Raw genomic sequence first — 72,089 nt, 5'->3', positions numbered from 1 at the left:
TAAATAATAAAATGCATACCAAAAAAAGGAAAGGCATTTAAGCATGGAGACTGGCAAGGAGGAGCCCTCAATAAATGTTTTTCTTAGTATATGTTTTTATATTTCAAATGAAGAGAAAATTTTCCATAAGTGTGGAAAGGAAAAGACTGGTTTTTGATTCAAAAGAGGGAAGTGGCCACCTGTCTTGAGACATGAATGTTTGTCTTTCTAAATACATTTCATTTCAGCAAACCTGTATTGAGAAACTACCATATGTAAGTTTGTATTTCTGACTCTTGGCTTTTTCAAGCCTCCTTCTACCTGTCCCCATGCCCACATTCCTGGTCTTTCTGGGCAAATCCCTCTGTTTCCCTATTCAATATTTTAACACAGCTGTATAAACTAATATAATATTTTTCCATAGAGACAGGTGTGTTTTATTTATAGAACCCTCTTTATTTCTAATTGGGATGCCCCAGAGAAGGAGAAATCCAGAGAAGGTAGCGCAAGGCAGAAAGAAAGAAAAAAAAAAAAAAAAAAAGGAAATAACTGGTGAGAAACAGATAAGCCCAGAGCCAGCATCCTCAGGAGTTCCCTGCAGTTGAGGGGGTCACATCTCTAACACCTGCCCATCCCCATCCCCTTTGATTCTAGAACCCCGGCTGACAGATGCCTCTGGTGTGAATGGATAAAGTTGAGAATAATACATTGTTGGAGACTGGATAAAGGAATTTCAGCAAACTTATTTTTTCAACAATTATAAATATTGTATCTGCAGGATTTCCTTTTTCTTAAAAAAGGAACTAAGAATTTTAAAGACAGAGAGAAGAGCACAGAGGCCTGGTTATAGGCAGCAGGCTCTGTGCACAGCAGGAGAGAAAGAACAGGAAGCCATAAACCTAGCCATAGTTTTTCCCACTGTGTCTGCACTTTTCAATAAATCCTCACTCCCAGGGACATGTCTCTCCCAGAGGCAAAAACCTGGATGAAATTTGCATTTCTCTGTGATTCTATTATAAAAAATAAACAATTTTTTCTTGCTTATATTTTACTTTTGTTTTTGTTTTTGTTTTTAAATTTTATTTTTATATTCCCCATAAAATTGCAACCCCCTTATTTTGTCCCCATGTTGTTGTTTTTTTTTTTTTTTTTTTTTTAAAGCACAGGCAGAGATTTTGAAAAGCACATACTATAGGAAACTGGTCACCAATGGAAGCAAAGAGAAGTCTTCTGAAGCTAACCTGCTCCAAAATGAACACATCATGAAACTCAGCTTACTGCATCAAATGGTATTCTCTAGACCTAAGAAGGTTTTTATTTTACTAAATATTTCATGCTTTTCTTTATACAGACATCTTTTGTGGGATCTCTCAGTATGAAAACAGGAGACAAAACACCATCCACAAAACAGAGAATCCCGAGTTTGCCATCACTCATGTCAACCAGCCAATTAGGCTCCAGGACAGAGCTCTGCACCATATGCCGTGGGAAGGAACAACGTAGTAGAAATTAGAGCATTCCAGTATCCCAAGCATTAACTGTAAGTTAACCCACATTAGACACTATGGCTTTTTCCAGGGTCAAAGGTGAGCTTACATCTTTTACCATAGTTGCCAAAGCTACTGTCCACATGATGCCCAGCACCCTTGTGGTGGGTGAGAGTTGTCTATCAGTGACTTGGTATCAGTTAGTTGAATTAATTTATATATATTCTTAAAATTTGCTTGGGTTTTACAACTCCCAAATCTGCAGTCCATCATGCTAAAGATTCTCAAGTGTTTAGACACTGGTTTGCTTGGCAAAACTCAAGATTCTGAACTTCCTGCTTAGACCCCCTTTGATGGATAAAGAAGATAAGAAGGTTATAAACTTTCAACAGTGTCCACAGAGTTATCAACAACCACATTGTTATCACTTGCTAGAAGGAAGTGAAGGAAGCGTTTTGTGTGTGTATATGTGTGAGTGGGAGGGAGGAGTATAAATATCCCAAGTTGAAGCCATATCATAACAGCAGTAAATTGGTTTGATTTATCTATATATCAGGAATTCTATAAGGGGTAAAGATGTTCTATTCCCTGCCTCATATTGCCTCTTTTCTTAGGTAGAAGACAGTTTCTTAGCAACTTAGGTAACTGCCCCTTCCTTCCCACATGCGTGGAACTAGTGACTCAAGAGTCTTTAGCTGAATACTTATAAATGTCTTACAAAGGCCTCTGTTTTTCATTATTGATTCGGGGCAACACTCAAACTCTGTGTACCAGCTACACACACAGCATGTAAGTATTGTAGCTGCCTGGACCAAGGGACCTGCAGAGGTTTAGGAGAACCTGCTCCAAGTGCAAGGCTGTGGAATGTTTCATGCCCAGACCTGAGTCAGCGTTAGCTTAGAAGAGAGAAAAGTTATGCATGACCCTGGGAGTAAATCTCATGGAAGAGACAAAGTATGAAATAAGTGAGGATGAGCTCACATGATTGGCTTTCTAGCTGCCCCCTTTAAAGTGTTCATGATAAAGTCCCATTTTGTATGACACTGAAAACAAAATACATATTTACTTTTTAGCCCTTTAAGGAAAAAATTTCCCACTCATGTTTTTGAACAACTTAGTCCTTTAAAAGATGAGGTTTTAATTTTTTGAGCATTTAAAAGTCATTTGTAGTCAATTTAGGCATTGCACTTGAAGATGCCGTTCTTCTACCAAATGAAACTATAATTGTGCAACAACCAAACCTCTATTATCCCATTCCCTGTAAACGTCCACTAAAAGAATCAATGTCCAGGACTAAACCCATTTTCCCTAATTCTGTTCAAAACATTGATACTTAGAATGAGCAAAATGTAAACTTTACTCTAAGGAGCTTGCTAACCCTGAAGGAACATGTAAAAATGCAAAACTTCAGAAGGTGCCTCTAATTGCAGTATTAAAATTCCTCTTTACTGACCCTGGATCATTTATGGGCTGCTAAATTATTCACTGACCTAGTTCTCTCCAGGGGCATCCAGAGGCATTTTTCATCTTATCAAACTGTATCTTATCCACAATTATTGCCCTTGTGACGTTTGGGGTAAACAGAAATGCCCTCTCAAGTAGCCCAGCCTGCCCTCCCCAAAATGTCAGGCCTGACATTCAGCAATGGATGCCTCGTTAACATGGAGTAAAGCCTCATGGAGAGACAAAGCATGAAGCAGTTGAGGGTGAGATTAAATTATATCATTTAATCCTAATGACAATCCTCGGAGGTAGGTACTATTCATTATACGGATGACAGAATTGAAGTTCAGAAGAGCTTAAACTAGTTGCTCAAATCAGCTGGTTACTGTTGGCAGTTCTGCACCTTTTACCCACTCTTCTATAAATATGCCATGATTATTATATGTCTTCAATATGTCAGACCCTCTGAATGGCTTGTCTTGATACTCAAGCAGCTATGACTGTCACTGGGGGACTTTGGAAATTTACAATAATGAAATGGTTGAGATTTAAAAGGAAAGTAAATACTTAGGAGATTTAGGAGAGGGAATCTCCACTGGAGCAATTAGGAAAGATTTAAAGACATGAGAGTTGGACTAGACTCAAGAAATATTTGGTAGATAAGAGTAGGCGGCCTTCCAGGAAGAGGTTTAAAAGCAGGGGAGGTACCTACTTGCAAGGAAGGCCTTGGGAATTTTAGAGCTGAATAAGCATCACCAACCTGTAAATGTCCTGTACTCAGAGCCAGCAGACAAGGGATCTACATGTCATTATTTAGAAACCAATGTTGCAGTCAGCACTGAACATTCTGACTTGAAAAGAATTACTCTGCTCTGAGATAAACTGTGTTATGGTAAGCATATCATTTTCAAATGCACTGTCATGGGGACAAGTCTTAGAAGTCACCATTGACCACTTATGCTATTACATGGCTGCTTCTTGATAATAATGCACTCTTTGGGAAGTATTCACTGGCCATCATGTGTAAAAAGCATTGTGGAATGAGAGAGAGTCACCTCCTCAAGGAGCTTGTGATTTAATAGGTCATAACCTGGAGCACAGGGTACAAATTCAGGTTGTGGATTCTACTATCAAACTATCCAGGTTTTTAAATGTTGATCAGTTACCAACATTGGAAAATTACTCATGAAATATCCTATTGCTTCAGTTGGAGAAGGGGCTGAGAAGACGGCCCTTTCCCTGGTACACATTTTATGGATGGCAAAGCTTACCAAAAGGGAATCAGTCCCTCAAAATGAGTATTTGGTGTGAGGAAATGCATCTTCATTTCTGAACCCCTTTGACAAGACACTTCAATGAATGTAAAACTTCATATGGACAAAGAAAGTAAATCAAATAAATAAGATCCACCCTGGTAGGGTTGCTCTCTAACTTTAGTCTAGTGTCTACTTTTCCCATCCAAAAATTTGAATCATTTATATAAAAATTTCATGAGCAAAATAATTTATCTTGACCCCATTTTTATTACCCAATCTTCCCTCTGTGCTCCCAGAAAATTACATTTTTATTCTGGTTCTCAATCTTACTAGGCCACGTTGCCTAGTTTATCTCCCTTTAACTTAAATTCCAAGCCAAGGCAAGTCCAAGCACGAAGCTTCAGGTGCAAGGCACCTGGAAATCTTTGTTTCTCGGACTGGGCCAATTAAATCAAACACTCTGAAGGGTGACTTGGGAACTGACAGGCTTAATGGCCTGGTGAACAAACATTGGAGTTGCCGTCACACTTGAATTATGGCCTATTTAAACTACAAATCGACTGCAATTCATAGCTTCCGTCGCCTAAGGAAGAGAAACCTTCTGGGGTATCATAGAGTAGGTAACAGCAAAGTTTCATAAAGAGAGACTCCTGTGCTGGCCAGGGAGGGGCGAGTTAAAGGCTGAATAGATATTGATATCTACCTAGCCATGCAAGGACCAACCTGTTCTTTAAACCCACTTTTATGGAACATATTAGAAATACAAGCAATTGTGAACTAAAGGAATCTAATAATTGATCTCCAGTGAATCAATTATATATTGCAAGTTTCAAGCATCATTTCCACTGCTCCCTGTCCAGGTTATAAATATAACTGAGAAATAGCTCTGAACCTTCCTTCAGCATACACAGCAAGTTGGAGTCAGGAATTCTTAGAGGAACAAAAAAAGAAAAAAAGAATTTTGGCAAAATTATTTTCAAGTTTTATATGAGATGAAGTTCACACTTTTAGGATATCAAAGTTGTTGCCAGCATATATCATATTCTAGATAATAAATACAACTAATATGCATTACATAAATATAGTATCTTTCTGTGTTCCCTGAATTTTTGGACATCTTTTAGAGTACTTGTAAAACTTTTTCAAATTCACAATCTTGCTTTAAAATGAGAACTACATAATCGACAGAGGTTGAAGTAGAATATATTAGGCATGTCATTTCAAAGTGCAACTAACATGCTGTTTAAAAACTAGTCTATGCCATGTTTCCTGATATGGGGCTTCCAATAGATTAGTTTATTTTACTTTCTGAAGCTCCAGTGAGACAACAAACATAGCCAACTTGCTTTGGTGAAGGACAAAAGATATGTTTTGGTTCACTCATGTTTTGAAGTAACTCAAATTAGAGTTTAAGGTTTAATGAAGACAGCTAATAAGTTTACACAATGGAATTGCATATAGTCGTTAAATAGACTGATATATAACTATACATATTGATATGGAAAGATGGCTAAGAAATATACCATGTGAAAACACAGCTCTGTGTGTGACTATATACATATATGCATATAAGTGATTTAATGTAATTACATATTTATGAAATGTTATATATTCATGAAGTTGAAGCACATTTATACACATGCAATATGTTTATCCACAAACAGAAAATAATCAGGAAGGATACAGAGTGTGTGTGTGTGTGTGTGTGTGTGTGTGTGTGTGTTTCTATATGACAATTTCAGGATTTCTCCTTCCAATGTGAATATCATTTATATCAGTTTTAAATTTATTTTTAAATTATGTGCTGAAATTATATTTGAGGTGATCTACAAATTTTAGCACATGAAGAAATTCATGTAACCATTGCCCTAAAATATACAATAAAGAAATCCAAATATTATATAATGTAAAGAAATAATGTATTTATTTTATCATGAATGTATCATATTTTATAATGTAAAGAAAAAATTACAATAAATCCAGGTTCAGGCACAGGGATTCCTGTGGCCTCTGTTCACCAGAGTCGGCCTCACAAAAGCCCCTCCTCAAGGTAGCCCCTCATCTCAGAGGCTTTTTCAGTAGCAGCTGTTCCAGCACATCCCACCCCCAGGACTGGACACAGCTCCCTGACACACCAAGAGGCAGCTTTGCGGGATAGGGGTGATGGGAAGATCACGCCGCTTTCACATTTTTATTCACTAAGCATAAATGAACTCTCCTGCCTCTAGTGGGCCTCGAATACTGTGCTCACAGCTGGGGTGTGATCATGGCAGTGCCTACTGCTTTGTCATCATCTGCCCAGAGTCACATCTTCCAGACAACTGTGGTCGTGGCGTCGTCAGCTTTGTGTGGCTCATACCGCTGGTGCAGCAACATTGTTTGCAGATTATACTTGCTCACAATTAAAACGAGATCAAAATGGTGCAAGCAAATTTTAAGGAGATTTGAAGTTTCTTCTTAGGGTCAGAAAACAACTGTAACTGTGCCTCTCTGGTGGTGCAAGAGGTTAATGACAGCACTATGAGGCAATCTACAGCATGAGTTCGATCCCCGGCCAGCCAGAGAGCAACCCACATGGCACAGCAGACCTCTCCTGACTCGCCCACTGCTCCCCTCAGCAGTGTACTTCAGCCAATCTGCCTGTTCTGCTCCCAATTCTGTCTCTTGTGGATCCTCTCACCCCCCACACCTTTGGCCTGTACCCCAGCTCTTGTATGCATAAATATATCTTAAACAAAAAAAAAAAAAAAAAGAAAACAATGGTAACAAAAAGGCAGGGTGGGAGGAGGAGGGGACGGTGGCAGGAAGCCAAGCCTCCCCAGAGCAAGAAGTGGGGAGGGGTCAGTGGTGTTTGGAGACAGACTTGATCTCGCTAATGAGATACCAGAAATCTGGAGGCCTTGTTTCTGCATCTCCTTCTTAAGGGCGTCTTCATAGGACAGACACTCATTGTTGGAACACAGACTGCAGGGCACCGAGTGTGGACCCAGAGCTCATTATCACACCTTTATTGAAAAGTCAAAAGGCGACACACAGAGAAGAGCATCCTGGCACCGAACTGACAAGCATCAAGGAAGCAGCGGATGACACTGGGAGACGCCTGACCTTGCTCTGCCCCCGTCGTCCATGAGAGACTCTAGACCAGTAGGTGTGTCCCCCTTGATCCCCTCACCTCAGAGGTATTTAATTACCACTCCAAAGGCCCACCCAAGCCCTCACCTCAGAGTACACACGTACTCCTGGGATGCTCAGATGAACAGATTTTGTTTTTATTTCATTTTTCTAGGAATATATATTAACTCTGGCTCTGCTCCTTTAGTCCCTGCCAGACAGGATTTCTGACAACCTGCCTGGTTTTCATTTGGAATGAGTGTCTGTATAACAACCCCCAAGCACCCCTCCCCCAACCCCTTGTCCAATCTGAGACTTATTGGCCTTGTCTGCCTCATGCTGTGTAGTTCTGCCCCTTGGCTGGGAACTGACCTGGAGCTAGCATCTTCACTTTCCTTCGTGGCCTGCTCCTGGACTCTGGATCCCCCTCACTGGTTCTGTGGAGTCTTACAAACATCCCAGCGATAAAGAGTAGGATTTGGGTTCTGGCCCCCAGGCTTTTGTTTTCAAGGTCTCGACTTCCCCATGTGACCACTGTTGTCATGCTCGAGTACCAGTACCACCTCTCTTCTTGACTAAAGGGGGAGTGGCGCACATGTGGAACTTTGCTTCTCAATTCCTAAAGGTATTGCAAGACACAGGAAGCTTGGGACATTCTCACATACAGTGTGCCATTTGACTTTTTGTACAAAGTCACATGTTACTACATTATGCCTCAGTGGAGCTGCCCACAGGCCCCTGCCTCTGATCACTTACTGTTCTCAGGTACACAATTTAAAAACAGAAGAATGGCAGGGGATGGGAGGGGTGGGTAAGAACCTCTCCTGATGATGACCCAACAGATTAAAGACACGTCTATCCTCAGGTGACTTTAGCTCCTTCCACTGCTTTACTTGCTCTCACATCTCAGGGCATCCTTGCAAGCACTTGTGTGGAGAGCCATGTGCTCATCTTTTACAGACAGGCAGTCACAGGAGGTCAGTGACAGATTGCAGGTCACAGAACTGGTCAGTAGCAGCAGACCTGGGATCAGCCCCCCTGACTTCTCATGTGGGACTGTAGAACAGAACACCAGAACCGAGCAGGATATGCCAGTGTAGAGGCTATGACTGAGACACATTAGAAAGTGGAGCCTGAAATTAGGAAACCACTGGAAACAGGGGTTTGAAAAATGAATAAAGGGGTTTTGCAATCTGGCCTAAATACTATACAGCAAACAATTCATCACCTCATTGTGGAATAGGGAGGTCTTGTATTAAGACAAAGGCTGGAGCTATTTAAACTTGAATCTTAGCCACCTTGACCTTAACCGAATGTTTTTACGATTTCTGTAAATGTCTTACCCTTTAATAATTAATTACATAGACCTCATAAACTGGATAAGCCTGACTCCACACTAATAAGTTGTTTTACTACCTTCATAGAATTTTACCGATTCCTACAAACTTGTTTTATAACAGTAATGCTCTGTTTAAGAAAGTGGAATGAGCTCTAAGATTTTGCCTCCACCTGACCTGCTGTAGGTTGGGGTGAGCAAAACTACAATCAGGTGATGTTAGATAAACTAATTTTCTCCCAACAAGGTTTTAAAAATTAAGTCAAAATAATTCTATGATGAGGAAGAAGAAAAGAAAATGACATGTCGACCCAGTATGGCTCAGCCAGCGGCAGACATACATTGTGGCTTCTGGGTAGGGTTTTCTTCTTGGAAGACGTTTTCCCTAAAACCACCTGATTGATGTGTGTAGCTTCAAGTTAAAGTCAACATGCTCTTTGAGCAAAGTGGACTAGAGCACCTCATTTTGTGCAGGGGAAGGATTTGTGAGACAGAGACCGTGAGTGCCTTTCATGCCATGCCATCATGTAGGGTAAGTGAAAATTATCAGGATTTTCTGCCCTTCCACCATTAGTATTAATGATAGATACCTGTGGGCTTGCACAAGTCCCTGATGGCACACAGTGGAGGAGGTTATGGGCGTGTGCACATGGGCACACCTGGGATGACAGACTGGGCTTATAAGGGAGGCATCGAGGCTCTGTGCCTTGCTGCCACTACACATCACTTATAGCATCTGCAACCACACCTGCAAGAGGAAGGTATTTTGGTATGTCGATAAATGTTCAAACACAAGTTCATAAAGTGGCCTAGATGGCCCTCTAATTATTCCTTGAAGTTGTTTCTATGAATAATATAAGTCCATCCATCCATCAAGATGAATTTGTAGTTTCCACATTATCAGTTAAACTCTGCTCTTAAGTAGGCTGTCCAGAAGAGACCCACGGTGCTAACTTATCATGACAAACCATGGCTGCAAGCCACCTGACAAAGCATGATCAGGCCCAAAGGCTGCTTCCTTCCTTAGTACACACCTGCTCCTGTTCTTTGTTCTCACTGCCTGGCTTTCTTATCAAGACCTATTTTCAACCTGTTTGCTTGCCATATTCTTGTCATAGAGAGGACAGTGAAAAAGCAAGATGTGAGGGGAAATTAAGCAATTAAAGAGCAATCATTCACTCTTGTTCCTTCATTTATATAATCAAGCTTTAACAAGTGAATCCCTCAATCCAAGAAGACACAGGACAATCACAGGAACAAGGATCAAATTAAAAATTGATAGACTGTAGAATAAAATTTTTAAATGGTTCCTATAAGTCTGATTTACTCAATATGAAACAACTGCTTGCTGGGAATAGTTATGTCAAAAAGTCATTTATGAAAACAGAAGCACATCTTTGGTATTTTCAACAAGGTGGTAGGGATTTACAGCCACTCTTTTACTTTCTTGTATTGAGGAACCAATGAAGTCCACTTCATCGAGGGACAGAACCTTAAAAACTGCCAAGAACTATAATTAAAATTAATTCATCTACCCTTTATTCTCCTATATTTGAAAGAATCAGCAAACTTATCTCTCCAACCAGATGGTGAGCTCAAAAGTAAGAGTAAAAACATTTCTTTAGATCACCATCAGCACATAACCAATTCAAATCAAAGACTCAAAAAATAATTGTAGGGCCTACTTGAAAAAAATATATAAAGAACTGAGCTATATTTTCATGGGAACTGGGAACAAAGAAGCCTGAACTGCAAATCAACATCAGTGTCCAAATATTCTAGCTGTTCCAGGCTCCAGCCAAAACCTACAACGCATGCCTTCACCCCAGACTCCCCCAGTCACATCCAATTTTGTTTTCCATGTCACTATATAGTATATTTTTATTCATACCCACTTTGATAGATCAATGGATATTTTTCACTTTGATAGATTGACAGCTCGATAGGCTGCAGACAGTGCTGGAGAGAGAGAATGATGTTAGTCTGCTGAAAAGTAAGTGAGACAGACCCTTTTATGATAGAATACATCACTCAAACTTTAAGAAGCACTTTTAAAAGTGATCCTCTTTTCCCAAGTCAATTTTGCTGACAATATCATGAGTGGGTACAGGTAGCATCATAAAAGACAAAAAGAGAACATGATACCATGCAAATATTAATTCGAGTATACATTAAATTAAGTTTAATAAGGGCCTCCCTAGTGGCCTATAGGATAAGTCTCACCACTATCACTGCTACAGCCTGAGTTTGATCCCTGGCCAGGGAGCTAACCAACATGGCACAGCAGACCTCTCCTGTCTCGCCTGCTGCTCCTGTCAGCAGTGTATTTCAGTAAATCTACCTGTTCTGCTCCCCACTCTCTCTCTATGGTGAATCCTCTCACCCCCTGCACCTCTGGCCTGCACCCCAGTCCTTTTATGTAAAAATAAATAAAATCTTTAAAAAGTAATAAAATAAAGTTCTTCAAAAATAAGTTTAATAAATAAAATTTATATGATTGCACCACCTAAAATAACCTATACACTATGGTGTTACATGCATCACATTTGCAAGACAGCAAGCGTCTTTATAATGACTTTTGACTCTAAACTCTCTTTTCTCTGATCTCAGTAGAATCCATGCCAAGAAGAACTATGTATTGTGAGAGACTACACTTAATGTGACTAGGTATATTCCGGTTTATTGCTCATGCACATATATACACACTTAGAAACACACGACCTCTGTAACACTAGATCTCTGTAACACTAGATCTCTGTCTTCATAACAATCAAAGTAGATCTGGAAGAAAAGTCAAGTATCATTTTCTTCCTCCCTCTCCCAACTTCTGCTCCCCTACTTCTGTTTTGCCAAAGCTTGTTGTGTTGATAGTGCCAGATAGGCTACAAGTTAGGCACGAAGCACAATCAACATATAGATTACTTAGAAAATGCTGATAAAAAATTATCCTTGCCTACAACTTATTCTTCCAACTCTGCCCAAAACTTACAACTGTGCTATTGATAATAAACCTGAGAGTAACACAAAAGGCCGATCCCATCTAAACGTGTGAAAGTGGAATTTACAATCAACCAAAATTAAACATAAAATAACCACTGAGGATTTGGATCATGGTAAAAGCATTTAGGTTCTTATCACCCACCTTTCTGGCCTCAGGACACCTGGGTCCCTGGTGTGGAATACCTGGGGCCAGATGAACAGCAAGTTTATTCCACTTTTCAGATGAGGAAACTCAGGTGAGCTTAGTTCTTCGTGTTATGCTAAGGATTCTTAAATGATTTAGCTAAATGGAGTCTGTCAGAAAAAATAATATGTTCTATGTACTTTGCTTAGGATGGCCACACAATGAGTTGGATCCTGTGCTTCCACCCCCTCTTAAGTTTTAACCAAAGACCAACAGAAATTGCCATCAACTGAACCCAGTCACTCAGACTTCCTGCCCAGCCAGGTAATATCAAAGCAGCAAGATGGGTGTCGACAGAAGGAAGGATACCACAAACAGCAACTCATGGAAAGCTTCCATCTGCTGTGCTCTACCAACAAGGAGGTACCTCACACCTGAGACAAAGGTAAGGTGTGTCTTAGTAGTCATTGAAGACCAATGTATCTATTACAGGCCAAGCCCCCCCCCCCAATTGTATACGTGCATGTGTGTCACTAAGGAGCTACTGCACACCTGAGAATCACTTACAGAATTTTAAAGTGGTTAATAAAAGAACTAACCTATATTGATTTATTTTATTTTTTAATTGTTTTTTAAGACTTATTTTATTTATTTACGCATACAAGAGCTGTGGTGGAGGCCACAGGTGTGGGGGGTGTGAGGGTTCACTAGAGACAGAGTGGGGAGCAGAAAAGGGGGATCCACTGAAATACACTGCTGATGGGGAGCAGAAGGTGAGACAGGAGAGGTCTGCTGCACCATGCCAGTTAGCTCCCTGGCCGGGATTGAACTCATGCTGCAGTGGCTGCAGATAACTTCACAGTGCTGAGACTTAACCCCTTCTGCCACCAGGGAGGCCCCTGATTTTTTTAAACAGTGAAAGGGCGATATGACAAACTAACTCTAGACAATATACCTCCACATTTATTTTATGTGAAAGACATATTTTTGTCTGGTTAAAGTCTTTCTTTCATGGGTTTTCTGTACCATGCAACTGAACCTAATCCTGAATGTTACAGCTAAGAAGCCCTATTAAAAGTTAGCTATTTTTAGCATGCTTACTATTATTCCACATTTAACCAAATTTCCCTTTTCTTAAACTTTGGTATTGTTTATTCTTTGCACTAAATAATTTAGCCCTGACTTACATGCATATTTATTACTTATAAATCCTAAGTGTATGATAGATGTTTTCTGTTCCACTGTAGGACTGTAAGCCCCATCCACAGAAATGAACACAATTTTCACAAAGTCTATGGGGTTCTATGTGCACCCCTGACCAGGCTGGACAGGGCAAAAGTGCCCTCTCTTCTCCGTCATCTTTTTAATAAAGAAAAAACAATTCACCATAACCACCCACTAGATCTTCCTGTAGCCTTGCTCCCACCCCCACACTCTGGTAACCTCATTTCTGTTGTTGTTAAGTGAGTTAATTTGATTTTATTTTTTCTGTTCATCAGTTTTCTTTGTGAATATTGCACATTTAAGTAAAATCTACCAATGATTGTTGTTCTCCTTCTGACTTATTTGTGTCTCACATAATCCCAATTCCTTTGAATTTTCTACAAATGGAAAAATTTCATCTTTTTAACTGCTGAAACAATATTTCATCTGTGTATATCAGCTCCATCTTCAACCAATCATCTATCAATGGGCACTTAGGTTGTTTTTATATCTTATTGTAAATAGCTGAAGCCATATATATTAGCATACAGTTTCCAACAAAATTAAAAACAGAGGAATATACAACAAATGATGAAACAAATGAAAATTCAGGGGGGGAATCTAAATGCAGCAGAACTAGGTAACTTACCCTAAGAAGAGTTTAAAGTAATAGTTCTAGTAATACTTTCGAAATAAATATAATAATTGATGAATGACACCCACAACAAGGAGAGAGATAATATGAGAGTTCCAAACAAATAATAAACCTACAGAACACAATAGTTGAATTGAGAATTCCAATAGAGGGGCCCAATGGTAGATAAGTAGCAGTTAATAAATTCAGTAAGCTGGGACACAGTGTAGTGGAAAACCAATGAGACGAGAAAAAAGAACTAAAAAGAGCAAAAAATAGAATGAGACTTAGGGGGCAATATCAAGAGTAGGGCCTCCCTGGTGTAGAAGGGGTTAAGTCTCAGCACTGTCATCCCTAAGGCCTGAGGTTTGATCCCCAGCCAGGGAGCTAACCCACATGGTGCAGCAGACCTCTCCTGTCTCTGCCCGCTGCTCCTCTTAGCAGTGTATTGCAGTAAATCCACCTGTTCTCTGCTTCCAACTCTGTCTCTGGTGAATTCTTTACCCCACCCTGGCCACACTTCTGGCCTATACCTCAGTTCTTCTTCGCAAAAATAAAAAAAAAAAAAATCAAGAATAGCAACGTCTGAATCATAGGGTCCCCAAAAGATAATTAAAGGAAGGGTATAGAAATCTTATTTCCCAAAATGATAGCTGAGAATTTCCCTAACTTGGAGATAGACAAGACATCTAGATCCGAGTCTCAAAGGATTCCAAACAAAATAAACCAGAACATATTATAAGTAGTTAAAAATGAACAATAAGTAGATAAAACTAAAAGCAAATCTAGAGAAAAATGAATCACATACACAGGAACCCCTACAAGATTATCTGCAGAATTCTCAGTGAGATCTTATAGGCTCATAAGGGAGTAGCATGATGTATTTATGTGATGAAAGGAAAGGATTTTAAATTGAAAATACTCTACCCTGCTAGACTACTCAGACTTGAAGGAAGGATAAAGAGCTTTACAGACAAACAAAAATTACAGGAATTTATCAGCAACAAGTCTGGCCTTGCAAGGAATATCAAAGGGACCCCTATAAAATGAAAAGAAATCCCACCTAAAAGCAAGACGATACCAAAAATATACAACATGGAAAGAGAGGAGAGAAAAGCTATAGACAAAGAGAATGACACTGAGATCCACATGCCCAGTAGTCTAAGTATGCAATCTTACATGAAAATCTCATAACCCCAAAAGAAAAATTCACAAAAGGAACATATTAAGAATTTGGAAAGGAAATATGATAATAAAGATGTCAGATTCCAGGAAAAGAGAATAAGAGAAAAACAAAAGTACAAAGTACAAAATACCCCAAAATAAAACACTAATCAATAACCATCCAGTGAATGATCTGAATACACGAATTACGAGATATAAAGCGGTTGAATGGATCAAGACAGAAAATGCAACTTTATATTCCCTACAGGAAACCCATCCTCATTCTAAAGACAAATCCAGGCTCAGAGTAAAAAGTTATTAATTTCTTACTACATCTTAGACATTGTGTTAAATTATTTATTTTGATGTCTCAGTTAATCTTCATAACCACCTCAGATGCGAACACTATTTTTACCTCATTTTATAATCCAGAGAACTGAAATTTAGAAATACTAAGGCATTTGTACAGAATCACATTGCTATTAAGAAGCAGAACTAAGACTGTGATTTCTGAGCTTTTGCTTTTATATAGACCCATAAATTGAAATTTGCTAATAATAGGCTGGCTTAGGTATTTTTCTCTAATCTCTCCAGTGTAGAGAGGAGTGAATTTATTGATTTGATCATATTTTATAGTTTAAACAATATAATTTCCAAGCACTTTGCTTCTTGGTCTGATAACTATATGTTTATTTTTATAACTTCTCTTTAAAGTCAGAAGCTTTCAATTATTTAAAATAGAAGGGGATTCAATTAGGTTAGTAAGACTCCAGCTCAAGTTGAAGGATTAATTAGAGTGGTCCCAACATGAAAACTCTAACAGGTAAGGTTGGAAGTGAGAGCAAAGTTTTCAGTACTTAAGGGAAAGAAGTTTGGCTTCATTTCCTTGACTCATCCAGAGTTAAGAGCTGCTGTAAAGTGACTGCCTATGTAATGAAGACTGAATGGTAAGGGAATCCTGAGGATGTACTCATGGCAAACATGAATCCAAATGGCCAATCACGACTTTCCATAAGGCAATCTATCTGTGCACAGAGAGAATCCATAATGCATTATGGATTTTTAAAATTTTCATGAGTTTTATTAAAAAATATAAAAAAAGCACAACCCGCTAATGTATACCTCTCTGGGAAAGTTTCTGAAAATTAAATTACATTTTCAAATATTATGAAGGCTACTAGGCTGGATAATCACTGTATATGACAAACAATAAAATTTTCAATTTCTTGACTGAGTTTCCAATTTTTATTTTATTTTCAGTCATTCTTAGTTCCCAAGGTCTCTTACCTACTTTATGACAGTCTGAAGATGATTTTACATGTCTTAAATTGTATTAAGCCTTTACCATTTCTTTACTTTGGGGGCAAGTTAATTTCCAAGTTTAGTTTAAACTTGAAGAGCTCACTTTGTCAAATTCCAGGCCCATAGAATTTCTTGAAAACTGGTGTAGCAAGAATTCTGTCCTCAAGAGTCAGTGAAGGAAGCCTCCTGGGGCTGGAGTCAACAGTGCCACATATATTTTATACACACACACAAACACACAGTGTATATATGGATCACATATATACATACATGATCTACACATGGTGCTATAACCACTTTATATACACACGTACATGTATGTATGTATATACATATGTGGTCATTTTCAACAATAAGTGAAATCTAGGTCCTTTATATTATGTTAGTTATATAAGAGAAGAAAACATCATTTACAACAAAAATGAAATGGCAAAACATACTGTAATTAAAATTGACCTATTTGGGATATTTAGCTATAGTTATCCATTTTGCAACTGCTGACTGAAATGTTCTGAAGTGTAAATCCTCTCTCAGTTGACAAGTTTGGATACATGTTTATTATTAATTTACCAACAGGAGCCCCAGACCAATTTATGAAAATAGCAATCACAGGAGTGTGTTTTCTCACGTTACCATGGTAAAGTAGGAGGACTTGGCTTCAACGCAAGGTTCTAGGGGACTTTTCTAAGCTCAGTTACAGTTAAACACAACAAATTGAGAGTTATAAACTGAGCCAAGGATTAGGATGTACACGAGTAAGAACAATTCCTGTCCATACGGTAATACAATCTAGTAGAATGGGAGGTTATCATAGAAATCAAAATATGAGAAGTTTTAAAAGAAATATGAAGGATTCATAAGAGGAAAAAAATAGTAATTCAAGATAGTAGTCAGGAAAAATCCAATGGAATAGATACATTAGAAAACTAATCAAAAATGATATTTCAATTCTAAGAGATGCTGACAAGATGCTAATGAACCATATCTGTATTCGATAGCTTGGTATAGGTGGCAAACAATTAGACTACTTCAGTTTGACTTGGTATATACATAATAAGAGAAATATGTTCAAAGATTTATTAGAATGCTTTGGGTATTCTGTGTCTAAATAATCAAAACACTAATAATAATCCAAGCAATCATAATATGAAGGCATTTAAGATTATATTTAAAGCTTCCTTATGTAATAATCCTACAATATAAACTAAGTTCACTGTTCTACTGATGTATCAGTGTCATTAAAATCTCTATAGATGAAGCAAAGAGACTTTACAAAAATACTGTGACCTGGAATCAGTAAGATGGTGTTTCAGAAATATGAAGGAGTGAGTCGCCATATTAGAAATTTTATTGTAACGGAGTCTTTGTTCCTTGATTCGGTTATCACTTATGGCTGCTTTCTTAACCATGCTGGCAGGTAGTTAGGAAGGATGGAAGTTAGGAAGACCACATGTCCTGCAAAGCCTAAAATATTAACTAGCATTTTACAGGAAAAAGTTTTACTGACTTCTACTTGATGTCACCAATGTTTCATCAATTTCCCATTTTGCTGGATAATATGACTAAGAGTTGTCACTTTCCTAAGTGACATTGGGAACTGCAGAGTGGCAGAAAATCTTTTTTCTTTTTAGCTCTCATTGCTTATCTCCTGTTCCCAACACAAGGCCTGAAATACAATTAAAAGGTCTCACACATCATTTTCAGTAAACAAGTATCCATTAAATACCTATAAACAATTGGCAACTATGGACAATGTGAAAAAGAAAAACAAAGAGGAGGAGGAGGAGGTTTTTAGAATAAAAAAAGGAGCTAATGCTGTCTGATTTAAAGAGAACATGAATAAAACATAAAAGTAAGTAAACAGACTTTCAGTAATCCACAGAAGACAGACTCCTGACATGGTCCAATTTAAGCAATGCCTGTGACTACATACTTGTTATTTCCCAGGAACTGAGAATTTATTCATGTAGTCAGCCCTTTCATTGAGACACCAAACAGTGGGGAAGCTGCTCAGAACTTTTTGAAATTCACCTGAAAAGTATTTTATTCATTTAGCAAATAGGTTCTCAGAAATATACTTTTATGAGGTAACCATATTCTATAGGAACAGCAGGAATCTAGAGAAATAATACAGCCAAAGACAGGATGTTCCAATGCTTGCCAAAAAGTGTCATAGCCGAGATTTATTTCTGTCTTCTAAAAGGCATATAGAAAACAACACCTTTCAGAACAAAAATAAAAAACCTGCAGATAAAGGCCTATTGTTAAGGAAAGGTTTATTTACAATGACATGAGCACTCGCAAGCATCAATTTGAACGTCTGTATCCATAATTCACTAAACTTTTGAGTAATATACTCTGCTATCTATCGTAGACGTGGCATTGTAAATATTTCATGACTTTAAACATTTGCTATGATTACAAGTGTGTGATAGTACACAGCGTAATAATGCTTCGATTGAAGCAGAAGTAAAAATGTTTGCTTCAGTCACTAGCTAAGCCTCTCATAAAATCGGACCGAGTCTAAGAGTGCACAAAGACGTAAAATGGCTTACGCCTTGATCCTCTCATCTCCCACAGCCATTAAAAAAAATGTCATGAAGTGATCAGCTCATGTGAGAAACTGGCTTTTGCATTAGGTAGTAACACACCCTACTCAGTGCTTTAAAAGTGTTAATTGTGAAAGAAAGCCTCATAGTTAACCAGGCTATCAATCATATTTAACGAACATGTTTGTCCTCGTCCTCTCTAATAGGCTCTTTAATTACCCATACCTAATTCTTTAGAGTGTCATTTGGAATCTCCTGGCATTATGGTCCAGATAAAATTGGAGTGTGTGATACATGAAGGGGAGTGTTGAGGATTAGCCTGGCAAGGTTAGAGAAGGCCAGATGATTGACGGTTCTGAGCCAAGATAAAGATCTACCTTTTATTCTGTGGTCCAAAGATAAATTACCCAGACACACAGCAGCAAAATCTTTTCCTTATCCCCTGACACCAAAGTTAAAGTGAGGACTTTATTCCAAGAGGAAGTGACAAGGAATCTAAAATCCAGGTGGTTAAGTCCCTTCAAAGTATCTCTTGACCTGTAAGAACCAGTTTAAGTGTGTTCCTTTAGGAGAGCAGAATCAATAACCAAGTAAAGTGAGGACTCACACACACATCTGTGTCTGGGCTGTGTGGTTAAGTCCATGTTCCTTGTAGAAGCAAAGATGAGTGAGATGGGCATATCTTCCCCAGAGAGTGGCAGTTCACACCATCCTTACAGGTGGCAGAAAAGCAGAGACTAATTGTCTTAATCTTAACTGGTTTACATCCCATACTGCCATATAGTATGTGTACTTAACTTGTCTGTGCCTCAGTGTCCTAGTCTTAAGAGGATTTCTCAAGTGGGTGTGATTCAAAGACATTGCAATTTGCACACTTACCCACAAAGTTCTCATGCAATAACCTCCTAACACTGCGAATGTACAACTGCCAGTATTAGTTTTCATTTCTCCTTTGGGAATGGCTATCTAAAGTGTCCTCAACATTGAGAGGCAGTGTGGCCATAGAGCAATATGTTCCTACAGGTCAGAAGCTCTTGTCATTCAAGGTTACCATGACTGCTGTGACCAGATAATGCTTCTTGACCTTCTGTCACACTAAGAGTATGCTCTGTCTTATGGGTGAGGGCAGGACCTCTTTAGAGCATGCACATTTGGGGTTTCTGGAGTGCCCAAACACCCCTAAGTTTAACAAACCTTAGTCTGCTTTCACAGCAATAAATAGGCCCAATGTTTATGATGTCAATGAGTTTTACAAGCTCCAAAAATTTCAGGGAGGAACATTTTCTTCATTTTTTCATTTTAACCCAAATGCTATATATACATAGTGGTTACTAAAAAAGGTGAAGTCATCATTATTGTATTGGTTCTTCAGAGAAAGAGAACCAACAGGAAACAGATATAGGACTCACATAAATTTGTCTATACATACGTATTGAACAAGTGGGTTCAAAAATCTCTCAGTAGGTTCATCTTTAAGTCATTAGAAATTCTATGTTGTCTCTTCAGAATCGTCAAAACTTCTATCAGGATGGGGAAAATATAAAGAATGCTAATGCCAAACCCATTAGTTTGTCATGATTTCTTCTTAGAGCATATTATTTTCATTGACTTTTAAGGAATCAAAAATATGTTAGTCTCTTTTTTACTTTTTTCTACTTAGTATCTGACATCAAAAATCTTAGACCTAAGTTAAATCTTAAAACCACCCTCCTGGGTAGTTCTGAAACCTGAGTATCTCTGGCCAGATAGGATTCACCAAATTCTGTGATTTGATTAGTTTGCTAACACTAAGACACCACTTTTATAAAACTTAGCAGGAGATCCTAATACAAGTACTAAGACTTTTGCCTGGAAAGTACATTCTTACCCCAATGTAGCAACACTTACATTTCACATTTTCTTAGATTAGGCAAGTGTTGAGGGCTTGTATATAAAACAAACTCACAACAAATAAAGCAACCTTAGAAAAAAATCCTCCCATCTTACATGTGGATAAAATAAGGATTAAAGGCAATGAAAGCTATACTGTTTAGCCAGAGTTTAGGATACTATGTATAAAAAATAATTTCACCATGAAATGTTAACCAGATCTGCTGTCCCATTCTCTGAGATTTTCCTTTGGTTCACAGGATAAAGGGGCAAAGCAAGAATCAAACCACAGATCCTGCCATAGGCAAGTCAGGACCTTGCCCTTGAGACTAAGCTGTTATTTTTGGTTAGCTTGTTTTTCTTTTAAGAGCTTCACTAACACCCCCTCTTCATCTTTTATTACAGTTTCTGATGAATTTTGCCACGAAGGGTAGTGGAATCTTGGGTCTCCCCCATGGCACAGCGGGTTGAGCGCCGCGCTGTGAAGCTGCCACAGCCCCTGCAGCACAGGTTTGATTCCCGGCTGGCCAGGGAGATACCCACATGGCACAGCAGACCTCTTCAGTCTGGCCCGCTGCTCCCCTCAGCAGTGTCTTCAGTCCGTCACCTGTTCTGTTCCCCACTCTGTCTCTGGTAAATAAATCTTTTTAAAAAATAAAAAAAAAAAACTGTCTCTGGTGAATCTTCTCACCCTCTCATGCCTCTAGCCTATACCCCGGTTCTTATATAAATAAATCTTTGAAAAAAATTTTTAAAAAATTTTAAAAAAGAGTAGTGGAATCCTGCTGATTACAGATCTAGCTGATCTCAGCAGCAGTTAAAAATTCAGCCTCAAGAAAAATTAGAGGGCCTCCCCTGGTGGCGCAGCGGTTGAGCACTGGGTTGCGAAGCTGCCCGCAGCCTCTGCAGCACCGGTTCGTTCCCGGCCTGCGAGGGTCCCACATGGCGCACAGACCTCTCCTGACGCCCGCTGCTCCCCTCAGCAGTGTACTTTGGTCCTTCTGCCTGCTCTGCTCCCTGCTCTGGCTCTGGTGAATTCTCTTACCTCCTGCACTTCTGACTGTACCCAGTGCTTGTATAAATAAATAAATAAATCTTAAAAAATAAAAAAATAAAAATTAGAGATGGGTAGAGTAAAAAGCTTTTGCTTCTTTTCTGGTGATCATTTTCTTCATTTCTGGTTAGCTGAAACTGGGGGATCACTAGCAGCTTACTGAGGAGGCCTGTGAACAGGCAAGTTTTAAATACCTCAGGTGATTCACCTCTTAAAATTCCTCCTGGGACCTCTTCACCTACATAATAGAGCTAAATGTTAGGGAGATTTCCTTGATACAATATTGATGTGTTCAATTTGATATAAATTTTCTTTCCTCAATTTCACTCATAAAGAAATCAATTAAATTCTGAAAAGTGAGAAATAAAGCAGGTGGGAATGTTTAGCACTGGGGGGAAAGTTAAGAGCAAGAAGTAGCAGAATACCAAAGCAAGAGGAATAATGGAGGAAGAAGTAACAGTAATTTTGAATAAGAACTAAGCTGAGGAGGGAGCAGTGAGCCAGAATCAGCAGCACATTTTCTTTATCTGGGCTGTCCCTGAGCTGAAATGTTCCTTCAGATATTGATTTTAGTAAATCTATAGATTTGGTCAATCCCCAGGTAGTTGACGTAAAATTGATATTTAATCCATTAAAAATATCCATTGCGATCCATGTTATCTACGAAACCAAATGTTGAATAAAAGCCCTACAGGAAGGCATTTAGGGCAGCTGAACCAATAAAATGGTTTAACTCTGTCCCGTGTTGTAAATAGCTGTTGTCTGCTTGAAGACTCCCAAACCCCTCCCCCTATTCTGCCTCCCTCTATGGTTATCAGTTTTTGAACCCTTGGTCCTCAAGGAAATGGATTTCTCAACTAACAAGAAGTCAGACAGGCAGTTCACAAAATCATAATTTCCAGAGCCAACAGCAAACTGGTTTTTTTCTCATCCTCTATGTCAAAATAGTCAACAGCAAAAATTCAAGATGAAAGTTAAAAGCTGGAAATCATTAGATGCAATTTTTCAGATCCTTTGAAAAATGGATTCCAAATGAGAAGTTGAAGTATCACTTCAACTTCCCTTTACAGCAACTACCCTTTATAGCAATTATAACTGTAAATTATAGCTACACTTTACAATTATATTACAGTTATAATTAAACATATCCATACAAGTAAATATGTGATTGCAACTAGATGGCAAACTAAGAACAGAAATCATTTCTCTTCTGTGGATAGCATTACACTTCTGATACCCAGACAAGTGTCCTGTGCATAGATGTGTTATACAATTTTGTTGGATAAATATCTGTGCACACTGCTGAAAGAGACTTATAGCACTATGTTGGGCACGGGAAATGACCAAATGGAAACCACTCAAATTCAGCAGACTGTAGGGTGTTTTTTTAAACTATTGCATCATTCCCTACTAGTTTGCTGCATTTTTTATTCAAAAATGTTCTAAGAGTCTCACAAGTACCTTCTAATGGGTTCTGAATTTTGTAATAGCACCTGTTTGGAAACAAATATCTCCATGTACAAAAACACATCCCTCACTAATAATCTAATAATTACTCTTTTCCAGGTTATTTTTGCCTTGACTTTTCAGTATGAGAGAGTTGTCTTGACTTCTCAGTGTGAAACAGTGTGTGTGTATACACAGATGCACACACATGTGTATTTGGCAATGCACATTCATCCCTTCATAGTAGAAACTCACTACACAGTGAGGTGTATCTTGCTTTAAGAATCTTTCCTTGTAGGTAGTACTCTGTTAATTACTGCTTCTATTAATACTTAATAACAACCCAAAGCTAATTAAGAGATACTCAGATTATATTTTTCCCTTGTAGATCAGGTTTCTAACTGATGCTTAAATTTAAGTTTAGTTTTGGATCATGAGAGTGAAGACATTTCCTGGTATTAACCAGATAGAGGAGTCATCAATCATTCAGAAGTTGTATCATTCAAAGTCATGAATAAATGGAGCTGGTGCAGAGAGTCCAGTGGTTACAGTTGTCACTGTAATGAACAATACACCTCTTCAGAGTGGAAGGAGACTGTCCCAGAGGCACCACGGGGAAATATGTACAAATACTAGAAGAAATGAAAATGATTTTATTGTAATAATGTCCTGAGAGGAAAATTTAGAGGCTTGAAAAACATAAATGGAACTGTAATTATTGAGCTAAGGTTAAATTTAGGAAGTTCCTCATAGAAACCAGGGTAGACAGGTGAATACACAGGAAGCAGAGTCAGAAGTTAATGTGTTTAGTAGAGCTTTTCTAATCATTCTGAGTTGAGGTTTTACCAGTACATGATTGCAGAAGGAGTGACATTGAACTGTCCCAGACTGTTCAAGACCCAATAGGCCAAAGTGAAGGTAATAACCTGAAAGTGGGAGAGGTGAGGCTGGGTCCAGGTAGGCTGGGTGCACCATGCCAGGTGTCATCTCCCACATGATCACCTCCCCAAAGGCCTATGACCATTTTCTCTTGAAATCTAACTCCTCTGTCAGTTTCACTCACCAATTTCAAGCTTTCCATAGCCACTGAGGTGGCCTCAGTTTGATCTCCGGCCAGGGAGCTAACCCACATGGCGCAGCAGACCTCTCCTGTCTCGCCTACTGCTCCCCTTAGCAGCATATTTCAGTAGATCCACCTGTTCTGCTCCCCACTCTGTCTCTGGTGAATCCTCTCACCCCCTATCTCCCACACCTCTGGTCTACCCCCCAGTTCTTGTATGCATAATTAAATAAAAATAAATGATAAAAAGCCAGAAGAACACACAGGTGACTCACCAGCCAAGGTTACAGGTATGTTTTAAAAAAGCAATGGAGCAGAACACACTAAGTTATTGGCCTTTCCCCTTCATAGTCAGCAAAAATTAAAACAGGAGCTGAGGGTTTTTTATCACAAGAGTACCAAGATTTCAAAATGAAGGTAAAACCTATTTTTAGTAAAGAGATTAGAGCAAATAATTTCCTGAGTATTCAAAAAGATGATAGGGCTTTGATACTGGGATCAAAATATTTTCAAAACTTTTCAACTTGTCAAAAATGGATCTGTGCCTCCAAACACAAAGAGAATGCCATGTGAAGATCAGGCAGAGAACAGGGTGAGGCTTCCAGAAGCAGATGAATGAAAATCATTGCCAGCAAACCACCAGAAGCTCAGGGAGAGGAATGGAACAGATTCTTTTTCATAATCCCAAGAAGGAGGGATGGGCTGCCCCCAGAACCATGAGAAAATTAATTTCTCCAAACCATCTTGGTTCTTAAAAGTCATTATGTATGTGATGTCCACTGATTTAAAAAAAAAAAAAGGTGACTTTTTAAAATAGAAAATTATCATTGATTCATCTGATATGGATTGCTAGGAATCAGACACGATGTTTTGATATTTGAAATATCTCCCAGCACAACAGAACTTCATAAATTTAAAAAGCAGTAAGGGCCATCAGTCCAGAATGATGTATATTAAAATGTGATTCTACCAAAGGCAGATCTTTAGATCTTAAGTGGATCTTGCTAAAGTCATGAGTGCAGTTTCAAATTTAGAAAATGAGACTTGAAACTGAATTTGGGTAAAGTTTATATTAAAATAGCTTCTTATAATGCTGCCACTGTTGCAGGAGCTTACTATCTCCTTTTGTTTGTATCGTGGCTAGAAAAAATCATAGGGGATCAGAATCATCTCGCACATTTTTAAAATATTTTGTATAAAATATAAACAGAGAATATAGTGTGGTCTGAGAATTAGTGGGTTTTGTCAAAATCCCCAGGCAATTGTAACGCCAGCCTCAATGGTTCATCAGTGTCAAAGACACACATGCACCCCTCCTCCCTGCCTTCTTTTTTTTTTAAAGATTTATTTATTTATTTATACAAGCACTAGGTACACTCAGAAGTGCAGGAGGGTGAGAGAATTCACCAGAGCCAGAGCAGGGAACAGAACAGGCAGACTGATGAAGTACACTGCTGAGGGGAGCAGCGGGCATGGCAGGAGAGGTCTGCGCGCCATGTGGGACCCTTGCCAGCGGCAGGTGATCGAACCAGCACTGCAGAGGCTGCGGGTAGCTTTGCAGCCCAGCGCTCAACTGCTGCACCACCGGGGAGGCCCCCTCCCTGGATTCTTGATCCAAGTTTTTGGGGCCTCTGAGGCATGAACAGAACCTCAGGAGTCCTTGGACTAAACTATCTAGTTTACCAGGAGAGGCTGGTCAAGACCCCAAAGGGTCTTTAATAGCAAGAATATATTTTCTATTTATTATTTTCTCTATAAATTAGGGAAACATGTTTATTATAAAGTTAATGATTTGTTAAGAAGCCATTGTTAGTGGAGCCTTCCTGGTGGCGCAGGGGTTAAAGTCTCAGCACTATCAAGCTATTGCTGGACACTGCGGCCTGAATTGATCCTAGCCAGGTTGCTGACCCACAAGGCACAGCAGACCTCTCCTGACTCACCTGCTGCTCCCCTCAGCAGTGTATTTCAATAGATCTGCCTGTTCTGCTCCCCACTCTGTTTTTGGTGAATCCTCTCAGCACTTCCCCCTGCTGCAACTCTGTCCTACACCCCAGTTCTTGTATGCATAAATTAATAAATATAAATCTTTAAAAAAAAAAAAGAAGCCATTGTTAATAGTGAATCCCCTCTCTTCCCATTGTCTGGGTAGTGATAGCAATGCTCAAATCTCAGAGAAATAAAAAGCTGCCATTTAGAGAGATTACACCATTCTAAAAATCAGCTGCACCTGTTTAAGCCAAGTGGCAGGTTGGGGAAGAACTAGCATCCTCAGTGCAAAGTCATGACCCAGCCCCAGTGGAATAGAGTTCCCAGATGAGCAAGCTGGGAGCCAGGGAGAGCAGTGCCTCTTTAAAATAATAGAGTCACTTATCCACCTTTAGTGGCTGTCAGTTCCAAACTCATCATCTTTTCTCCCCTGTTTTGACAGCAAAATTGACTCTGCAGAACTTCATATTTTTTAAACGAGGAGTACCCCTTCAATCAGCTTCCCCCAAATGTTTAACAGTTCATATAATAAAAAAGCAGTCGCAAAACCCAGGAGATCAACATTCACACAGTCCTACTAGTAATCTGCACGGCTTATTTGTATTTTACGTGGAGGTAAAGACACAAAATTAAAGTGGGAAAATCCTGAAGGTCCCTTTCTCCCCTACACTTTTCCCCCCAACATAACTCCGGTATGAAAAGTAGACAAGAAAGGTCATGTAAATGATCAATATCTCCAGCCGCTATGATGGTGTTTATTTCTCACAGCAGCAATCAACATTTTGTTATGACGACGTATGGAAACTAACACATCTGTCATAGCAAGGCAATGAGCATTTATTTTGATCATTAACTGTTCTTAAGCCATTCATCATAACAGTGTTAATATTTGGGCTCCTCTGAGTCAAGGTACCCAGAGGTATTGTGTTATTCTCTGCAATTTCATTGCTAATTTTTTATACTAATTGAAATTTATTACTAAGCTTAAAATGCATTATATAAGTTACTTTATTATGTTAAAAGTTACTAAATTAGAAAAGAGAAATCTCCTCAACTGTAGAAGACAGATCATCAGAATACTGAAATTCACTTTACTGAGGAAATTATTTCAAATGGCAAAATATTTAGCTATTCAACATGTATTCCTCATAAGATAGTGCTCAGATTTTGTGGGAGCAGTTTGAAGTTTTTAAAAATTACATGCAGGTAAGATCAGCTGGTGCTTTTTTGGCATGAAATTGACATATTTCCTCAAGCACAAACACATTTACAATTTGACTAATTAGCCTGGCAAGACAATGGTGTCACAAAATATATCATTTGAACACTGTAACCTTCCACAGAAAAAGTGTATCTCAGCATTTACAAGCTAACACAGGTTAATTAGCAGTTTGGTTTTTGTTTTTACAGTAAAACAATCTATGCCTGAAATATGTAATTGGCATATGCATTGATGTTTAATTCAGTATGCAAGGAGGAACAGAAAGGGAAGCATTTCCTCAGTTTAAGGGTAATAACATCATATATGAATTTTATTTTTTGATCAGTTTAAATATTTTTATATTCCTCCTTTGCTCATCTGCGCTCAGACAGGTTGATCAATAATTTGATATACAGGAATTTCTTCCTCTTCTAGGTCATTTGCATTTAGGAACACGACTGATTTTTGTATATTTGCTTTGCAACCTGCCACTTTGCTATACTGATGTATTATTTCAATGAGTCGTGTTTTTTTTTTTTTTTTTAAGTGGAGTCTTTAGGGTTTGCTATGTATCTAACCATGTCACCTGCAAATAGTGATGATTTTACTTCTTTCCCCAACTTGGATTTCTTTTATACATTTCCATTGCCTAAGTGCTCTATGTGAATAGTTATGGTGAAAGTGGACATCCTCTTCTTGTACCAGATATTAGAGAAAAAGCTTTCAGTTTTTCACTACTGAAGATGTGAATTTGTCATATATGGACTTTATTTTATTGAGGTATGTTCCATCTAGTCCCATTTTGGGGAAGGTTTTTGTCATAAATGGATGTTGAATCTTATCAAATGCTTTCTCAGCCTCTACTGATATGAGCATATGATTTATATAGTCCTTGTGTTGAAGTGGTGAATTGTGTTAATTGATTTTCAGATGCTGAACTATTCTTGGATCAGTGAAATAAATCCCACTTGGTCATGGTATATGATTCTTCTAATGCATTGAATTTGATTTGCTACAAATTTCGTTGAAAATACTCCCATCAAAAAACAAAAATTAGGGCCTCCCTGGTGGTACAGGGCTTAAAGTCTCAGCACTATCAAGCTGTCGCCAACCACTGCAGCATGAGTTCAAACCCGGGCCATGGAGCTACCCACGTGACACAGCAGACCTCTCCTGTCTCACCCACTGCTCCCCTCAGCAGTGTATTTCAATAGAGCCACCTGTTCTGCTCCCCATTCTGTCTCTTGTAGATCCTCTCACATGCTGCACCTCTGGCCTATACCCCAGTTTTTCTTGTATGCATAAATATGTAAAAGTAAATAAAACCTAGGAGTTAACATGAAGGTGAAGGTATACAATGAGAAAATATAAGACATTGTTAAAAGAAAAAGACAAAAAAAAAAAAAAAGGAATATATCCTCTGCTAATGAGGGAAATTGCTAGAGAGAGACTGATAGCTAGCATCAGGCAAAGCTTTTGGAAGCTGAAGGAATTGTAACTAAATTCTGATGGAGAAATTGAATGGTGTCCAAGATACCTACTACAGTGGAGATGGAGAAAGATTAGGGAGATATTAATACAGTTGAAACTTGGCAATTTTGTTTGCATATATATAGTTAAAGGAAGAAGTCCAGGATGACTTATTTTCTGACTTATGCAATTTTGTTGATGGCACTGATATTCACTCTGGGGATACAGTGATTGCCTTTGTGGTAGAAAGCCTGAAAAGGTAGCTATTTGAATATTCACATCAGAAAAGTAGTCAAGATGGAAACATAGAATGTGGAATCATCAGAATGTAGTCACAGAAGCTATGAGAGTGCAGGTGATTCAAGGCAAAGTACAGAGTGAAACAGAAAAGTTTAGAATAAAAGTCTGAGAACATCAGTTAATAAATTCCTTTTAAGGAGAATAAGAAGTGGGTATGTCATTAGCAGCAAAACTAGGAGATATTTCTAGACAGTGTTCAGCCATTTTAAATCCTATCCATAATTTAAGATAAGGATTAAGAAAAGCAAACTAGTATTTTATATTAGGGATGTATTTGTGCCCATGGGATGGAATGATGAGAAAAATTAATGGAAAATGACTAATGGGAGTCATAAGTGTATGCAACTCTTCACAGCTTCTCTATGAAACAATACAGAGGCTTGAGGGAAACCTAGGGAGATTTTTTTTTAAATAATTTAAGAAATATTTGAAAATGCAGGGAAGAATGATGTCTAGCCAAGCAAATGATATCTCTAGGAGGTTGGAAAGGATGTATTACACAACAGAATGGCTAGACTTAGGAGAAAGAAAACTGTTTCATTTAGTGGAAGAGAAAATTGAGACAATACATTCTAGTAAAGGTCATTTTCCAGGTAATAAGTTAGGGGAAGTAATGGGCCATAGACTTACAGCGATAGCAGGCAGGTGGGGCAGACAGGGAGAGAAGAAGGGCTGAGAATTTAAACTAAAAAACTCAAATGTCTTTCTAATGCAGTCTTTTATACCCCTCCATCATGTCAATGGTTGGTGTCTTTCCTTTACTAAAATCAAACTTTCTTTGTCAAAGATGCTTAATTAAAACCTACTGGCCTTGGAAGACGAAATCCATGATCCAAGCACAAGATCATAAGCCAATAGTGGGCACTGTGATTGTGCTCATTTCAACCACTCATGAGTTCCTTTCCTGTATTCTCTTGTGTGCTGTTTAATATGCCCTAACATCACCTACACGTCAGTTAATATCAGAATTAAATTCCCAAGCCACCCATTAGGTTGATAGCAAAAGTCAAAGAAATTATTAATGCAAACCCCATAGACTATGTCTGCCATCATTTTCTTTGACATGATTTTCTGTGCCCCAGATCTGAAGCAAGGTGTTCGATTCACCTGTTATGTGGTCTTGTTTAAGGCACATGAAATTCCTAAGGCTTCTTATCAAAATTAGAAGAATAATGCTTTTTATACAAGTTATTTTTAGAATCAGATAAAATTATACATGGGAAAATACTAATAGTACACTCTGGTTACAATAAAATCAATCCTGATTACATAAATTAAAAGGGAGCAATCACAGTGGTAATACTGTGCCATTTCGGGCAATTCAAGGATAAGAAACTGAAAGACTTCAGGAATAAATAGAACCAGGCATTGATATTGATATACCTTAGCAATATTTCTTTGTATCATTTAGTCCATGGTTTCCAATTCAATTATACTATTTTTTATGCACAATTTCCACATGGCAGAAGATGCACATGGCTTTATCCTTCATTGTTGGGGACCAGCTCTACTTTTTTTCATTGTCAAATATACTATTGAGAGGAAAGGGTAACAGTTTGGGTCAGGGGCCCCTATGGGATCAGGGGATGGGGCCTATGGTTCAAAATGGCTACTTATTAAGAAACATATAGCTAGGGATGGGGTAAGTGTGATATGGGAAATCAGAGCTATTCTACACAAAACAAGACTTTGAGAATTTAAGTAAACTATCTCAAACATAAAAGTACTTATCATTACCAGTATCACTGGGTCACAAACTGCAGAGCAAGAATATTACAATGGCTTCTCTAATCCAAAATAAATATCAATAAGAATCATCTTGCCAGTGCATAATTTACAGTCCCCATCCATCATCTCAATCCAACCCATTGTTTCCCATCTCATGATCTCCAAATATTTAACCTGGAAATCTCACTCTTCAGGCCTTCATATGCCTCTCACTCTCATTCTTATGGAGTTTCTGTTCAAGTACCACCTTTTAAAATACTGCCGTCTCCTTTTACTTAAAGAACATTTCTCACATTTTTATCTTTCAAAATTTTATTTTCTTTCTAGATCAACCACCCAATAGAATTTTAAAGTGCTATCCTTGCTATTCTTGTCTTTCTAATGCACAGTCTTTTTTCTTTACCACCTAGAAAAGTTCCTGGTCTATAAAAGGAGTTCAACAATTATATAAATATGAGTAATTAAGTAAATCTGAATTTCAAAAAAATATTATAGCAAACAAGTGGAGACTTCATTTTACAAATGAAGTACCCAAGGCTCAGAGAGATTTCAAAAATTCACCTCACAAGGTTTTAATGAGATTAAACACACTAATGGATGTTCAGCGATTAGCTTCAAAAGGGACCAAGGGAAAACTTGGCAAAGGTAGGTTTGACTGTTACTCTACTGTGCATGAAAAGCCACATGCCTCTTCCAACTCAGAAGTCACAGATGCATATGTGTTTGCTTATTTTTAATAATAACTCCCTTAAATATAAATTAAAGCTTGAGTTTTAGAATTTGAAGGAGGTTATTCACATAGAATGTGAAAGTCATTTGAATCTCAGAAACCCAACTGACAGCTGCAGGTGACCAATGATAGAGAACCTTCTAGAAAGTACTGTAAGACCTTTTCCTCTCACCACACTGGCCAGACTGGAAGTGTTTCTCCTTTTAGTGAAGGGTTTGAGAAAGGGAATTTGATTTTCTGCATCTGTAAGAGAAGGCTGATTCTGTTCTCCTTGCTGTAACTGGTTACAAAAATGAAGAAGTAGTTACTTTGAAATCACACTTTTAAAATATATGGAAACAATTACATACCTATTCAAATGTTTTCCAACTAATAATCTTAGATAACTTAGATATACTTTTAGTATATGGGCAAAACAACTACAACACCTTTTAAACTAATGACACAATCCCATGGATAATTTCCTTTAAATAGCTCGGAAATGTGAAAGGATAAATCATATCATTGCAGGAAACTATTTCCCTCAATAAATTGTATTGCTTCATGGATCAGGTTAGAACTTTCAATTAAAGTAAGACTCTAGAATTGGGTCTGGGGCTAAGTCTAAACCCTGAAGCAAACACATCTGTGAATTAAGAATTTCCTACTTTAAGCTCTTGTGTTTTAAGAGTCCCTTCTGCACATAACAATTTACATCAGTGGATTCCTTTACAAAGTGATTTGAAGGATTTCTCTAAATTCCTTCTCCTCTATGTCAACTGGGTTTTCTTAAAGTGTTTTAATCATGTAAATATCTTAACCTTACCTTCTCTTCCTCCTGGTGGTTTCTCTGAAACTCAGATTATAATAGACACATGGGTGTTTGATGGAAAAAATAAAGACTTGAGATGTCAGTTCTTCGAAAGCTATCATAGAAAGTGAAAGCACGCACCCACTTTCACTCCAGATAGTCTCATAGTACTGTTTCTAACAAGTGTATTATAACTGCGGTTTTTACAAATTTTTATGACTTGAGTATATTCATTAAAATGGGACAAAGTTTCATTAGACAATTCTGTTATTCTTTATTTACATAACTATCCTGTTTAATTTGGTACCAATCTGGGAAATAAGCAAAGGTCTCTTGGAATAAATAATGACCTAGGGCAGAGGGAAGCAGGTTCTAGCATAGGTCTTCTAACATTGTTTCCTAAATTGTGGCTTTAAGCCCATAGACAACCTTATGATTTCACCATGAGTGCTGCCTTGCACACAGATGTTAATTTGTTTCAGGACCAACTGTGTCTCCCAACACAAGAGATCTTTGACACATGGTAGAATAACTGTTCAATACTGGCCCAAGTTAGGCAGTTACTTAGTATAGAGTTGTTGCAGATCACCTGAACTGGGACAACTTAAAGCATGTAATAGACAAATCCTGCAACAGTGGGACTATAGTGTGGAAATGTATTTTCTGGTTTTGCATGTAAGAATTGTCCCCTATCCTACAAAAATAAGTAGAGGTGTAATTGTAAATACTATGTTGTTGCCACTGTCAAGAATTTGGTATTGTATTACCAGCCATAGGATTGGACTACTATGGTTCAGGCTGCAGGAATAAAATAAATCTACCATTTTATATTCTACATTGTCAAACAGGAATTTCATGCAAGAGTCCCCCCACTTGTGTTCATCAACAAAGTGTGCGTGTTATACACGGTCTGTAATGGGATGAGGAACATCTTTTAAAGTATGAAACAAGTGCTATGTATGAATATCCCTCCCTATTTTGTTCTACTATTCAGTAGAGTTTTGCTACCATGGAGCTATGTGACATTGTAGCACATTTATCACACCTCCCTAGTCCAAGTATTTCCAGTGAGCTCCCTGTGACTCTCCTCTTTCCTGTTTCTGCTATCACCCACTGACAAGCTGTGTGACCTCAAAAGATCACTCCACCTTTGCCTCAGTACCTTTCAGCAAAACTAAATTTCTATTTGTTCTGTACTTCCCCCAAATATCACTAAGTTTACAAAAAACCAGCACAACCAAAAGGATGCTGTGGACAAAAATTTTGGAAAACTCCACAAGCTTCCAATTGCTCTCAGATCTGCCAATGCAGGATAGGAACCTGAGTCACCCAAGTGAACCTAGTAGGGCCCTCACACAGCTCTTACACAATCCCTCATTTCTGAGTAATAGCAATTCTGAAATCCTCAGAGAATGGACTCAGAACATCAGGGAAACTGTAAAGTAGATGTTCTCTTGAGGCGGAATGTCTCATGAAACCTCAAAAGAAAGTTCTTGACGTGAGTTAAATGTAAAGTTGCTATCATTGGGCCCTCTCCCAGGCTTCCACAGTCACATTGTTGGATTAGTGCACAGATTAATGGGACTAAGACCCATAGGGTAGGTTGAGTCCAATAGTGGAGAAGAACAGAAGAATATTGGGCTGCTTCCATGATTCAGTCTCAGACTTGACATTGGCCGTTAAGTCCCCAAAGCAAATTACAAGTACAGAGAGATAATTTACCTAGTCTGAGAAGTAGAATCAATGGAATAATACTTTATAAAAAAGCAAACCAGAACAAATTTCACCCTTTTAAAGTAGAACTTGAACCACCACACAAAATGTTTGAAATAAGCTAGTTTCAGTGGGAGTACATGTCAATATAACAAATGTACCGATGGGTGTAGTATGGTAACATCCATCTGAATAGATGTGAACCTATTCCCCTTAATCAATAAGGTGGCAATAAATTAATCTGACCTCAATAAAAAAAATAAACAAATTTCAACAAGTCTTGGAAAGAAAAAAAAAAGCCTCCAGTAAAGTTATTTAAGCCTGCAGGTTGGTTAGGTTTACTCACTAGATCTCCTTCATAATCTGATATATTTTAGGAGATTGGTCATCTGGGTAGATACTATTGTGAAATAGGTTTGTTAGTTTTAACACCATCATTAAAAAAAAAAAAAAAAAACTCTTCCAAGAGTCTGTCAGAGTCCTGAGATCATAGGTAAACCACTGCCCCACCCCCAACATGATGAGGGAGAGAGGGAGAGAGGGAGAGAGTGGATACAGAGGATCACAACCCACCATTGCAGCAACTCACAAGCAGAAGCCTCTGTGGGAGCCAACACCAAAGACGAAACTCTGAACTGTAACTGATGAATTAGAGAGCTTCCATGTAGACAGGTCAGACAGTTAAACCCCAGGACGTAGTCATGAGGGGCACCCATACTCATGATTTTTTTTAAAATTTTTAAATTTTATATATTTTTTACATTTTTCATTTTTGGCCAGAAGTGCAGGGGGGAGGGTGTGTGAGAGGATTCACCAGAGACAGAGCAGGGAGCAGAACAGGCAGACTGGCCGAAGTACACTGCTGAGGGGAGCAGCGGGCAAGGTGGGATAGGTCTGCTGCATCATGTGGGTAGCTCCTCAGCTGGCTGGGGATCAAACTCATGCTGCAGAATCTGCAGACAGCTTCACAGCACTGTGCTTAACCACTTGTGCCATCAGGGAGGCCCAATGTATGCATTTTCATCTTGGTTACAGCCTCCATACAATTACTACCACCCTTGTTTTGATCCTACTCCCTTCTCCCCCACCCAGTGTGTCTCTGAAACATTAATTCAAAAGGCACCTGCACCCCTATGTTTACAGCAGCACTATTTACAATAGCTAAGCTATGGAAACAATCCAAATGCCCAAAAATAGATGACTAGATCAAGAAGATGTGTTACATATTCACAATGGGGTGAATATGATTCAGCAATCAAAAAAGATAAACTCATGCAATATGCAGCAACATGGATGGAGCTGGAAGGGATCATGATCAGCAAAATAAGCCAGAAAGAAAAAGAAAAATACCGGATGGTCTCACTCATAGCAGCAATTTAGAAAACCTAAATAAGGGACCAGGAAAAAAGCCTAATTAAAACACAGTAAAAATCATACTCGTGATTTTTAACGCCAACAGTTCTACCACATCTTTGCAGTGAATACCTGAGAAACTCCCCATCTGGTATAAGAGGAGGAAGGGCAAAGAGCCATATTCAAATACCTGAGATCACTCTGTTCTTAACAGAGACTGCCCACAGAAAATTGTCAGACTCTAACCTATTGGGAATTTTATTAGCCCAACTGACCTGAGGAGAAATCCCTAATGACAGCTCCTTTGAGGTTCTACATGGGGAAGGGAAAACACATCAGCCTCCTCTAGTCTTCATGAGAAGCACTTGAAATTGTATTTTGGGAAATTGTCTTTAGCTGTAACGTTTAGAATGAATTGGCTGGTAGGAAAAATTTGACACAGTAAGACCAGTTCAGGAATACAGGCTAAAGGCAAGTAATGTCTGCTATGGAAGGTGAAGAACAATTAAGGTAATTATCATTGGAAATGTCAAGGGCAGGTAATATTTACAAATATTAAAATTATTTCTAAACATTATCTATAGTTCCAGATATTTTTCTCATTCCACCATGAGATTATCTTAAACCAATCACAAACACATACTTAAATATTTATGTATAAAGACATAGCTCTAAATTAACTTTTAAACATAATCATTATCGTGTTACACAGTACTGACAATTTCTCACTATCACTTACATCTAGTGTTCAAAATTTCCCATATTGACTCAATTTCTTTAGTTTCTTTAAACTAGGAACCAGAAAAGAGCCATTGTTGTGGGTTAATATGTTTAAGTCTTCTTGATGGTTAAAAGAAAAAAAAAATACTAAGAATAGAGATGGTGACTTATTAGTTTTGAATGATAGGGTAAGGGAAGAATGTCTGGATTTATGGATTTTATCATCAGGATATGGGGTAATGCCATTTGTTGAGATAAATCACTCGCGAAACAGAGAAACATGAAGAATTTGTTGGAATAGATAACAAGGTATGCTATCATCTTCTGTTGAAGGTGTCTGTGTAGGATTCTGGGGAATGTGCCCACCAGTCAGACAGTGTCATCAGCCCAGAGTTAAGAAGGCCATTCTGAGTACCTCTGAAGAACTTAAACCTAACTTATCAAACATGCCGTAGAGAACAGCAATGATTTGTTACATATTAATGATATTTAAGTGACTTAAAAAACTATTTTCTGGATATTGTAGTTCTACTTCAATCACTAATATTTCTCAACAGGAACTCTTACAATATTATAGTTTCCTAAATTGTTACAGAAATAGAGTACTTATTCAGCAATAGATATTTTTGAAATGATGATTATGTGATCAATTGCTTCTATTAATAACTGAGTCTTTCCTCTTGATTAGAAGTTGTTTGTAGAGGGTGTTTTTCTTCCTCTTCTGCTGCTAACATGATTAGCTGATAACATGATTACCATATAGCAGGCATTAAGGCCAGACTGTCAGTCAAGGTTTTAGACTCTTGCACAATATTTAACAAGCTATGAAAGATATTTAAAAATCAGATTTCAGGTCACAAATCTGTATTTCTGACTCCTTGTTAAAGATATGAAAATATCCCTTATTAACTGTTGTAGCTGATAAAAGACCTACCCCTTGTGAATTTAAATACAATGATGACCAAACTTGAAAATTCCTTGAAGAGACAAAAACCATTTAAGCCACATAAGCAAAACTAATTCCTGTTTATTTCATGAACATATGTACAGCTTCATTTAGATTTCTTGTAAATGCTTCTGATAATCTTTCAATTCACTTCATCAGTCCCCATTTGTAATAAATTATCGTTGCAAAGGTGAAGCAACTGTTTTTACTTTATAAGTTGTTCTGTCATATCATACCTCTGAATGCCATATCAGCTTTGAACTTAAAGACTTCTAGTTCCTGAACCCATCCATAGACAATAAACTCTTGTTATGTACTAGCTTACTGATTTGGCTTTATTTTTTGCTATTTCTTAATTTGCTACCCATTTGAGTACACTTTCTAGTTTGCACAATGCCTAGTACAACAGGGGAGTTCAACTTTGAAGCCAAGTGATAGCTGCGCTTTATATAGCAATTACACTAAAATTTTCAGTTTGGAATACATAAAATTGGATAAAGAGAATTTCAGGTTCAAGATGAGTAATAAGTGAAAAAAAAAAACAAACAAACAAGAGGACAAACTAGCCTGTGGAAGTAAAGACATGCTTATGTATCTAATTAAACAAATCAAGTGTGAATATTTGGTGGTGGGACAGTGTAAGGGCAGGATAGGCCACAGTGCAGGTTTTCTGATCCCATGCAAACCGGGTAAAGGAGGAGTCAGAGTCCTCAGTGGTTCCCTGCAGGTCTTTTATTGGGGTTCACCAGGCATATGGCAGGCAGGGGTGCTGGGAGGCCTGCCAGCAAGTCTTCACTCTGTCTGGGCTCTCTGGCGTTCGTTCTGCTGCTTCTCGGCTTCTGCTTTGGCTTCTCCTTCGACTTCTGCTGCTGGCGTCCCCGTGACGCCGCCCTCAAAAGCCTAGTCCTAGCCCAGGTGAATCCCATCTACCTATGCCCACACCCTATTCCAGGTGCCGGCCATCAGGCATGCATTCAGGACCGCAAGATTCCATCATCTATCCTGATGGCGGGAGGCAGAAAAGCCTGACCTTTTTCCTTACCCTACAGGCAGGGACCAGTACAATCCTAGTCACAAGTGTACTCTCAGAAACTGAGTCCAAAAAATAAATCACACAAGTGAATCATTTAGCCAGTGCTGGCCAGGTTCTGAGGAATAGGAAGATTAGAAAGAACTTTAAAAGAAGTAACATTTAAGTACCAAAAGTTAACAAGAGGGAGTAGCTAACAAGATCTGAGATGAGAAAGCAATTAACAACACAAGGGCAAAACACAGGAAGAGGCTAGAGTCACATTAACCTCGGAGCTCAAGGTCATAAAGAACATCTGTTCAGACTTTTGAGAAAAGGGGTTACTACATGGTGCTGTTGGGTTGCTATCTCTAAGAGGAGATGCCCCTTTCGGCTGGGACGCAGAACTATAAAGACCAGATACTAGCTGCCTGGTGCTTTCTTCTCAGCCGCACATGAGGCTCAGTTTGTTCTGCAACTACTGGGAAAATAACTAACTTCAATCAACTGCTAGTACTGGAATAACCTGTGACTGGGAGTGAAGAAACTGCTGGGCTATTGCTAACAGGCTAAAAAGTTTAAAAACAAAATAACAGGAGGCTGAAAGAACAAATACCTTTGACTGTCTCCATTTTCCTAGCCTCCCATTACTGTGCTATCAGCAGATTTAACAGGAAGCAGCTATAAAACCAGACATGTTATTTAAGTCCCAGCTCCACCTGGGAGACAATACTTAAATTGTAAGTTACCTAATAAGTAAGTTAGGGATGGGTGTGTTTTGCTTTAGAAAATTCTTTCATTGCACATCATTTAATGCATTCAGTCTCCAAATAGCAGACATCACACCTTTTCCACACAAACAAGCCAGGACAGAGTTCATGCCATTTATATGTCCGAAATCATACGGACTGCAGAATCTTTCGATTCGATAGAAACTTTTATCTACCCTTTCTCTGCCCCCTTAAGATTCAAACCCAAGAGGTGTGGACTCTCACGGCTAACTGATTCCATGAAGCCCATTCTCCCGCAGGGATAGAAACCGGGGTATCTGGAATGCTCGCTGCCCAGGTAGGTCACAGGTGATAGCTGGACAGGGGCCTTCTAAGATACGCTGGCTTCTTTCTCTTTGCTTGTAGTCCTGAAGACAAAAATGCTAACGATAGTATATATAAAGCTATGTTTTTACATGAACAGCAAATCATTACTTACTCTGTCCCTAGCAGAGTCTTTGTTTCAGTTGATGGTCTGAGCAGTGCAGGGACTCCAAGATGGAATCAGCGAGGGCTGGAGGAGACCGCGGGCCAACCCGCCGGCGCCTGCGTCTTCAGGAGCAACAGCTGACCTGACTCCGACCTTATCCTCATTATACCAGCAAAATCCCCGCCTCTGGGTGGGATTTGTTCTCCATTTTGTGCACAAGCGAGTCAATGAGGACTTGCGTGCTGCTGCGGCTGCGTCAGACTGTTCCAAAACCTCTGTCCCCGCACAAACGCCCAGTAACGCCATGCCACGGTGAGGTTCCCTGGGGTCTCTGTAAGGGGGAGACTGTTGTCCCTGAGACACTCACCCTCGAGCTTACCCCGGAGCATTTTATTGCTCTAGCACTTGAATAAATCTCAGCCTCAAAATCAGCTGTCTTGGTTAGAGTGCGCCTTTCATTCCTACAAAACTAAAGAACCGGGGCCTCCTTGGTGGCGCAAGGGGTTAAGACGCAACCTATGAAGCTGTCTGCAGCCATTGCAGCACGAGTTTGATCCCCGGCCAGCCCAGTAGCAACCCACAGGGCGCAGCAGACCTCTCCTGACTCGCCTGCTGCTCCCCTCAGCAGTGTATTTCAGTCAGTCTACCTGTTCTGCTCCCTGCTCTGGCTCTGGTGAATCCTCTCACAGCAAACCCCCCCATCTCTGGCCTGCACCCTTGCTCTTGTATGCATAAATAAATTTTAAAAAAAAAGTGTAGAACTCATTCACACTGGCCAGTAACAATAGTAAGAAATATATATATCTTCAGGTGAAAATACAGAATAGCTAAGAGCAATTGCTTGTAACAAAGTTGGCCTAAGAGGTAAACTGAGGCAAGCTTACACTGTCAAAAAGATGATGTTTTCAGTAACAGGAATTAGGAATTGCAATTCAAAGCAGACTAGCAAACTACATGTAGATGAGTTGGTTCATGGCTTGCGGTAGGCAGTATTTAGGATCAGCGAGGGTGCAGTTTTTTTTAATAGAAAAAAAAAAAAAAGCCCAGTCCTGAGCATTCCATGAGAGACAAACCTTAATTTAGCATCATTTGAGAGACTAACCTGGCCTGGGCCATTTTTCATACATGCCTCTGGAAAGCACAAGTAAAACTTCCCAAAGTTGATGGGTAAGGTAACTTCTAACCAATTCCTTATCATTTAAGAAAATTTTTACAATCAGTCACCATGAAAAATAAAGTCACTGCTTTCTCATGACATAAGCTGCTTTAAACACTATACCTTTGAGTTGGCCATAGTGCTACTTTGTGTGTGTGTGTAAAATAAACCTTCATCAATTACTACTTCAGTGGTTTATTGGTCAAGGGGTAAGTTTCCATTTTCTGTCAATCGGGCAGATGGGAAATCACTCAAGTTTTTCTTTTCCCGAGATCACATTTATTGAGATTTTTCATTTTATATCCTCCGGTTCCATTTTAGATTGAAATTCTTTCATATCACCAAAACAGCTATATGGACTTTTAAAATACTGAGGCATACAATTCAGTAGAGCAACTTAAAACATCTGTGGCAGAAGCTATACCTCTGATAAAAGTGAAAAGATGTTAGTAACTTGGGCAACTCTATGTCTCCTTCCCTGTTGAAAGAAAAGCCCACAGTTACCCCAGATATCCCTCAAAGTATATGTAAAGGCAGGAAGGGCCAGAGCAGGTTTTATAGATCCAAACAGACGGGGTAGAGGAGGAAATAGTCCTGGAGCCCTCAGTTGCTTTGCAGGTTTTTATTGGGATTTACCAGGTACATAGCAGGCAGAGGTGCTGGGGGCCCGGGAGGCTGGCAGGCCTCCCGGGCCCCCAGCAAGTTTTCACTCTGTCTGGGCTCTCTGGCCTTCTCTATTGGTCTCTGCTTCTGCTTCCTCTCTTCTCTCTGGCATCCCCGTGAAGCCGCCCTTAAAAGCCCAGTCTTAGCCCAGGTGAATCCCATCTACCTATGCCCACACCCTACTCCAGGTGCCTGCCATCAGGCGTGCGTTCAGGACCGCAGGGTTCCGTCATCTATCCAGATGGCGGGAGGGCAGAAGAGCCTGATACTTTCACCTTACCCTACAGTATGTCACTGCATTTGAAGGGTGCCTGAAACACCCCAAGGTTAACTCAAAGGGCCCCTGAAATCAGGGGCAAGTACTCACATGCTGTTCCTTAGGGCCTGGGCCTCAGGGCGCTTATAAGTTTATTTAAAAAAATGTCTAGTATATCTTCCTGTGACTGAGAGAACAGAAGCATACAGCAAATGGCCCTGAGGTTATGGGTGAACCAGCACATGGTGGAGAGAGATGGCACAACGGTTTCTGGCTCTGCTTGGCCACTCACCAATTCTGACATCTCAGGTAACAGTTCAGCTGCTTTGAGCCTCATTTCTTCATCTGTAAAAGAGGATATTGTCCTCGATTTCTGTTTACCAGCATTCCTGCAGGGGTACAATTAGATGATGCATATGGAATAGGTTTATGAGCTCTAAAGCACTGAAATGCTAACAGCTGCTGTAGCATAATGGACTAACGTAGATAAACTGGACTTGAATTCAAGTCCCAGGTGTCCACTTAAACCAATGTGATCTGATTCAAATGAATTCTACCCTATGAGGCCTCAGAATTTTAATCTGATAGAAGGGCTATAAAATCAACTTTTCACATAATGCTGTAAACAAAGAGAAATTCCTTAAAGCAGAAATCTCTACAAATCATTTTAATATGTGCCATAATTGATTACTGTTAGCGTTAATGGAAACTGTTTTTTTCCCATTACAAACACACATTACTAGGGTATTTTCTATCTCAGCAAGTGAACTCAGCTGAATGGATTTTGGGGCGGCTGTTAAGTAATGTGGTGTTAACATAAATAACCTCTCTGAAGGGTGGGTAGGAGGGCCAGGGGAGCCAGAGCAGCCTAAGATCACCTTTAAGTGCTGGAAGGTTAACAGGCTTATAGAACAGAACTACACAGCACAGAACACAGTCCTGTCTGGTTGGGGCCAGGCCAGCACCTGCTGTTCTCAGCAGAGCGGGTGAGGTCCTTTCCATTAGTCACGGCCTTTTCACCCGCGGAACAGTAGCCATGGCAGCTTCTTGCTGTGAGGGGCCGGGGAAGATCAGGACTTTCTGGGGTCTGTGTTACTCGCGCTGATACTTCTCTGGGCCTGGGGCTCCTTCAGTGTTATGACCTGGAGGCGCAGACCTCCACAGGCGGAGGGGGCTCTCTACATGCCTGTCATCTCCAGATCCTCTAGACTGATAAAATGACAAGGAAAGTCGTGCCTTCTGAATGGGGATCAGAGCCTGAGCCACAGCCATCAGGCTGCACTCAGGGAAGCAGTGGCTCAGAGTCTTCTATGGACTTTGCCATCAGCTTTTAGACCTTGAGGCTGTCACTTAAACCTCAGGCTTTCAGTTTCCTCAGCTACCCAAACTGCCACCACTGAAACTGTCTTCACCATTAAAAAAAAAAAAAAAAAGGAAAATGCCACCTTCTCAGGGTTGTGGATAAAGAAATTACCATAGTGATTAGCTCTTGAAAAGCATTCAAGTACAGTTGCTCTTACTATTATTCCTTTTCCTTTGCAGATCATTGAGACACAAAGGGATTTTGTAGCAAGTTTCTGTCACAAGCTGAAGAGTTTTCTTTACCACTCATCGCATGCTGCAGGATTTGCTATCAGCTGTGGGGAATACAAAGTTGTTTATAGAGTGGCCCATCTTTAAGTAGCTTCAAATCCAGCTGGGAAGAGACTGCATATGCAGACATGAGATCTAAGAGAAGGGACACATGTGGGGACCTAATGAGGGGCCCAGGTGGCAAGTGCTGCAGGAAACCACAGGCATGAAAGGTTGCCCACTGTGGGTTGGAATTGAGAAGCATCTTGCAGAAATTCAACCTTTGAGTCAGTCCATCAAGCAGCTGCTCATCTTGCATGTCCATGTTGTTCCATGAACTGTGTTCAGGGTCAAGACTGAGTTGAGCCTAGAAGAACAAACAAGAGTTTAACTATTCTGCATTGTCGCCATATCCCTGGCTGCAATCACTTATGACCCCCATTCATCTGTCTCCTCTCCCAGGCCCTCATACTGAGCTTGTCCATCTATCAGTGTTCTGTAGGAATTTCCAATTCAATATACTCCAAGCTGAAAAAAATCATCTTTCTTTCAAATAGCACCTTACCTAAAATTTCTGTTTCAGCTGCAGTCACTGTGCAACTAATGGCCCAAATTCTGGATTCTTTCCTCACCCTGTCATCTGCAAACAACTGTTCAGAAAATGAGTGTCTCAAACTCTAAGAGAAAATTCTTCTAAATTCTGTCTCTTCTCTCTATTGCTGCTTTCTCTCTCTCTTAGATCAGACAATTTTTTTTTTTTTCATTTTGGGAGAGAGTAGTATGTAGTGATTAATTCTTTTTATCTGAAGTCAGACAAGCTAATTTGAATCCTCCCAGCAAAGCATTGCTAGCTGTTTAATTACTTAATATTGTGCTACTTTGGTGCCCTTCTCTGAAAAAATGGACAAATAATTGTCACTAACTAGGAAGTTGTGGTGATACAAATGAATTTAAAATGTGAAAAACACTTCTCCACATACCCAACACTATAATTGCTCTGTATTATAGCTGTCATTGTTATCCTGCCTTTCCTGAATTCCTCCACATGATTTCCTGTACTGTGCAGCCTTTCAAACTATTTTCTTAGAAGGAAAACCTGATCATATAATTCTAAGTTTGACAACTTCCCCCCTTACTCACAAATGAGACAACAAATCTCACATTCTAAGCTTTTAAAGGTCTGAACCAAATTTCTCCTTCAAATATTCCATCTATCTTTACCCAGTCTGTAAGGCAAAATAAACATGAAACTCTTCCACTCCTGCTAATCTGTGAGGTGCTTTCATCACCTTTCCAAAGATGTTGTAAAGCTGAAACAAAACTAGGTAGTATTTCAACAGCAAAATGGCTTTATTCCAAAACGGACAAAAGCTAAGCAGGAAGATTGGAAGGTGCAGTCACTGTGTGACCACATATGCATTTATCCAAATCCAGGACTGAAAACTTTTATATAGCCTCTAGGAGTCTTCCTTCCCAGCCTCACTGGAGCCAGAAACAGCATCCCTAGTTGTGGAATGCAAGGAAGTGTGAATCCTATAATAGGTTCAGTGATTTGTGCAACTGTAGACACTCTCTGTTTAGCATAGGATTTCCACATATCAATGTACACAAAGGCTTGCCTATTTCTTCCTTCTTTTTCAGCTAGCAATCTTTAGATACTCTGTGATGTCCATAATCTGTGTATGTACCAGCACAGCACAGTGTATATTAACTGTTCAGTAAATTCTTGGTAGGCAGGTGGCGAATGAACTAATGAATACATTCCATAATTAAAGAGTTTTTTAAGTAATCCCATTACATTTCATGTTTTCCCATTATCATTGACTTTATATATACATGGAATCTTAAATAAGTGTTATTAATTACTTTCATTGTTGGGGGAAAAGCCACAAATATAATTAGTGACTTTTTTTACACACCATTTTATTTCATGGAGAATAGAAATAATATAAGGACATTTTTCCTGGAACTTGAATCACTTGGTTTACATACCATGTTGTCAGCAAATCTTATAAGTAAGGCAAACTCATAACCTGACTTCCCACGAGAGTCCCAATTTATGCCTGTCATCCTGGATTAATTATATATAAACCATATTTATCTTTTAAAAATATCTGAGTTATGAGTTAGGCAAAAAATTATAATGTCGCTCAAATTACAAAATCATTTTACTTTTCAGGTTATAAGAAAACTAAAATTTTACATTGTAAGAAGTCTAAACACAATTAAGTCCAAGCTCTACCAATAGACTATGTCCCAAGGACCGCCTAGCATCAATTACATCATACACCGTACACAGCTAATCTTTCAAAAATGTTTACTAGGCATCCTCTATGAACTCCTATGTTTTATAATTTTCTAGAAAATGACCTACATAATTTTTTGCTCCAAACATACTCTTTTCCTGAAGTTTTGGCCATGATCACAACCTATAGAAACAGGTTCTGCAGATTTCAGAAGCACAAGGATAAAATACAGAACAACTCTTAAGGGTTTAAGCAATAAAAATTCAAATTACACTGTCGTAAGCTGAGTAGTGCCTAGTACCCACTCCTTCCAATCCCTTACAAACAGAGGCTGTTCATGTCTTACACGGCAAAAGTGACCTTGTAGCTATAATTAGGTTAAGGACCGTGACATGGGGACATTATTCTGGATTCTATAGTTGACCCAACATCATGATAAGTCCTTATAAGAAGGTGAGAATCAGAGAGGTAAGAACAGAAGTAGAGCTCAGCAAGGAGAGTGGCAGCTACACTGCTGACTTTCTGAGGAAGGCAGGACCATTGCCTTCAAATTGTGGAGACCAGATGAGGTGATCAAAACAAGCTTCTTTCTAAGCAAAACTTCCTGAAAGAGGTGACGTTTGAATTTGCAAAATAATTACGATAAGCCAAAGAGGAAGGGAGAGTATCCCAAATAACAGGAATGGCTGAAGCTTGAGATGCAGGAGAGGGTGATATATGGCAGATTCTGAATTCTTGAGATTTAGGAGACAGTGACAAGAAACAGAGGTTGAGGTGAGGACACAGGGGTCTGAAGGTCTCAATATTTTCTTTACAGGTTTATAGAGGGATTTTTATTGGAGGTCAGTCTAGGAGTTTATAATGAGATTTAAGAGTTTTAGATCCTGCCTGTGATTTGATCTAATTATTGGCTCACGGCAAGGTCTCCACCTTCTTGAACCTAGACAGGGAGTTGTCAGTTCACTTTAGTGCCTTGGAATCAGTCTGTCTCCTCCCAGACAGGAGACATCTACTTGGGGAGATAGCCGTTGAGGATACAGAGTGAGTCAGTGTGACCAGGCCATATTTGACAGTGGAACAGACAGAAAGAAGACTTTCTGCAAAAAGTAAAAGATTTCCTAAGTACCAATGAATATAAGGGATAGTTCTGCTGTCCTCCTTCCAAAAAATGCACTTTTCCTCTCAATTTTGCAAACCTATAGATGAGTACACATCCCTGTCAGAGAGGGTTTTCACTACAAGAGTTTAGAAATTAACCATTCAATCACATTTTAATTCCAAAAGCTGGTACATTTTGTTAATTGACTTTAAGTGGTAAAATAGAAAAAGTCTAAAATTTAAATTTCACATAGGAATCCTAATAATAATCACTAAACTCAGGCCAAAAGAGTGGTCATAAGAGACAACTTTCAAAACCACATTCTTCTTCCTCAAAACATTTCATTGAGTATTTACAATGAGTTTGTTGGAAGAAAATATGAACATGGATATCCTATATTTCTGCTATAAATGAAACCATCTGATATTTTTCTTTTTCCTTCTGGCTTATTTCACTGAGCATAATTCCTTTTAGCTCCATCCACTTTGCTGCGAATGGCATGAGTTTATCTTTTTTGATTGCTGAATGAGCACAGGGGACTGTAGTGATGGTGCACGGGTGCATTGGTGAAGGAAATTCTATGGGGACTACACCTGAGGGGGTGGGGAGAAGCAAATATTGTTTAAAAATGAACAATCATGTAAAAAAATAAAAATAAAATAAAACTAGTTTCACCTCACGCCTGGAAAAAAAAAAAAAGAGAAGAAAATCTGAACATGGAGATCAACATAAAATATAGAGTATGCTTTTTAAATAAGTAAATATCCTTTAAAGTAGAGATGTTGGGCCTCCCCGGTGGCGCAGCGGTTGAGCGCTGGGTTGCGAAGCTGCCCGCGGCCTCTGCGGCGGCGGTTCGATCCCCGGCTGCTCCCCGGCCACTGGAGGAGGGTCCCACATGGCGCAGACCTCTCCTGCCGCCCGCTGCTCCCCTCAGCAGTGTACTTCGGTCCTTCTGCCTGCTCTGCTCCCCGCTCTGGCTCTGGTGAATTCTCTCACCCTCCCGCGCTTCTGACTGTACCCAGTGCATGTATAAACAAAAAAAAAAACAAAACAAACAAACCAGCAAACAAATAAATAAAGCATGCCTCTATAAAAAAAAAAAAAAATAAATAAAGTAGAGATGTTTTGTTATCATAGCTAAAATGATTCTTAATCATAAAATTTCTGAAATTCTTGTAATTTTCTCATACATCTATGGTTGTTTACCAACTTAATTTGTTCAGAATGTGATTTTTCCCCATTCTCCCCAACCTCTTTTGCAAAAAATAGAGAAGTGAGTTTCTGCTAATGAATTGTGATGAACTGAGTAGACATCTAATATTTCAAATGCCTTTACACTGAGTAATTCATATTTGGATACATGATTTATTTTATTATGTAATTGATCAAACGGTGATGTGTATTAATATTAGTTTAACCATATATTTGAACTGTTTGGCTATACTCCTGTGGGAGAAATAATTTGTCAACATTCACCACTTATAAAATCTAATGTGAGAGCTTAATATTTAAATGAAAAACAAAATGCATTTGCCATTGAAAGAGAAAACCAATCGTAGTCCCTCCACCTAAAAATAACTTCTATCAATATTTTGAAAGCGTTCACACAATTTCACCCATCTATATACATACTTCCCATTAAAAATGATCTCATACTCTGCTGTACCATTTTCTGTATTTTTTACTAATGGACATATTTTCACATTCATACTTCTCTAACATGTGATGCATATATTTAAATAATAATTTTAAATACATGTCAGATGCATCAGATCTTAGTTTAACCCTTTCAAAATTGCATTGGACTGGATGCCAATAATGTATCTTCAAATCTCTCTTAACCAGCAAGGTAAGATGTCTTTCCTCTAATTTATGACACAATTTCTGATGTGCAATAACTTTCATCATTTTCAGAGGACAGCCTAAGAAAAGAAAGCATATTAAAAAACTAATAAACAAAAAGGAACAAAGTTCAAGTAACTTAGAAAAGCATACTCATGGAGGAATTTGGGGAGTGAGAGGGACCATGAGATTGCTCTATTATCCCTATTGTCACCCTTGATTTCAGTTTAACTCCTCGTGAATTCCTCTACTGTCCAGAGTCACGTGAGGAAGATCCACAGCTCTAAAAAGCTGACTCCCAGGGAGGAGACTGGACATAAAATTTCTGGGGCTACACATTGATTTCACATCCACGCTTAAAAATAGCCATTACTTCTATGGGGCTTCTTCTCTCGTACAAGCTACCCTACTGGGCTACAGATTTTAATGTCATCTGGGTGTTGTTTTATAAAAGAGTAATAAATGCATTGCTGCAAACTTGGGGGTGATTAAGATTTTTTAGAAATTGAATTATATTCAAAGTGAGTTGTGATAATTCAATCTTAGAAAGAACCCTGAAGTGTATCCCTTGTAAACTCAAAGAATCCTTCGGTTCTGTGAATAATCCTGGTTCTTGAAACCTTGCTGAATTGTTGTTGCAGGTTTTTATATCAAAGGAAGGGAGTCCCTGTTTTTCTCCCAGGACAATTTCATTTATTAATATTTATGAGATTCCTCATTTTAAATAGTCTTGGTTTCTTTTTGTAGCCAACATATTTCTTTCCTGATATGTGATTATTTTCAGTTGGCATGATTATTAATATCATGCTAAATATTTCATATATTATATTCATATTGTAGTCTGTATCTGGGGAAAATGGAAGAAAAATAGAGCCAATTAGCATGGTCTATTTGTCATGACTTGAGAACAAAACAGAAACACTATTATAATCACATCAACAGAAAAAGTTGATCCCAACTATGAGAGAAGATGTTAATACCAGGGAAATGCATCAGACATTTCAGACAGTGGGAGATTGAGAACTAAATATGCAAAGCCAGTTACTGATTTCACTGACTTTTACATTGTTTTTTTCTGATAGAAAAAATTAGACAAAAGGAAAAAAAGGCTAGTGAAAAAAAGATGACGAAGCTATCTTCCGGATATCTTTCTGGAAGTTGTCATCTATAAATTATTTAACAATATTTGGAATCTAGAATGATCTATGGAGCAAAATTCAAAACAGGTAAAAACATTTTAGATTTTTTCTCTTATTATCATTTTAGAATTGTTCTGTTGTAAGTATAAGTTCTACTATAGATCATATTTTCTACCAGCCCATTGTGAAGAATTTAAAGTAGCCTCAGTAACATGAGTGTTCAAGAAGTGTGCCAAGAGGCTATGGTGCACCTTCTTCATTGCAGGTTGAGAAAGATAGGACATAGTTAAGCTGTGTATTATAATTGGTGGGGAAAAAAATCATGCGAGAGGCTGTACAGGCTTTATGATAAATATGTAAGAAACTCTCCCATCCCGCCAACTACATTAAGGAGACAAAAATAAGTTGCTAGCTGGGAGTTGGTTGTAGAATATGGGTCCCCCTCCCTTCCTCCATGACTTCATCATCGGGGAAGAGGATACCTCCCAACAAGAGCCTTTCTTCCGTTCACTGTGGGCATGAGGCAGCCACCAAGCTGCCCTTCTCTAGGTTGATTGTGAGTCTTTCCTGACCCTCCAGTCTATGGGGAAGCCCCTTACTACTATTATCTTTCCTTTAACATACTCATAACAGTTACAAACATGCAATCAGTATTTATTGCCTCAGGTACTACATTATAAGTTCTGTGAATTAAGGGGCCTTTTTGAATCCTGTCAACCAGGTTGAGAGCTGAGAAGACACATGCTTACAATGAGCAGCTGCATCAAGTCAAGAGAGAGGGTGTACCCTGGGAGCTCAGAAGGGCATCCTCCCTGGGTCTCAGGCAGGGCAACTGACTGAACATTTAATGACAGTTAAATGATATGGGAAAAATTTTAGCATTTCCAGATCCCAATAAGAAACTACCAAATAGGACTGTTCTAACTATAGTTTCTAATGGTCTATATGTAGATGGAGAGGTATTGTACTTCTGTGTCTCTGGATGAACTTGCTCATGAACCAGAAAATCTACTAAAGGATCTTTATGAAAAGTATGGTTTGCTTCCACTCTATTTAGGAGAAATTATCTAACCTTCAATGCTCATTTTCAGAAAATTTTCTTTCGTATCCAGATGACTTTGCATTCAGCCTTTTTGATGGCTCAGAACCACCTGGCAAAATCTGATGTCATAATTTGAGAACATAAGAATTTGATTGACCAGGTATGTGTGTATGATAATTTGCAGTTTTGTTTCTAAAATCTTACCTCTAGATCACTTCTCATTTTATTCATCCGCCTTAAGCCTTTTCCTGAATGATTTTGATTCTGACTTAATTCTTGAGAACATGGTAATATATAATTCTTAACACTTGGAAAAATACATCTAATCCTTTCTACTTGAGTAGACGGATATTTTAGTACTTTTTTGTCTATCACCAGCAACAACATATTTTTAATGGCCCTTTACACTGAACATAATTAGATATCCAAGTGAGAAATCAGAAGGACTCTAGTATATTCTTTGTGAATGCAATATGATTCCCATCAAAATCCTAGCATGTTGGTGTAGAGATAGACAAACCTATTCCAAAATTATATGGAAAGTTAGAGGCCCTAGGGTAGTTAAAACAATCTTTAAAAATGAATAAATTGGGGAAAGTTACTCTACCTAATATTAAACTGTACTAGGTATCTATAATAAGCAAGGAACTATCTTAGTAGCAGAGGTGCAGATGCATAGATCATAGGAATAGACAATAGAAACCTAATGAGGACCCTTAAAATATGTCCAACTGAATTTTGATAAAGGCACAAAAGCAATGAGATAGAGGAAGGGTAATTTCTTCAAGAAATGATACTGAGCAATTGGACATGAACAGGCTAAAAATAAAAAACCTGACTTAAGCAAAAGCAACCTAATAAATACTTGGATCTGAAAATAATTGTGTAATAAACATGACCAGAGCATGTCCTATGATCCTCAAGCATATTTCTACACCCATTAAAAATATTCTGCTTTAAAAATAGATAATCAGGAATAAAAATAAAAAAATAGTTAAGCACAAGGATGCAAAAAAAAGTTAAATGTTCTTAACACAATAAAGTTAAAAACAAATTTAATCTCAACAGTGAAAAAAATTTCAATTAGAATATAGGCAAAAAGGATATACATACAGATCATACATAAGCATCTGAAATAGTCCCCATTTTATTAGCCACCAAGAATATACAAATTGAAACCACAATGCAATCTATTACTTTAGTTTAGGAAGATACTACTTTTCAAAAACTGAGTATATGTGATCTTTGAATTGTTTCACAAAACGCTATGAATCTATAATTATCTCAAAATATAAATGTTATTTTTTTATTTAAATTATATCATTTTAAAGCAAGTTAACATTTGCTTACAACACTATTTTATTACTTTTTTAAAAGATTTATTTATTTATGCATACAAGAACTGGGGTACAGGCCAGAGTTGCGGGGGGTGAGAGGATTCGCCAGAGACAAAGTGGGGAACAGAACAGGCAGACTGACTGAAATGCATTGCTGAGGGGAGAGTGGGTGAGGCAGGAGAGGTCTGCTGTGCCATATGGGTAGCTCCCTGGCTGGCAGGGGATCAAACTCGTGCTGCAGAAGTTGTGGATTGCTTGATAGTGCTGTGCCTAACCCCTTGTGCCACCAAAGAGGCCCATACAACACTATGTATGACTTAAGGATACAAGTTCATATCTCCTTAGATATATGTTACCACAATACAACATACCACCAAAACAACCATAATCCACCACAATCCATTAGAGCCCCTCCCCTCTTAGCAACCCTCATCCACCCTGGCCTCAATTCTGCAGTAAGATTTCTAGGATTTCTTTTTTTTGTTTTAGTTTTGTCTATCACATCTCTTTATTTCTTTAGATACTACATAAAAATTAAATACTATGGCATTTGCTTTTCTTCTTGTTGCATTTCATTCAGCATAACCCCCTCCATTTCTACCCGTGCTGTTGCAAATGGCCAGAGTTCATCTTTTATATAGCTGAGTAATATTCCACTGTGTGTACATAGTGATACACACACACACACACACACACACACACTAAAACTTCTTTATTTATCCACTCATCTGTGGGTCTGCCATTAGGTTGTTCCTACAACTTGGCTACTATATAGTGGTTCAGTGAACACAGGAGTGCAACTACTCTATGTCCTTCAAGTTAGTGTTTTGATTTTTAAAGAAATGCTTAAATGGTGACCCTAAAACCATCTCTTAATTCTCACAAGTTCACTACAAATCACACTTCATATTTCATTGTGCTGGTTGTAGTACAACATAAAAGAATTCACAGATTCACCTACTTTTACCACGTCTAAAATATTAATATTTACCTCTCCTAAATATTACATTTATATAAATTTCAGAATTTACCTCTTCCTCATTCAATTGTCAAATTCTGCCAATTATTAAATGTTTGATGAGTTCCTACTATATCTTAACATAGATCCAGCCCAATCTGCATCTGAAGCATGTTTTACTGTTACATTTTCCTGTTCTGTCTTAGTTGTACTCTAATTGTTCTATAAATCTCTCTTCCCTTTCACTTCAAACCGTATTTGTTAATGGAAGTCTATAACCTTTCTAGAGAGTATATATTTGAGGACATAAAAAGTGTATCTACAGAGCCAAACACCCAGTTAAAGAAGAAAGTACTATAATATGCTGTAGAGGCTGTGTAACTTTTAATATTTCTATCTGGAGGGACCAAAGTCTCTGGGTAGGCATAAATACAATACCATTGCCTCACTGTTTTCTGCACAAAAGTCATTATCTCTAGAGTTAATGTTGTGTATAGTATTACATCTGGTGATTACATTTTACCATAATTTTTGCATAGAAAATAAATACCCTGAATGAAATAACTGCCACTTGCCTCTGCTATTGTTAATTCTGGATATATACGCTACGTTTCTCTAGCCCATACTGATAGCATCTGCAAGCATCTTTTTTTTTAACATTTTAAATATTTTATTTTATATAATTCTTACATCTTTTTTTCATTTTTGCACAATGTATGTATCTTGATTTAGCAAAAGAACTGGGAGCAAAGACAGCTAGATGTCAATTTACTGTTAATGAAGAATGTGTCAAGGCTGAAATGACCTTTACTTATTCACATCCCATTTTAATTTAGAAAAATCCAGTCACCATAAAATGGAAAAAAGATACCATGTGATTTTCTTATATCCCTTTTCCTAGTCTGAGGGGAGGAACAAAGAAATAAATAGAGCTGCCTTTTTGTCAAAGGGCTAACTGACGTGGAGTTGTTGAAATGTGCCCATGAAATTTGCTGTACCACGTGCACTGCTCCCTCTTCTGGGATATGCCACCCTGGCTGCATTTGTATTATTGGTCTGCTTTACATGTTCATCACATTCAGCCCATTTTGAGAAAGTTCTGTATTGTAATGAGGGCAGTGTTGCATTACACATGGGCAGGCAAACCAGGATATCACACCATTTTGAAAATAAATGTTTCCCAGATTTTCTTTTGCATCCTTGTCCTTGCTCCTTGTCTGTGCCTCTTGCACTCACAGAAGCCATCTGAGATCACAGGGCAGGATGGAATCTGGCCATCTCAAATGTACCTTGGGTGTCCTGCCCACAAACTTATCAAATATATTATTATTTTCAGGAGGAACACCATTCTCCAAGAAAACCAGATATTTTCTAGGCAATGTATGTGTAGTGACTGTGAGACTGTAAAGTCAAGATTACCTAAGATAAAATTCTCTGTCACATACCATCTACATAAACTCTCAAAGCCTAGCTTTTCTTATCTGTAAATTTGAACGTACCCTGGAGAGATGGGATAAAGATAACATAATGAATGTAAAGAGAAATTATCACAGTGATTAGGCCACATTTTGTGTTAAATAGAATAATTTTGAGAGAATCTCAGGGTTAAAAGAAGCTTTAAGAGAACCTACTTATTATTAGTCCCTCAGACTTGAAATGGGGACATCCAGATGAATTAGATAAAGCTAAGGATCTTTAACCTTTAGTTTCTTATTACTTATTCCTCTCTCTCTATTTCTAATGCTAAAATCCATTTTACAATATTCCCACCAAGTGTTGCTTTAACCATTATTTACAAATCTGTCCAAATAGAAATTCATCGCCTCTTGGAGGAGGCTTATCCACACCAATCAGTATTGAGAGTATTCTCTAATAACCAAACAAGAGTGGACTCAGTACAATTCACTTGTTGATGCTAATTATGTATCTTGATCCTCTCAATTTTGCAACAATAACAAAAATCTCCCCTAGACTAAAAATTAGGACTAAGTGGAATTAAATTCTAACCACGCTTTGTTCTCTCTTCCAGTACCCTGTCTTTCTGATTAACCATTAACTGGCTCCAACTACATTCATAGGGATATGGAAAATTGATTGTGTCATAGTCCTAATAAAATTCTCAACCCCTCTGAGGTTGATAGCGGCATCAGAAATAAACATCTGCTGATTGCTGAGAAAACACTCTGCTGGGCAAGTCAGACGCACTAACTCATGTGGCCTAGACAGCTGGGCACCTCCTGGGATCTGGAAATGTGAAGTTCTCCACTTCCCTCACACTCCATCCCCCACATTATTTAGATCTTCATTGTGTCATCTGCAACCTTCAGTGTCTTCATATAATACAAATGTATGATAACATAAAACTGTTCTTTTTAGCTTCTCCCTTTTCATTCACAATCATCACACTTAAACCAGAATTATCTTATAAAGTTGTCCATCCAATTGACAATTCCTGCCCTTTATCTATGGAAAAAGTACAACATGCTTGGTTCCAAATCAAAGTCTTCTTTGAAAAAACCAAGCTGGCCTCTCATAGCTCACTCCTCATCCCAGGATGAAGTCCTGGAAGCAGTCAAACTGATCCTTTCCAGCTCATCGTTCAAGATTCTGAGTTAGCAGAAATTTTTCAGGCTTGTCAGCTCTTACTCCATTGTTAGGCCCATCTGAATTGAACTTATTTAACAAATTCAACTTAAATGTCATGTCCTTTGAGTACTTGTTCATGGCCTATGCTGCTCTCTACACCCACTTTCTACAATTCATTTGACTCAGAATATATTGTCAGATATCTTCTTTTTGAATGCATACTATTATTTTTTTATTTAAATATTTTATTTTATATAATTCTTATATCTGTTTTCATCTTTGCACAATGTATGCATTTTCATTTTGGTTATATACCCCATACAATTGCATCTCCCCCCTTGTTTTGACTCTAGTCCTTCCTTTCCCTGCCCCTCCCTATAGTGTGTCTCTGGTTTATAGTTGCTTGTTGATTTTGATTTTTACTTTGTATTGATTAGTCTTTTCCTGGTCTCTTATTTAGGTTTTCTAAATTCCTGCTATGAGTGAGACCATGAATGCATACTATTATTATGACAACTCAAGGGTTTAAAGTTCTTCAAGGTAAAATCTCTACGTTATTGGTGTTTGCTCAATTGTCTAATTAAAGAGATTGGACAAAATTAAATAATACAATGACAGAACTGAATGCAATATAAGTTCCATAAGTAACATGAATAACAATAATTAACAATTACTTATGGAACTTATATTGTATTCAATTATTACAATTATTAATCATTGTTACAACAAACACTGATAATAATGAATGCCCTGGGTATAAGATATCATAACTAGAGTCCCCAGTTTAGGAATTAAATGGTCACCTTTACATTTCAAGAATTAGGTGCCAGAGCAAATAATTTTGAATCTCAGCTTCATATTACCCATAAAAAGCAAATAAGGCCACTTGTTCTTATTAGAGAAAAAAAATGAGCAAGTGAAATAATTAAACTGAATTACACTGCACCATCTTAGATGGCACCCTGTATGAATCTAGAAACCTCAGGTCCTGTTACAAACTTTATTCTTTTGAGCCACTCTGCACTGTATCTAAGGGTTCTGAGAAGTTTCTAATCTTGGCAAACACTCATTAAAATAAAAGGCTGTCAAGAGACCTTGTAGAAGAACTCTGTCAGGCAGCCAATTAGCATAGGTCCACCCTGACTCTGCTCAGTAGTTACTCTCAAACTACTTCCCTATTCCCTTTTTATTTTTATAACCTGATAATTAGTTACTGTGACATATAATTTCTATGACTACAGGAAGCATTTAACTACAACATCAGGGACACCTTGAGAAAAGATCAATTCTAGGGAGATTATACTCTGGGTGATTAGAGCACCTCAGGACAGAACACCCCAGTTCTTCAGACACGTCCCTGATTTGAGGTTTATGTATCATACCAAATCCCCTCCATTATGACTCTGTGAGCCAACTCAGAACTGTACAGGCTCCTGAAAGAAGTATCATTGTCAAATCTGGTTTCCAGGTAGTAACCAGATGGCAGTGTTGGCTCTGAAAGGAATATTGCCCTGTGTGTTGATACTAGAATGATTCGGGCTGCTCCAGATGTTACAGGTATTGACATTGTAATGACCCTGACCCAAAAGGTGGAGGAAATTGAATTACAACAATTAAAATTTATCAACTAAAACATAACCACTTGTTCATGAGGACACTGATAAACAGATACCTGGCAGGCAAGACATATCAAAATATGGCTATGCTCAGAGGAACCCATAAATTAAAATTAGCAGGTGGTCCCGATAATATGCCTCTGAGAAGTGGTAGAGACATAGGCACTGAATTTAAGCCAATTTGAGATGCATATGGACTCCATGCCTGTAGCCCTGAAAACTTCTGGTTTGGGCAAGAGTCACAGGGACTTTGGGTCTGAGAAGTGGTGAACTCCTCACTGCAGGTTCTATGTTCCAGCCTCCTGAACCTTGCTGAGAGGTTCATTGTCAATGCTGCCAATTAATCAGAGTGCTTATATTGTTGTAATGTGGGTTTCCCCCAGTAAATTCATATTGTTGCTCTATGTTTTGGAGTTGGGTCATATATGAAACCTCTCTCTCTCTCTCTGTAGATGTTAGCTCTCTAGAGATTCCCAACCTGATAAAATAAGTACAACCCTCTTTCCACTACCAAACATAAGAAAAAGGTAATTCAGACTCATTTTTAATTATTACAGAACTATAATTTGGTACAGTAGTGAGAATTGGTTTATAATTTGACATTTCATTCACCCCACCCCATCCCCACACGCAATGATGCTCTCTCATAATCCCTACTGCTCCTAGCCCAACCTACTCCTTCATATATTTGAAAATGACAATCACTAAGTTACTCTGCGGCGGATTATATTCCTTGCTATTATTCATGCTTTCACTTTTTATTGCATCTCCACAATTTGCTTAGCAGTTATTTTTTTGTTTGTTTGTTTGTTTTGGGGGGAGACTGGCATTTTCATAGTCACATTTCCTATAAGAAATAACAGGTTTAATTTGTAAGGTTCACTTTTTTTAAACAAGGCCTTCAATACTGCAACCATCTGGCACTAAGTTTTCACATTAGAAAAGATTTTCAAGAGGGAAATGATTTCTATTTTAACAGTCATCTGATTTTTCTTTTCTGGCCTATAACTCAAGCAATACACTTGCTGGTATGTATTGACAATGTCATTTCTTCATTTCTTTTGCTAACCCACATGCTTCTTCCTGCCTTTCGGTACACATGGGCCTTTTTGATAGAAATGTTAGCAGCTGGTTGTTTTGAAAGACGTTTACATCAAACCACAAAAGGCTGCTGCCCTCAAGGAATATTCAGATTGGGAGGAGGAAGGTAAAGTCAGTATTTTCAGCTCAATTCTATGTAAAGGACAAGGCAGTTTGTGTGCACTGCGCAGTCTAACAGCTAGATAAAGTCAGTATTATTATTCCCATTTTTTTAAATAAGGTAACTGAGACTTGGGAAGGTTAAATAAATATTTGAAGCTCAGACTTATATATAGCAATGTTAGACTTCCAATTTGAACTTAGAACTGCCTGTCTCCAAAATCTGTTCATTTATCCACATTTTTATGAAAACTCTAATACGAGATCAAAAAAGACATAGCTTAGAAAAGAGAGGAACTATCAGAGGGGAAACTATCCAGACTGTCTTTGTTTAAAGCTGTATTATTGTGCTTAATACGAAACTTTAAATAGATATTTACTGAGAAAATATTACAGAGGAAGACATGCTTTGTGACTAGTATATGCATCAGTTGAATTCATGCATTCCAGGGTCCCAGATAAGGCTGAAGGTGAAGTTCCAGAGGAGTTCTCAAATGCATTCTTTAGCTCTTTAGGGCAGCTTCTGCATGTACTGGTGTTATGTGTCCAGGGAAAGAAAAGTAACAAAACACACATGTGGAACACACAGACCATGAGGGTCAGGCACAGGTAGGAAAGATGACCTACCCACAACTCAGCCTAAGATGTTACCTCAAACGATTTAAAGAAGGGAAAAGATGAAGAATATAAGAAAGGCACACTTTACAGAAGAAGATACTCTAACCAAAAATTATGTGATATCATCTCTCTCTAGTGTCAGTTTTGTTTTTATCGCTATGCAAACATCTCACATAAGCTCTGATCGCTATGCATTCCTTCATATATGACTGCTGTAAACATCACCAGCCAAGGGACTTGATAAGAGCCAGACTATTTCCAGCCCCTGATATTACCTTTGCCTTAAACATCTGACTGACTTCTATAACTCACCTGTGGCATGTATGTTTCTTGGTCTTATATTTTAAATTCACCAAAAAGAGTGAATCTGTGAAATCCTAGGGCCCTCATCCATAATCCCCCAAAAAACCAGGGTCCCACCCCAGATGTGTGACTCCATACTGTGCCTTACAGTCTCAGGACTGTTAGTAATAAACTTTGTTCCTTTTAATTTACTGTGCTTCAAAATTTACTGGGGCTTACTGCTGAGGGCTTCTTTAAAAAAATATTTATTTATACATACAAGAACTGGGGTACAGGCCAGAGGTGTGGGGGGTGAGAGGATTCACCAGAGAGAGTGGGGAACAGAACAGGCAGATTGACTGAAATACACTGCTGAGGGGAGCAGTGGGCGAGACAGGAGAGGTCTGCTGCACCATGTGTGTCAGCTCCCTGTCCAGGGATTGAATCATGCTGCAGTGATTGGTGATAGCTTGATAGTGCTGTCTTTAACCCCTGTGCCACCAGGGGACCTTGGCTTCTTGAGTCATAAGAACTATGTCACGATACCACACCCACTGCCAACACACCCACAGTCCTCCACCATGCTCTGTTTTTAAGCTCTTTCCATTCAGACTCCATTGGCCGCTACTTTTTCTTCCATTGTAGTCCTTCACATGGGACATGCCTCATGTCTGCTCACCTTCAGTCTTAGTCCAAACTTCCCCTTCTAGAGTACTTCTTGAGACCCAGTCTGCATGTTTTAATAGTGAGCTGCAGAGCTCACTTCGAACCTGCTCTTCACGTGTGAAGGTACTTGAGGGAAGAGCTGCCCTTTTGGAAAGGATATTTATATTGTTCTTCTAACCTCCTCCCCACCTGAGTAATTTCCATAAGAATTCTGGGGCATGAAATCTACAGTGCCATTCTGGGGTTAATAACAGCATCGTTACCATAAAGTTGTTACTAGGGAGCTTATTTATGTTGTTATGAGTCCTGGAGCTCTTATTTCATTACTGCTTACTCAGAGCACAGGATCTGTCGGGAATGATAAAGGATCATCCTCATTATAAACTCAAATTTACCTCCCTCCTACCCATTAGATCAACCTTCATTACAGTAAGATCTGACCACCAGCCAAGCTTACTTTCATTTAAGATGTGATGCCAAGCAAATCATGGCTTGCTTTCCATTTATGTGTGAGACGAAGGCTGGAAAGTATGTAATTTAGTGGAGACATAACAACATAAATATCATGATATTCCCTTAAGAAAATAATTTGTAGCCTGCCTATCAGTTACTTCCCCACTTCATATTCATATCCTCTCCCTCCCTCTCTCTCTCTGCTTTTCTCTCCCCCTCTCATGGGACTGAGAGAAAAAGAGACAGAAAGAGACAGACAGACTGACTAACTAATGAAGGGACAGAAAGCAGAGGAATGTTGACAAGGGAGATATTCTGACTACAGCACCTTGTGAAATGACTAATAACATAAATCATATTGCAGCCCATGTAGGTTGAATAAATGATGTTTTGTTATTGAAAAATGTACTTCTTTCCAGTATCTATCAAACCTTAATATTTTAAAATAAAGTACAGTGAAATAATACTGGTCTTGAGTGTTCAGTAATAAATATTAGCCTTCTCCTGCTATACCTTTCACCTAGAAATCTCAATTTTCAGAGCTAGGCTGTGTGTTCCATAACAGCTGGGCAAGCAGAATGCCACTGCCTTCCCCTGTGTTTACTATAAAAACTCTCTATTTGACATAACACATCAGTAGGATTCTGATGACCTTCTAGCTCTCTCTCACTGTGGAATGCCACATTCAGAGGCTCAAACAAATACTGAGAATGCCAGGGTGAAGACCCAAGAGGGATGAGACTTGGGGAAATGAAGAAAGCCCACAGAGGGCATCTTAGGGGAGATAACCACAAGCCTTAAAAAAAATCCTCCTCACATATTAAGGCCCTGAGGCAAACAGTAGAATTAATGAAGTGTTTGTAAAGAGATGTGTATTTGCTAGGAGAGCTCGGTAATGGAAGTGTGAGGCCAAGCAGGAGGCTCTGCATGGGGGTTTTGAGGCAAAGGACTGGTTAGGAGAAAAGTCACAGTCTTAGAATCTTTCTTTCTGGCAATGTTTCTGGTGAGTGAAGTCGAGAGTTAAAGCATAGATTGAACAATTGTTCTCACCTTCCTAACAGGCATCATCACCCCATTTTATTGGGTTGAAAACCCATCTGCCAATCTCAAATCACATTGTTGGGACAAAGTCTGCCTCAACCTTGACTCCAGAGATTGACAGAGTGGGATTCAGAAATGGCCTGGGAACATCATGTCTGAGGGGTTGTGGGCAGACACGTGACCTGAGCAGACAACCTCACTTACTGGGGCTCACTTCATAGACAATTATTACAACCACTGAGAGACAGAACATTTCTTTGGCTGGCTTGAAACTACTAGGATGTAAGCCCTGAGTGGCAGGGCCCACCATATGGGGGAGCCAGTTTTATAATGAAGCCAAAAAAAAATGCAAAATAGAAGATGGAGAGAAGCCATTTTAATAAAGACCACTTGAGCCCTTGAATCCAGTCCTGACCTCAATTTTTTAATTTTTTTTTTTGTGGGACCCTCGCGGTGGCCGGGGATCGAACGGGTGCTGCAGAAGCTGCGGGCAGCCTCGCAACCCAGTGCTCAACCACTCAACCGCTGCGCCACCAGGGGAGGCCCTCAACTTTTTAAATTCGATGAGCTCATACATTTACTTTTGGTTTAAACCAGTGAGTTTTAGTTTTCTGTCATTTTCAACCACACGTCCATACTTTTAACAAATATTTAAGAACTGTTTTCCCATCAGTGACTGAATCCTACAGACTGCTTCTCCCTCCATATCTTGGTACGTATGCAGCATCTGTTTTAAAAGTACACAATATTTCAGACATTAGGAAAGCAAAAAAAAAAAAAAAAACTCTTCTAAATTACCTGAAATTATTTACTTTATTTGTAAATATATACCCACAGTCTACATTCTTATCATCTTCTCCCAGAATCTCTCAGTGCCTCTGACTTCCAACTGCCTTCTCTCAGGATTAAGTTTCCTACCCTCACATTCTGATGCCTAGATTTAATTGAACTCATTACTTGATCTTCTACTTTTCCTCAACAACTGAGATTTGCCTCTTCTTCCAAAACAAGCCTGATAACCTGCAGTTTGGAATTGATCTCTGCTAAATTCAAGTTTCTTAATCTCTAACTCTTCTCAGAGAAAACACTACTGTCCTTCCATATCATAGATAAAAACCTTCCTCAGTGGAACAAATAACCCCCCCTTCTTAACAGACAACACCTAGTAAAAACTTTATGTGATAGCAATGAATGCTAAACAGGCATTTATTTATATGTCCTGAAAATGACAGGCATCCCTCCTAAAAGAGAACTCAGTTACCATAAACAGGATTTTAAATAAATTTAATTTTAAAGACTTTTAAATAGTGCGTTGCCTATAATAGGAATAAATACCAACCTTGAGAGCTAAAAGTCATTTTACTCTTATTTCAGACACATGCTCCAAGGGAAGACACCAGGTCAGCTCCTATCTCTGCTCATGCGACTCGTCAAACCAACAAGTGTGGCAGCAGGACAGAGCTGCAGAGGGAGGTCTCATGCTGGGAAAGGAAGGTGCCCTTTGGGGTATACTCTTTCAGCACCTGAATCTAGGGTACCTGCACCTCAGCCCCAGGTTTGGTCTAGATCTAATGACCCAACATCTGGCTAGGCAAGTGGTTTTATGACCTCCTGGAAGCCTCTTTATACAGCACCAAGTTGGCTTTATTCATGGCCCGATGCTGACACTCTGCTTCCCATAGCTCTTCTTGCTTTGCTTCATGTGACCAAGTTAGTGGCTCCTATGCCAGCCCCTATAACTGAGTTCTTGACTGACTGATAACTCAAACTCTAAGAAAGACCAAAGTTCTCATTTGTGCCCTAGTCAGGACTTCTAAGGAACGAAGTCCTTTCCTGAAGCCTGGTCCCTATACAGTGTTTCTATCCCCATTCTAATGAAAGCTGACACCTACCTGATATGAAAGAATGGCTCATAGCAGTACCTAGGGACTCCTCCAATTCTTCATACGTTTCAGAAAGCTATTAGAGTCAGAGATACAGAATAGACTCCAGGCATTGCTGGAACAGAGACGGCAGGACTGCCACACGCCTGCCAATTCTAGCCCATTCACCATATTGCCCTAGGACCTTGTTTTAACACAGAATCATAGGGCTTTGCCTTATCTCACTGCCAAAGATGAATGTTGAATAAAGAGAGAATAGTGTCAGCACAGAAGTGCTGAGATCATTGTCACTGGCAAAGGGTGAGAGGGCTATTATATGTGCTTGGGTGCAATCATGAGAAAAATATAAGCCAAAGACTTTTATTCAGTTCATTAATTTGAGAGTGTGATCCAAGAGGGAGTTAAAGAAAGTCAATTTAAAGAGGCATCATGGAGGTGTCTACTGCCGCGGGTATACTTAGTCCTGACCTTAGGAAACCATCTGAGGAGACATAAAAATTCATTTCAGAAATTTCCACCTAGAGAATGAAAGGGAAAGGATTTGTCAAATTTCCCCCATGCCTGTTGGTCAAAGATGACACAATTACATGGGGCATGAAATGAGGCTCTGTCATTTTTCACCCAAGAAGCAAGCAGCAAAGTCAAAGAATACAAAGAATGGTATTATCACAATTATCTGTGTAAAAGGTGGACAAGAAAGATACAAAATCATACAAAATAATTGTCTGAGACAGATTATTACACACATTTTAGAGTTTCATTCTTTGTTACAGTCAATGATGGTTCTTTTTTTCAAAATTCCATCAAATCTCATCCTTTAAAGGAACTGCACAACTACTGTGACTTTCTCAGAAATTATCTTCCTTGGATTCACAGTCTAATAATTTAATTCAACTTTAATCTCTGGGCTTAGAAGCCATGTCATTCAAACTTAAAACACAGCTACAAACCAGGAAACAATGAGATAAAATTAGTAATGCTGTATGCTAACAAATCAGGAGAAAAATAATACTCCCTATAAAAAACATATTAGTTTAATACATACTTACTCTTCTTTTCTAGAAATACATGAGTCCCACAAGGCTTTTGAGGAGTTGCACAAAAACAATAAAGCAGAAAATTAATAAATGTTGAGGTATGGAGGGAGTCCACAGTGGATTATAAATTTATACCTTTGTTGTCCATACATTTTCGATGAACTTGCAAAGTTTTAGAACTTACGATTTAAGAGACAATAGTTTTACTTCTTTTAGCCATAGTGGAGTAATTTCCTTATCTGTGAGTAGAATGGTTTAAGACTTTCATTAATTCATGCATCATAAAGCAAGAAATGATTTTTATACCTACTCTAATCAGTCTTTTTTATTTGTTCCAAAAAACAAATCAGCTCTTTTCTGCTGATTCCAAACATAGAATTAAGGCCAGTATATCCATGACCCATTGTACTTATATGGCAGGATTTACAGATAGAGGTGCTATTGTTATCTCCTCCGTGACATGATGAGGGCTGTTGTTGCAGGTAGCAGAATGCTTATGTGTATGTTGGAGTAGCAGAGTAACAGAGAAGCCAATCGGGAGCCATTGATATTGCCATTAGGACACACACCGATTCCCTCATTAAGTCTCTAGGGAACTTCTGGAGGTGTTTGTTTCACCTCTGGCCAATTGATTTTCAGGCAAAAATAGTGATTTACTGAACAGTTGGGCAGCATCTTAAATCAGCAGATCAAGATACATGAGAGAAAATTTAAGTCCAAATTTAATATACTGAGTCAGTGTATTTTCTGTGTCTTAAAGTGAATACTTTGAAGCATACAAAATGTGCCATAGAAAGGGAAGAGACACTTAAAATTCTATATTAATAAATTTGCAAATTTCTAAGTGAAATAAGCTCTGATAGAACTTTCTTAGGTTATTTTCTAAGAATGTTCTATAAAGCATAAAAATGAGAGTGTATGGTCAAATGTAGGCCCCTGAGGAGTTGGAAGTCTGGCTAGATTTAAAATAATGAGACTCAGAAGACTAATACATATTGTGTAATGGATCTTGTGGTTCCATCTTCAACAGAAAAATTGGGACAAGTAATGTCTAGATTGTTCAGAGGAATTGTATGAGTCCTAACACTAAGAACCCAGGGTTGAAGACACAACAATGAGCACAGGAAAGAGAAAATAAAAGGAATTAGACCACCAGTAGCAGGGATAGAAAAGAAAGGTCACAAAATGACACCATTCCATACTCTTATACCTGGTGGAAATCACCAATTTATCACAAAACTCTTATCTTCTGAATGCTAAGAAAGTCACAAAATTCTTGTCAAGAAAATTCTCTGTACAACCACACCCAAATTTTCAAGAATGATCTAATGTGTAATTTCTGACAATCTATAACCATAATCAGTATTGTCTGAAATATCCTAAATGAAGTACACCCTGATTAACTGGGACATTTTGAATGATATACATAAATGGATTATTGTAAAAATCTGGAATCTCTCCATTTTTAGAATACTTCTTTCTAAACCCCCATTTATCACTCTGTCCTGTCATGTGGTACCTTGAGAATTTACCTTTCCCTATAGTAATATTATCTATAATTTATAAAAACATTTTTAGATGAATTCCTATTTCTAATACTCATAGCAGTGCTAAATGTAAATAATGCAGGTATTTTTTTTTCTTTCTAAAAAGTAAAAAATAATGAAAGAAGTTAAGAATGTCTTCTGTTTCTTATTTTTAGAAACAAGAATAGTAAGATGTAAACTTAGACCTTTTATCTGAATATTTGGGTTTTATTATATATACATACTGGAAATTTCAGATTAATTTTTTAAATGTTAACTAATACAGGACTTTAAAACTGTATGAACAAGTTATTTATAAGCTATCTTCCAAAAATAGCACACATAGATCCTGTGGTTAACTCCAGAAAGGGTCTTCCTAGCTTTCTTGAGGGTTTCAACTTATCCTTTAAAAGCTAAAAAACACCTGGCTTAATCTATCACTTCTGTCCCCAGCACTAAAAGTATACCAAAATTCCAAGAGTAGAGCAAGCAGAAAATTCAACAATGATATGCCAGGGAGAGGAGACTATCTCCTAATCCTCCAGGCATTTGTTTTTGCACTTAAAATTATTTGATTTATTTTTATGCGATCTTAAGTAAAATAGCTAGTGATGCTATTACACACCAGGAAATGATCAGGCTTAATTAAATCTTCAGGAGCAATGTTTAACTTGACCATCTTCAGATGCATTTTATGTCATTAAAATGTGTCATCGATAGCCAAACAGTTAGCAAATAATCTTAGAAAAGACGTGGTCAAGATTAATAAATTACCCTGTCTTCCAAGGCTCTGGTTATTCTAGAAACAATGAATCCAGAATCCTTGATAGAATGAAAGAGTTTAGAACATTATTCTTTAAAAGAAGGAAAATATTCCAAAAGGAAAAAAATCCATAAATCTAGAAGAGGAATGACAATATTTTTTCTATAGTGACGGGCTCAGGACCTCTGGTCATGATTGGAACAGAGTTATAATACTGTGTTTTATAAGATTCATGCCTGACTCTCTTCCTAAGATTTCATCTTTCAAAGAAAATTCATAAACCCTTGCTCTAATATAACACAAGGAGTAATTGACTGACTAGAGCTCCTTTCAGGTAAAATATTAGACTGATTGGAAGAAACATTTTGGTAGACTCCCTGGTGTCTGGAGTTAATGTTCTAAAAGTAAGACTTGGGCATCCCCAGTGGCGCAGCAGTTGAGCGCAGGGTTGCGAAGCTGCCAGCAGCCTCTGCAGTGCTGGTTCTATCCCTGGCCACAGGGCGAGGGTCCCACATGGCGCGCAGACCTCTCCTGCCACCAACTGCTCCCCTCAGCAGTATGTTTCGTCAGTCTGCCTGTTCTGCTCTCCCCTCTGGCTCTGGTGAATTCTCTCACTGTCCCGTGCTTCTGACTGTACCCCAGTGCATGTATAAATAAATAAATAAATCTTTAAAAAAACAAAACAAAACTAGGCCTTAAAAAAAAATAAGAGTAAGACTTAACTTCAAGGAAGGTGTGACAGGTTTACTGAAGGGCTTTTGTTCTTAGAAGGAACTTTGGTGTGGAGGTGAACTTTTTGGGATAATAGAGACCCAGCATGCCCTGGAACACCTCTTACTTGATCATTATTCCAATTTGTGTTAAAACACTTCTTTCTCAATAAGAAAATATCAATAAAAAGATATATAAGTGAGTAAATAAGAACACAAAGACAGAATGTCACATTAAAGATGCAACTTATATTCTTCACAAACATTCTACTAAAAATAGCCCTTTTTTATACTCAATTCAGCCATCTGATAATGTATTTCATGACCTGAAGCCATTTATTTTCACTCACTCGTTCATTCAGTCCCATTCAATTATTTGTCATTTCACAGGTATGTGTTGTCTCCAACTATACATAAATTGCTGTGGAAGATTTTAGCAATAATATATATATGTGTATATATAACATATATATTAATATATAAAATATATTAATCAACCTCAAAAGACATCAATAACAGAAAGAGAAATAAATAATAGACAACTGCCACACAATCTGGTTGGTCTTGGGATGGGCTTACAGGGGATTCTTTGGCTGTTTTATGTGGAGCATCAACCAATCTGGAAAGCCTGTAGTCAGGGAGGTCCCCCAACAATCGAGTTTATTTGGAGTACTAGAAAGTTAGTACTTCCCAGAAGAAGAAAAAAAGACTTTAGTTCTTGTTAAAAGTAAATTCCTGGACCCTCAGATAGAAATGTGTCAGAATCGGGCCTCCCTGGTGGCACAAGAGGTTAAGACACAACCTACGAGGCCGTCCACAACCTCTGCAGCACGAGTTTGATCCCCAGCTGGCCAGGGAGAAACCCACATGGTGCAGCAGACCTCTCCTAACTCGCCCGCTGCTCCCCTTAGCAGTGTATTTCAGTCAGTCTGCCTGTTCTGCTCCCCACTCTGTCTCTGGTGAATCCTTTCACACCCCCACACACCTCTGGCCTGTGGCCCAGCTCTTGTATGCATAGATGAGTAAATCTTTAAAAAAAAAAATAAAGAAATATGTCAGAATCTCTGGAAATAGGTCTGGAACAAGTAAGTCAGTTGAGTTACTTACCTAGTGAAGTTTAAGAACCACATTCTAGATTGACATCTACTTTGAGACCTGGAAGCCAGTATGATTTAGTTGAATTCTAATTTCTTCTCCAAATGCACATACAATAAGCTGACACCAATTTAAAAATATGATTCAGTAGGGGAGATTCCTGAGATTAGCTTTGATTCAAATGTAAATCACTAAAAAAAAAACCCAAAACAACAGGATGGTTAGTGGCAAACTTTTTGTAACTGGTGAAAACAGGAGGCAGCAGAAGTTATGTTCAGAGTTCAGCCTCTAGGGCCAGATTTTCTGTACTTAAAATGAGCTCTGCCTCATATCTCCTGCATAGCCAGTAGCAAATAACCTGATCTATATATGTTTCAGTTACTTTCATATGTAAAAGAGGGTTCCTGACCTCAGTAACAGTTGAGAACAAAATTATATAAAAATGCTGGGCACATAACACTGTAATAAAAGCAGTGACTTTCATCTCAGAGTCTTCATTGTCTCTCTTGGCCTAACCTAGACTCAACGACCTTCTGCTTCCTTGTACATAATTTCCCTGCTGTCTTTCCTGGAGGAACACATTGGCTAATTTCCTGGAGACACCTAAGCACCGGAAATACCTGATCTTCATCCAAGGGGGATGAAGCATTAAAGAGAGAGAGATTTTTTCCCCACAGAATGTTGGTGTCCTCCTGGAAGAGCGCAGTTCTTTGGAGAAAAGTCAATTTGTCCTGAGAATAAAAGAAATCTAGAAATCTGATACTTCATTTATATCTCTTAAGATCAACAAACAATTCCCCTCCCTTTCCAATAGCACATCCCCTAATCCTTCAAACTGAACTATTGGAAGTAAGGATTTTACTGAGGAAGTGAGATTTACATTCCCCACTTACTTGAAAGTGGTGAGATGTATCTCCAACTACTTCATTAGGCAGCCAATTGAAGCCTCTGCTTTTAGAAACTCCTCATTACTTCATGATTCATTCTTCTGATAATGTGCCTGTAATGGGGTTTGGAAAAATTGCATCTCCTTACTTTAAATTTTATACAATTCTAGTTTAATTAAATGAGCCTTAAAAATAATACAAATTGAATATTTAAACCCTGTCTATGATACTTTTAGAAGCATTTTTAAAATAGATCATTACTTTAGAAACTAAACCTCTTTGATTAGTTAGTGAGATAAATTTTTAAAGCTGTGTTTAAAGGTGATTCACTCGTGTATATCTTAATAATTATAAGTTTTGTGTTATCAATGTAAGTATTTTATCACATATGTTTTGTAAATATTTTCTTCTAGTCTATGACTTTAATTTACTTAAGAACATCTGTGGAAAAGCAAAAGATTTAAATTTTCATAAAAACTTATGTCTTATGAATCATAGTTTGTATCCTAAGAAATCTTGATCTAATCCAAGATTTTTGACTATGCTTTTCCTAGAATTTTAATAACTTTTGCTTTTCATATTTCAGTCTATATCCATTTTAGGTTAAAATGAGTAAAATAAGTGAACAGACACATCACCAAAGAAAATATGCAACTGGAAAATAAGTATAGGAAAAGATGTATAACAAGATCGATTGTCAGATGAGAAATCAAACTGACATGAAACCACATGAGACACTACAGAACCTCTTGTACAATAAATTTCAATAGTCGAATAATATCAAGTATTGATGAAAATGCTGAGTAAATGCACGTGTCATACACAAGTAATGGGAAGGCTAGTACTATAACTTTGGAAAATGGTTTTCCAGTTTCCTATAAAATCACTGTATTATACAGCAATTCCACTCCTAGCTAACTACACAAAAATGAAAACAATATGTCCACATAGAGACACAAATGGTAATAATAACACTGGAAAGAACCCAAATGTCCTTCAACTTGTGAATGAATAAACAACCTATGATCTATCCATAAAGTGGAACACTACTCATCAATAAAAAGGAATTAGGTACTGCTACATGAAATGACATGATGAACCTCAGAGACTTTATGCTGAGAGAAAAACTGGATATGATTATTGCATACTACATGATTCTATTTATGTGAACTTCTCAGAAAGGTAAAACTATAGTGAGAGAGACCAGAAGTAGCTTCCAGAGGCTGGAAGCAGAGGAAAGGCACAGCCTGAGAAGTGACTGGGAAAATTGCTTGGGGGAATGGGAATATTCCTTGTCTTTAGTGTGGCAGTAGTTACCAAATTGAATATACTTCTCAAAATGCACTGACGTGTGGACTTAAAATTACTGAATTTTGTTGTGTGCAAATTACACTTTGAAAAACTGATTTTAAAATGCAGTTAAATGAATGTGTTTAAATTGAAACCAGAATGATTTATATAATCTCATTTGTCCTCACCCCAAATTTCTATGTACACAGAGCTATTTCATGGCATTTATATTGTTCTGTAGGAATCATATCAAAGCTTTTAGTTCAACGTAAACACTTTCAGTTATAGCAACCCCTTCTTGTTTTAGCATAAATGGATTACTATCACCAAGGGAAAGTAAGAACTTAGTTATGTGATTGATATTTTAAAAATATTAAAACCCATTCACCTTACCTTCTCATGAAAATTCTAGTTACAGCACTTTTCTCCATGGGAGTTTGAAGTAACAAGAACTATTTGCTCTGCAATAAAACATCAGAGGATCAAATCAAGCACAAGTGTTCAGAAAAACATTGTTTCCTATTAAATTATGAGAGATCTTCATTTATTATTGTTAGCAGTTTCTGTGCTTTCGAAACTACCTATAATCTATTTAGAAACAGGTGAAAGAAATGAAAGCAAAAAGGACATCAGGGATTTCTAATATATAAACTGTTCTCAAAAACGTGTAAAAAAATGTTCCATGGGGTCACAAAATAACAGGATTTCAGGTAAGGAGAGAGAGGACTAGAGCATCCAGGGGCATATTAAGGGATAGAGGATTTAAACTTGGTTTCATTGAACTATTAGGATTTGGGTGCATTAAAGAGAAAACTGGGAGAGGACCTGAAACAAACCTGTGAAGGTCACAGGGCAAAGAACACACAGGGGTGTGCGTGGTGGCCACTTCCATCATGGGAAGCAGTGCTACCTGGTCCTCAAACCAGGGAGGATGAGCTTGAATGAAAATATAACTTCCAATGGGCACAATGAGAGTAAAACAAAATGTACAATCAAGATTTTCAGAACTCAATAAAATGCAAATCTAAGTTGAAAGAGTCCTGTGAATGTTCATCAAAGTGAGTAAAAGAAATGCAAATCATACCACATTATGTGTGGGATTTCAGAACACCAGGGATAAAGGACCCTACAGATTGGGAGACAAGTAGATGAGTATGGGAATCACAAATCAGGAGCAAGTTATCCCTCAGCATTGAATGCAAAGGAAACATAGTTCATCTTCAAATAATAAGCAGGAAGATAATCTCAGCTTGGAGTTAGGTACTCAGTCAAACTTTTATTAAATATGAAGAGAGAAAGTATTTAGATACACAATCTCTCCTTTGTGATTTTGCTTTGTTTGTTTTGTTTTCACTTTATGTTTCCAGGAATATTCCTCAAGAAGTTGCTAAGGAGAAATCCCATAAAATGAGATCAGTTAACAAACTAGAAAAGAATGACAAGCATCTAACATCAGAATAAAAGGGATATATAGCAGATCTAAGAGCAATTTGTAGAGATTACAGTATTTAGATGTAGTCAGAAAACTTTAAGAAAGGGCTCACAGGAAATAAAAATTGAATCAAAGATTTTAAAAAATGTTTGAAACACTGGAAAAAATTCTGCTAGTCACATAATGGCAATGACAGAAATAATTTATAATGGGTATATTAAAATTATGCAAACAAGGAACATAATCATAATATAGTATTTAGTCTTCAGGGAATACAAAGGCATAATATTATACATATTGACATAATTTATATATTTATTAAATCTTTCAGGAAAATAGCAGAAAAAATAGGAACTGGAGATGCGGTATTACATAATAGTGATAGTTTTTTATCTACATAAATCATCAGATAATGTTTAAATTAGATAAAGCAAGAACATATACAACTTTATAAATATATGAAGGTCAACTTTATAAATATATAAATATATGAAGGTCAAGGTAAATATTGCACATCAATATTTAGAAACA

Source organism: Talpa occidentalis, unplaced genomic scaffold (genome assembly GCF_014898055.3).
Source record: "Talpa occidentalis isolate TD23 unplaced genomic scaffold, MPIMG_talOcc4v2.1 talOcc4.8, whole genome shotgun sequence".
Lineage (NCBI taxonomy): Eukaryota > Metazoa > Chordata > Mammalia > Eulipotyphla > Talpidae > Talpa > Talpa occidentalis.
Note: the sequence above shows the minus strand (reverse complement) of the source record.